This window comes from Rhopalosiphum padi, chromosome 3 (genome assembly GCF_020882245.1).
Source record: "Rhopalosiphum padi isolate XX-2018 chromosome 3, ASM2088224v1, whole genome shotgun sequence".
In the NCBI taxonomy this organism is placed as follows: Eukaryota; Metazoa; Arthropoda; class Insecta; order Hemiptera; family Aphididae; genus Rhopalosiphum; species Rhopalosiphum padi.
In genome coordinates this window covers 2,005,907-2,059,576 of record NC_083599.1, presented here as the reverse complement: position 1 = coordinate 2,059,576, position 53,670 = coordinate 2,005,907, and the positions used below count along the sequence as shown (strand labels likewise).

At 28.3% G+C, this 53,670-nt stretch overlaps 7 protein-coding genes across 9 annotated transcripts in view; all 7 read right to left on the bottom strand.

Moving 5' to 3' along the window:
- Positions 1–3,539: 3,539 nt before the first annotated feature.
- Positions 3,540–5,807, bottom strand: LOC132927464 (uncharacterized). Its single transcript, XM_060992004.1, has 2 exons — positions 3,777–5,807; positions 3,540–3,707 (listed from the first exon to the last, which is right to left on the bottom strand). The coding sequence occupies exons 1-2, from the start codon at positions 5,268–5,270 to the stop codon at positions 3,699–3,701; spliced, it is 1,503 nt and encodes a 500-aa protein (XP_060847987.1). The 5' UTR covers positions 5,271–5,807; the 3' UTR covers positions 3,540–3,698.
- Positions 5,808–21,322: 15,515 nt separating this feature from the next.
- On the bottom strand, positions 21,323–23,801 carry LOC132926882 (piggyBac transposable element-derived protein 2-like). 2 transcript variants are annotated; one of them, XM_060991304.1, is made up of 3 exons: positions 23,603–23,801; positions 23,222–23,401; positions 21,323–23,162 (listed from the first exon to the last, which is right to left on the bottom strand). In XM_060991304.1, exons 2-3 carry the CDS (start codon positions 23,387–23,389, stop codon positions 21,543–21,545), a joined length of 1,788 nt encoding a protein of 595 aa, XP_060847287.1. In that variant the 5' UTR covers positions 23,390–23,401; positions 23,603–23,801; the 3' UTR covers positions 21,323–21,542. The 2 variants fall into 2 exon arrangements, with proteins under 2 accessions (XP_060847287.1, XP_060847285.1); XM_060991302.1 differs by having other exon boundaries at positions 23,222–23,801.
- Positions 23,802–23,966: 165 nt separating this feature from the next.
- On the bottom strand, positions 23,967–25,350 carry LOC132926883 (uncharacterized). 2 transcript variants are annotated; one of them, XR_009661548.1, is made up of 3 exons: positions 24,815–25,350; positions 24,141–24,757; positions 23,967–24,080 (listed from the first exon to the last, which is right to left on the bottom strand). XR_009661548.1 is itself a non-coding variant. In XM_060991305.1 (2 exons), exons 1-2 carry the CDS (start codon positions 25,299–25,301, stop codon positions 24,294–24,296), a joined length of 951 nt encoding a protein of 316 aa, XP_060847288.1. In that variant the 5' UTR covers positions 25,302–25,350; the 3' UTR covers positions 23,971–24,293. The 2 variants fall into 2 exon arrangements, 1 of the variants encoding a protein (XP_060847288.1); XM_060991305.1 differs by having other exon boundaries at positions 23,971–24,757.
- A 20-nt stretch (positions 25,351–25,370) lies between these two features.
- LOC132924001 (uncharacterized) lies at positions 25,371–26,747 on the bottom strand (the record flags this gene model as incomplete). Its single annotated transcript, XM_060988054.1, has 1 exon — positions 25,371–26,747. A coding segment is annotated over exon 1 (1,377 nt), but the record flags the coding sequence as incomplete, so codon positions are not given.
- Positions 26,748–26,983: 236 nt separating this feature from the next.
- Positions 26,984–27,430, bottom strand: LOC132923998 (protein FAM200B-like). The gene has a single exon (XM_060988046.1). It carries the CDS (start codon positions 27,428–27,430, stop codon positions 26,984–26,986), a length of 447 nt encoding a protein of 148 aa, XP_060844029.1.
- Positions 27,431–30,077: 2,647 nt separating this feature from the next.
- Positions 30,078–32,135, bottom strand: LOC132923997 (uncharacterized). Its single transcript, XM_060988045.1, has 2 exons — positions 31,996–32,135; positions 30,078–31,847 (listed from the first exon to the last, which is right to left on the bottom strand). The coding sequence occupies exon 2, from the start codon at positions 31,836–31,838 to the stop codon at positions 30,078–30,080; it is 1,761 nt and encodes a 586-aa protein (XP_060844028.1). The 5' UTR covers positions 31,839–31,847; positions 31,996–32,135.
- Positions 32,136–53,408: 21,273 nt separating this feature from the next.
- Positions 53,409–53,670, bottom strand: part of LOC132923995 (uncharacterized) — a 2,295-nt gene continuing 2,033 nt past the window's right edge. Inside the window, exon 3 of the mRNA XM_060988043.1 lies at positions 53,409–53,670. This exon is cut by the window's right edge and continues 53 nt beyond it. Within this exon, the coding sequence (XP_060844026.1) occupies positions 53,409–53,670 (262 nt within the window).

Genomic DNA, 53,670 nt, shown 5'->3' with positions numbered 1-53,670 from the left:
GTTAGTAATCACTTTTCATTGAGCTATTTAAAATTAATATTTTCTCGGTCTACTATTTTAATGATACTTATTTTAGTAATCGCTTTTCTTTGTGCGATTTAAAATTAATATATTTTCAATGATACCTATGTTAGTAATCACTTATCTTTGTGCGATTTAAAATTAATATTTTCATGGTCTACTATTTTATGATACTTCAGTTAGTAATCACTTTTCTTTGTGCGATTTAAAATTAATATATTCATTGTATACTAATTTAATGATACTTATTTTAGTAATCGCTTTTCTTTGTGCGATTTAAAATTAATATTTTCATGGTCTACTATTTTAATGATACTTATTTTAGTAATCGCTTTTCTTTGTGCGATTTAAAATTAATATATTTTCAATGATACCTATGTTAGTAATCGCTTTTCTTTGTGCGATTTAAAATTAATATATTCATTGTATACTAATTTAATGATACCTATGTTTGTAATCAATTTTCTTTGTGCGATTTAAAATTAATATATTTATTGTATACTATTTTATGATACATCAGTTATAAATCACTTTTTTTTGTGCGATTTAAAATTAATATTTTCATGGTCTACTATTTTAATGATACCTATGTTAGTAAACGCTTTTCTTTATGCGATTTAAAATTAATATATTCATTGTATACTATTTTAATGATACCTATGTTAGTAAACGCTTTTCTTTGTGCGATTTAAAATTAATATTTCCATGGTCTACTATTTTATAATCTTTCTTCTTTGTGCGATTTAAAATTAATATTTTCATTGTAAACTCATTTAATGATACCTATTTTAGTAATCGCTTTTCTTTGTGCGATTTAAAATTAATATTTTCATTGTATACTAATTTAATAATACCTCAGTTAGTAATCAATTTTCTTTGTGCGATTTAAAATTAATATATTCATTGTATACTATTTTATGATACTTCAGTTATTAATCACTTTTCTTTGTGCGATTTAAAATTAATATATTCATTGTATACTAATTTAATGATACCTATGTTAGTAATCACTTTTCTTTGAGCTATTTAAAATTAATATTTTCTCGGTCTACTATTTTAATGATACTTATTTCAGTAATCGCTTTTCTTTGTGCGATTTAAAATTAATATATTTTCAATGATACCTATGTTAGTAATCACTTATCTTTGTGCGATTTAAAATTAATATTTTCATGGTCTACTATTTTATGATACTTCAGTTAGTAATCACTTTTCTTTGTGCGATTTAAAATTAATATATTCATTGTATACTAATTTAATGATACTTATTTTAGTAATCGCTTTTCTTTGTGCGATTTAAAATTAATATTTTCATGGTCTACTATTTTAATGATACTTATTTTAGTAATCGCTTTTCTTTGTGCGATTTAAAATTAATATATTTTCAATGATACCTATGTTAGTAATCGCTTTTCTTTGTGCGATTTAAAATTAATATATTCATTGTATACTAATTTAATGATACTTATTTTAGTAATCGCTTTTCTTTGTGCGATTTAAAATTAATATATTTTCAATGATACCTATGTTAGTAATCACTTATCTTTGTGCGATTTAAAATTAATATTTTCATGGTCTACTATTTTATGATACTTCAGTTAGTAATCACTTTTCTTTGTGCGATTTAAAATTAATATATTCATTGTATACTAATTTAATGATACTTATTTTAGTAATCGCTTTTCTTTGTGCGATTTAAAATTAATATTTTCATGGTCTACTATTTTAATGATACCTATGTTAGTAAACGCTTTTCTTTATGCGATTTAAAATTAATATATTCATTGTATACTAATTTAATGATACCTATGTTAGTAATCAATTTTCTTTGTGCGATTTAAAATTAATATATTCATTGTATACTAATTTAATGATACTTATTTTAGTAATCGCTTTTCTTTGTGCGATATAAAATTAATATATTTTCAATGATACCTATGTTAGTAATCACTTATCTTTGTGCGATTTAAAATTAATATTTTCATGGTCTACTATTTTATGATACTTCAGTTAGTAATCACTTTTCTTTGTGCGATTTAAAATTAATATATTCATTGTATACTAATTTAATGATACTTATTTTAGTAATCGCTTTTCTTTGTGCGATTTAATATTAATATTTTCATGGTCTACTATTTTAAAGATACCTATGTTAGTAAACGCTTTTCTTTATGCGATTTAAAATTAATATATTCATTGTATACTAATTTAATGATACCTATGTTAGTAATCACTTTTCATTGAGCTATTTAAAATTAATATTTTCTCGGTCTACTATTTTAATGATACTTATTTTAGTAATCGCTTTTCTTTGTGCGATTTAAAATTAATATATTTTCAATGATACCTATGTTAGTAATCACTTATCTTTGTGCGATTTAAAATTAATATTTTCATGGTCTACTATTTTATGATACTTCAGTTAGTAATCACTTTTCTTTGTGCGATTTAAAATTAATATATTCATTGTATACTAATTTAATGATACTTATTTTAGTAATCGCTTTTCTTTGAGCGATTTAAAATTAATATTTTCATGGTCTACTATTTTAATGATACTTATTTTAGTAATCGCTTTTCTTTGTGCGATTTAAAATTAATATATTTTCAATGATACCTATGTTTGTAATCAATTTTCTTTGTGCGATTTAAAATTAATATATTCATTGTATACTAATTTAATGATACTTATTTTAGTAATAGCTTTTCTTTGTGCGATTTAAAATTAATATATTTATTGTATACTATTTTATGATACATCAGTTATAAATCACTTTTTTTTGTGCGATTTAAAATTAATATTTTCATGGTCTACTATTTTAATGATACCTATGTTAGTAAACGCTTTTCTTTATGCGATTTAAAATTAATATATTCATTGTATACTATTTTAATGATACCTATGTTAGTAAACGCTTTTCTTTGTGCGATTTAAAATTAATATTTCCATGGTCTACTATTTTATAATCTTTCTTCTTTGTGCGATTTAAAATTAATATTTTCATTGTAAACTCATTTAATGATACCTATTTTAGTAATCGCTTTTCTTTGTGCGATTTAAAATTAATATTTTTATTGTATACTAATTTAATAATACCTCAGTTAGTAATCGATTTTCTTTGTGCGATTTAAAATTAATATATTCATTGTATACTATTTTATGATACTTCAGTTATTAATCACTTTTCTTTGTGCGATTTAAAATTAATATATTCATTGTCTACTAATTTAATGATACCTATGTTAGTAATCACTTTTCTTTGAGCTATTTAAAATTAATATTTTCTCGGTCTACTATTTTAATGATACTTATTTCAGTAATCGCTTTTCTTTGTGCGATTTAAAATTAATATATTTTCAATGATACCTATGTTAGTAATCACTTATCTTTGTGCGATTTAAAATTAATATTTTCATGGTCTACTATTTTATGATACTTCAGTTAGTAATCACTAGGGCTGGGATTTTAATGCCCTAAAAAATCTCAAAAAATGCCCTTAAAAAAATGCAAAAATGACTTAAAAAACTCAAAAAATGCACTAAAAAAATGCATTTAAATTATATTTATTATAGGTTAAAAATTAGAAAAAAATTTAAATTATACTACAGTAATGTATTTTTTTTTGTTTATTGTACGTTGTTGCTTCTTTAGTTTTTTTATGCTTCTGTTTTCTTAATCATTCATTCTAAAATAATAATTTAAAAAAAAATTTTAACATTTTAATTTGTTTTTGCTAGTTGTTATTAATACTAACCTGAACAAAATCGCTATTGCACTGAATAATGATATGCTGTCTTATATTTTCAAATAAAAATGATCGTCGTTGGTCGGACAATATACTTTTGTAAGTAGAAAAACTTCTTTCGACTTCGACTGATGATACTGGAGCATATTTAAAGTGTGAAATATCGTCCGTCGTTATATCTTCCGGTATGTTGTTTTCATCTGGTTTTTCACCATTTATAATTTTTGAAATATTTTGTAGTATTTTCAACCCTTTATTTTTATTCAAAACATTTTCCATTTTTTTATTTATTGCAGTACCAATTTCATTTGGTGCTTCATTTATTAAAACTCTTATATCTTCTAATACTCTTAAAGATTCTGATAAAGTCTGTCCACGAGTTTCTAATTTAGTAATCGATTCAGGCAATGTACCGAAATGCGCTTTTATATAAATTAAATTCCTGTGTAAGCTAGAACTTTTAATTACTGTTTGCACTTTTTTAATAGAAATAGCGTCTTCACTGTCAAGTGCATTGACAACTTCTTTGATAGATTCAAAATGTTCGCAGTAATAAATTGAAGCGTTTAACCACGTTCCCCAACGAGTTATAACTGGTTGCGGCGGTAAAGGTATACCTTTTGCTATTTCTCTAAATTTCTCTACGCGGGAAGGTGCTTTCAAAAATATTTTTTTCCCATTTGAAACTAATTTATCTACTTTCGAAAAATTCCCTCTTATTTCTTCAGCGACTCGATGCAGGGCATGTGCAATACAAGTCACATGTATCATTTTTGAATAAAATGACTGGATTGACTTTCCAGCTTTCACCATGTAAGGTGCTGCATCACTTACAAATAGTAATACGTTGTCATATTGAATACCTCCAGGCCACAATAAAGATAGAGAATTATTGAACATTTTAGCAACAGTAGAATGGTTCGCTTTTTCCAATACCTCACAGTTTAAAAGAAATGTTTTTCCAGGACAACCGACTTCTAACGTACCTACGATGAAGTTTGCAACAAAACGTCCTTCTGCGTCGGTTGTTTCGTCCAAAGAAACCCAAATTTTTTTATCTGCTGCATATTGAATTATTTTATTCATGGTATTATTGTAACATTTACTTACATAATTTTTTCTAATTGACGATCTATCAGGAATTGATTTATTGGTATACTTCTCTAAAAAACCTTTTAATATTGGATTTTCAAGTTTATTAAGTGGTATATTGGCCGAAAGAAAGGCATTAGTCAAATCATAAGAAAACGGAGATAGCTGATTTTCATTTATAAATTGCATTGTGGATACCTGTTGGTCCGATTTAAGTTCTCGGCGACGTAATCCTTGAACGTGTTTATCTCGGGAAATGTGTTGTACAACGGTAAATTTTTTTTCAGAAGCCACTTTTATTTCACATATTTTGCAAAATAATATTTCACCGTCTGTAGAAAAAAATTCTTTACCGAATTCATTTACATATTTCGTTAATCGATTTGATTTCGACGTTTTTACTTTCGGCATATTGAACTTATGAATCACACGAAAAAACACGACACGACGAAACACAACGAATGCTATCGAGACTACGACGGCGGACGTACTAATTGGTTACTAATTCAGTAATAGTTATCTAAGCCTAGCTATGATAAAATTGTTATCGACGATAACTTGTACCTATGTATGTATGTATGGTGTAATAAAAATAATAATTCATAATAGGTATAATATAACGGTGATAATTTTCGGGGAAAACCCTAGCGTACCGTCAGCAGTTTGCCGAAAGTTTTTTGTGAATCGCAACAATTTTCGTTCATTTTATGAAGAAATTATGAAAAATGCTCTAAAAACCAAGAAAATGCACTAAAAACATAAAAAATGTCCTAAAAATGCATTTAAGAGTTAATTTTGTCAAAAAATGCAAAAAATGCAAAATAAAAAATTCTTTAAAATAATCAGTATCACCCAAAACACATTTTATACTTACGGACCAATGTTTCAAAACACCAGAAAAAAAGATGCCTTTGCATCAAAATCCCAGCCCTAGTAATCACTTTTCTTTGTGCGATTTAAAATTAATATATTCATTGTATACTAATTTAATGATACTTATTTTAGTAATCGCTTTTCTTTGTGCGATTTAAAATTAATATTTTCATGGTCTACTATTTTAATGATACTTATTTTAGTAATCGCTTTTCTTTGTGCGATTTAAAATTAATATATTTTCAATGATACCTATGTTAGTAATCGCTTTTCTTTGTGCGATTTAAAATTAATATATTCATTGTATACTAATTTAATGATTCTTATTTTAGTAATCGCTTTTCTTTGTGCGATTTAAAATTAATATATTTTCAATGATACCTATGTTAGTAATCACTTATCTTTGTGCGATTTAAAATTAATATTTTCATGGTCTACTATTTTATGATACTTCAGTTAGTAATCACTTTTCTTTGTGCGATTTAAAATTAATATATTCATTGTATACTAATTTAATGATACTTATTTTAGTAATCGCTTTTCTTTGTGCGATTTAAAATTAATATTTTCATGGTCTACTATTTTAATGATACCTATGTTAGTAAACGCTTTTCTTTATGCGATTTAAAATTAATATATTCATTGTATACTAATTTAATGATACCTATGTTAGTAATCAATTTTCTTTGTGCGATTTAAAATTAATATATTCATTGTATACTAATTTAATGATACTTATTTTAGTAATCGCTTTTCTTTGTGCGATATAAAATTAATATATTTTCAATGATACCTATGTTAGTAATCACTTATCTTTGTGCGATTTAAAATTAATATTTTCATGGTCTACTATTTTATGATACTTCAGTTAGTAATCACTTTTCTTTGTGCGATTTAAAATTAATATATTCATTGTATACTAATTTAATGATACTTATTTTAGTAATCGCTTTTCTTTGTGCGATTTAATATTAATATTTTCATGGTCTACTATTTTAATGATACCTATGTTAGTAAACGCTTTTCTTTATGCGATTTAAAATTAATATATTCATTGTATACTAATTTAATGATACCTATGTTAGTAATCACTTTTCATTGAGCTATTTAAAATTAATATTTTCTCGGTCTACTATTTTAATGATACTTATTTTAGTAATCGCTTTTCTTTGTGCGATTTAAAATTAATATATTTTCAATGATACCTATGTTAGTAATCACTTATCTTTGTGCGATTTAAAATTAATATTTTCATGGTCTACTATTTTATGATACTTCAGTTAGTAATCACTTTTCTTTGTGCGATTTAAAATTAATATATTCATTGTATACTAATTTAATGATACTTATTTTAGTAATCGCTTTTCTTTGTGCGATTTAAAATTAATATTTTCATGGTCTACTATTTTAATGATACTTATTTTAGTAATCGCTTTTCTTTGTGCGATTTAAAATTAATATATTTTCAATGATACCTATGTTAGTAATCGCTTTTCTTTGTGCGATTTAAAATTAATATTTTCATGGTCTACTATTTTATGATACTTCAGTTATTAATCGCTTTTCTTTGTGCGATTTAAAATTAATATTTTCATTGTATACTAATTTAATAATACCTCAGTTAGTAATCGATTTTCTTTGTGCGATTTAAAATTAATATATTCATTGTATACTATTTTATGATACTTCAGTTATTAATCACTTTTCTTTGTGCGATTTAAAATTAATATATTCATTGTCTACTAATTTAATGATACCTATGTTAGTAATCACTTTTCTTTGAGCTATTTAAAATTAATATTTTCTCGGTCTACTATTTTAATGATACTTATTTCAGTAATCGCTTTTCTTTGTGCGATTTAAAATTAATATATTTTCAATGATACCTATGTTAGTAATCACTTATCTTTGTGCGATTTAAAATTAATATTTTCATGGTCTACTATTTTATGATACTTCAGTTAGTAATCACTTTTCTTTGTGCGATTTAAAATTAATATATTCATTGTATACTAATTAAATGATACCTATGTTAGTAATCATTTTTCTTTGTGCGATTTAAAATTAATATATTCATTGTATACTAATTTAATGATACTTATTTTAGTAATCGCTTTTCTTTGTGCGATTTAAAATTAATATATTTTCAATGATACCTATGTTAGTAATCACTTATCTTTGTGCGATTTAAAATTAATATTTTCATTGTATACTAATTTAATAATACCTCAGTTAGTAATCAATTTTCTTTGTGCGATTTAAAATTAATATATTCATTGTATACTATTTTATGATACTTCAGTTATTAATCACTTTTCTTTGTGCGATTTAAAATTAATATATTCATTGTATACTATTTTATGATACTTCAGTTATTAATCACTTTTCTTTGTGCGATTTAAAATTAATATTTTCATGGTCTACTATTTTATGATACTTCAGTTAGTAATCACTTTTCTTTGTGGGATTTAAAATTAATATTTTCCTTGTATACTAATTTAATGATACCTATGTTAGTAATCATTTTTCTTTGTTGCGATTTAAAATTAATATATTCATTGTATACTAATTTAATGATACTTATTTTTGTAATCGCTTTTCTTTGTGCGATTTAAAATTAATATATTTTCAATGATACCTATGTTAGTAATCACTTATCTTTGTGCGATTTAAAATTAATATTTTCATGGTCTACTATTTTATGATACTTCAGTTAGTAATCACTTTTCTTTGTGCGATTTAAAATTAATATATTCATTGTATACTAATTTAATGATACTTATTTTAGTAATCGCTTTTCTTTGTGCGATTTAAAATTAATATTTTCATGGTCTACTATTTTAATGATACCTATGTTAGTAAACGCTTTTCTTTATGCGATTTAAAATTAATATATTCATTGTATACTAATTTAATGATACCTATGTTAGTAATCAATTTTCTTTGTGCGATTTAAAATTAATATATTCATTGTATACTAATTTAATGATACTTATTTTAGTAATCGCTTTTCTTTGTGCGATTTAAAATTAATATATTTTCAATGATACCTATGTTAGTAATCACTTATCTTTGTGCGATTTAAAATTAATATTTTCATGGTCTACTATTTTATGATACTTCAGTTAGTAATCACTTTTCTTTGTGCGATTTAAAATTAATATATTCATTGTATACTAATTTAATGATACTTATTTTAGTAATCGCTTTTCTTTGTGCGATTTAAAATTAATATTTTCATGGTCTACTATTTTAATGATACCTATGTTAGTAAACGCTTTTCTTTATGCGATTTAAAATTAATATATTCATTGTATACTAATTTAATGATACCTATGTTAGTAAACACTTTTCTTTGTGCGATTTAAAATTAATATTTTCTCGGTCTATTATTTTAATGATACTTATTTTAGTAATCGCTTTTCTTTGTGCGATTTAAAATTAATATATTTTCAATGATACCTATGTTAGTAATCACTTATCTTTGTGCGATTTAAAATTAATATTTTCATGGTCTACTATTTTAATAATACCTAAGTTAGTAAACGCTTTTCTTTGTGCGATTTAAAATTAATATATTCATTGTATACTAATTTAATGATACCTATGTTAGTAAACACTTTTCTTTGTGCGATTTAAAATTAATATTTCCATGGTCTACTATTTTAATGATACTTATTTTAGAAATCGCTTTTCTTTGTGCGATTTAAAATAAATATATTTTCAATGATAACTATGTTAGTAATCACTTATCTTTGTGCGATTTAAAATTAATATTTTCATTGTCTACTATTTTATGATACTTCAGTTAGTAATCACTTGTCTTTGTGCGATTTAAAATTAATATATTCATTGTATACTAATTTAATGATACCTATGTTAGTAATCACTTTTCTTTGAGCTATTTAAAATTAATATTTTCTCGGTCTATTATTTTAATGATACTTATTTTAGTAATCGCTTTTCTTTGTGCGATTTAAAATTAATATATTTTCAATGATACCTATGTTAGTAATCACTTATCTTTGTGCGATTTAAAATTAATATTTTCATGGTCTACTATTTTAATAATACCTAAGTTAGTAAACGCTTTTCTTTGTGCGATTTAAAATTAATATATTCATTGTATACTAATTTAATGATACTTCAGTTATTAATCACTTTTCTTTGTGCGATTTAAAATTAAAGTTTCCATGGTCTACTATTTTATAATCTTTCTTCTTTGTGCGATTTAAATTTAATATATTCATGGTCTACTGATTTTATGATACATCAGTTATTAATCACTTTTCTTTGTGCGATTTAAAATTAATATTTTCATTGTATACTAATTTAATGATACCTATGTTAGTAATCAATTTTCTTTGTGCGATTTAAAATTAATATATTCATTGTATACTAATTTAATGATACCTATGTTAGTAATCGCTTTTCTTTGTGCAATTTAAAATTAATATATTTTCAATGATACCTATGTTAGTAATCACTTATCTTTGTGCGATTTAAAATTAATATTTTCATGGTCTACTATTTTATGATACTTCAGTTAGTAATCACTTTTCTTTGTGCGATTTAAAATTAATATATTCATTGTATACTAATTTAATGATACTTATTTTAGTAATCGCTTTTCTTTATGCGATTTAAAATTAATATATTCATTGTATATTAATTTAATGATACCTATGTTAGTAATCAATTTTCTTTGTGCGATTTAAAATTAATATTTTACTTCTATACTAAGTTAATGATACCTATGTTAGTAATCAATTTTCTTTGTACGATTTAAAATTAATATATTCATTGTATACTAATTTAATGATACCTATGTTAGTAATCACTTTTCTTTGTGCGATTTAAATTTAATATATTCATGGTCTACTGATTTTATGATACATCAGTTATTAATCACTTTTCTTTGTGCGATTTAAAATTAATATTTTCATTGTATACTAATTTAATGATACCTATGTTAGTAATCACTTTTCTTTGTGCGATTTAATATTAATATTTCCATGGTCTACTATTTTATAATCTTTCTTCTTTGTGCGATTTAAAATTAATATTTTCATGGTCTACTAATTTAATGATACCTCAGTTAGTAATCGCTTTTCTTTGTGCGATTTAAAATTAATATTTTCATTGTCTACTATTTTAACGATACCTCAGTTAGTAATCGTTTTTCTTTGTGCGATTTAAAATTAATATTTTCATGGTCTACTATTTTATGATACTTCAGTTAGTAATCACTTTTCTTTGTGCGATTTAAAATTAATATATTCATTGTATACTAATTTAATGATACCTATGTTAGTAATCACTTTTCTTTGTGCGATTTAAATTTGATATATTCATTGTATACTAATTTAATGATATGTAGTAGAATAAAATAGTGTGAGTAAGGCAATAAATAAAAAGAGAGAGAGAAGGGGCTATGATGTGGGAATATAAATGTATTGGTGAATTGGTAAAGTAATGAAATGATAACAAGTAATAGAGATTAAAGGGGAAATAAGTTTGTGTATGATTTGAAATTAAATGCAGTTGGTTGTTAAATAATTGAAATCAAATACCCTATCTACATTATTTTATTCTGCTACTATTATATTATTGGGTCGACATGAAGCTACATATTTAATTTTATATATATATATTGTTAAATTTCCACTTACCTTTTCGTCAACGGATGTGTTTAGGTGTCTCGGTGTTGTGATTCGATAAGCATTATTATATACGATCCGAATTACTTTATTAAGATAGATACTGAGTCGTTTGGGCTCGAGTATAACCTATATTGGTATATTAATGTTGCAAGATATTTAGAAAGGGTTGGATAGATATTAAAATTAGGATTTAGGATCATAGGACAATGTATTAATATGTTATTGAATGTCAGGCAGTATAAATAATTATACGAACGTTTTTAAGTTTTAAGTAATAAGGCCAATATACCAATCTAGGTTTATACTTAGAAAACGGGGAACCAACGCAACGTTACGAAATTAATAATAAAATAGTCTCAGTACGCGGAATCGATTCTTTTGCTGTTCTCGCGTGTCTTCAGTATTTCTTCGTGTTCTTTTGGCGGTGTTTCTGCTTGGAGCTTGTTTTTCAATTAATAGTGATTTTTTTTTTTTTTTTTTTTAAACAGTAATTTATTAAAAATTTTTTTAGTTTGAACATACCTTTTAATCTTAATTTTTTAATTTTTTATATATTTTACATACCCAGTTTATATTTCTAACTGTCTTTTTTCCGTCCTGTATTGGTTGTTATTGTTGTGGCTTTCGTTTCTTTCTGGATTGGATTTGTGAAGTTGATTGGTGTAGAAATTGTTTGTGATGTAATGAATATTTGATAGAAGTTGGATTAATGATTTTTACTTGATGTGATGTAGCCATTTTCTTCTTTGAGAGATGATTTTTAGTGAGGAATGAATAGAGCTTAGGAGTTATTTTTGTTGATGGGTTTTGAAAATCAAATTTAGTTAGTAGTTAATGTACATATGTAAATTAAATAATTAATTGTTTTATGCCATATATATTTCTGTGAATTACAATATAGTCGACTCTTATTTGTTATTCTTCGATTTTTTTTTTTTTTTTTTTTTTTTTAGTAATCTTAATTCTAGCTAATGTAAAGTATGGGTTAATATTGTTCAGTTATATTATGTATAATATTTTTAAAATTTTTATATATATATTTTTTACATTAATATTATATTTACTTGTATAGATAGTATATATAGTTATAAAGTATATAAAATTAAGTTAGATTAATGTAATAAGTGGTTTAAGTGGTTATTTAATATATCGATATTCTAATGTAAGTATATGACTAATTATTATTACAATGCATAATATGTTAATTCTAGAACCCTTTATACATTAAATTATTTTATGAATATTATAGTATATGATATGATGTTAGTAATAATATAGTTTCTCAAATTAAGCGTAGTCTTAATTTTAGTTAATGAAGTTTATGGGTTAATATTGTTCATTTATATTATGTATATTATATATTTTTTTTTTTTTATGTGTATATATTTTTTATTTTTTTTTTTATTTCATTTTTTTTATAATTATATTCCCTTGTATAGATAGTATGCAATTATAAACTATATATAAAATTAAGTTAGATTAATGTAATAAGTAGTTATTTAATATATTGATATTCTAATGTAAAATATGACTAATTATTATTATATTACATAATATGTTAATTTTAGAACCCTTTATAGATTAAATTATTTTATAAATATTATAGTACCTATATAATTTGATGTTTTTAATAATAACTATTTTATAATTGTTGATATTTTATTATTTTATTTTTATAATAATTTTTTTATATATATGTTTTATTTATTATTAAGTTATAGAGCTACTTTTGTTTTTTATAATGTTCTATTTGATGTTTCAATGTTAATGGATGGATATACTTGTCGTATTTGTGGTGTGGGTTGTGGTATAATTCGTGGTGTGGGTTGTTCTGTAATTGCATTTAATAAAAGGGTATTTTGATCATTGGTCGGTTCTTCACCTTGTGTGTTTGATTTTTGTTTTGAATGTGACTTATGCATAAAATAATGTGTCATGCTTGAAAATATACCCGCTAGTACTTTAAAACTGCAGCCGAATGTTTGATATAATATTGACATGTTAATTGTAGTATTTAGACATATCATTAAAATTTTCCATGCGGTGAATATTCCTAAGAGTCCGGATATGAAATTTCCGAAACCTACAAACCAACCCCACAGTTTATTTAATTTTTCATCGACTAAATGGCTTATGAGTTCTCCATCAATATATGGTTTTAATTTTAGCCCTTGATCGAGTGTGTCGTAACCCATTGTTTGTCTTGCTATGTTACTTTGTGCTGCGTCGACTTCTTGGGGAAATAGTAAGTGTTTTTGTAGTGCATTAATCATATCACTGGAGTATAAACCAGCATTCATTAAGTGCTCTGGGCTTCTGTATGACCATGTTCAAGTTGTTTGTGGTTTCAGTAATTGTGGTATTTTCCCGGATCCTAGTTCATTGTAGTTAAGTGACATGCTTATCCATTCTCCTTCCATGAGGTATCCTGTTGGTAGTATTATTGTACAATCGATTTCTGTTCCATATTTTTGTAGAGTATGGGTTTTTGGTGCCATGAATAATTTTTGTTTGTTATATAGTACTGGTAATTCTTGAAAACATGCATTGTGGCTTCTGTCTAGTTCGACATCTACAGGTTTGCATTTTAATAGGTATACTATTTCTCCTGATTTTAGAGCGGTGTAACCAGGTCCTTCACCCATTGAGTATGCGAATTCTGATAAGCTGTACGATGCTAATGATAGCTTGTGCATAAGTATTTGTCTTTCTAGATTACATTGTTTGGTTACTAGATCGATGTACATTGAAGTTATAGATGCTTTTAGAATATTTTGTATATAGACAAATTTTGTATACAATATATTGTATGCCATGAGATCTGTGTTGTATGTAGAAATTGGTTTTGTGTGAAAAAATGGTATGTTTTCTTGGTCAGCTAAAATGAACAACCGTGGATGTTCCGTTTGAAACACCGGTATATGACATGCATCGTTTGAGTTTAGTTTTTGTAATGCAAAAGTGATTTTATCTGATTCGACTAGAAATGTTTGTATTTCCGTGATTGAATTAAGTGATTTTCTTGATGTTACTAATGTAGCTGGGCCTTCATATAATGTGTCATAATCATTGGTGTCACAGTTTGTTTGTTTATTAAATGTCCATATTATTTCGCCTTTGTGTGAATCAATACCGTATGAGTCGGATAATCTTAGGCGTGTGCCTGTGGGGAGTATGATGACGTTATCTCTGCTATTAGCAATTGCCATTCCTTCCGATAATACTATTTTGTATTTTGCTTGTACTAATACGTTGTTCCATTCATATTTGTCTGTTTTAAAAGTTTCTCCAGTGCAGTCACCATCATGGTTTACTCTGCCTCTGATGACATCGGAAAAGTACATAGTTTGATTTATTTTTATATTATGAGCAGTTGTACCTTGATAAAAGGTATATGATCGTTTGGAGTGTGCATCTGCACATTGAGCTGCGCCTGCTTGTATAAGTTCAGTGAAGTATCCATGTTTTACAATTTGTGCATCATCGAGGCCTGCACATTTCGTTATTAAGTAGTCAGCGACAATATAGCATGCTTGAAAATGTATTTGTTTTGATTCTGTTATTTGTAATAATTTTATTATAGGGATTTTTTCTATTTTGTTCGGCATTAGGGGTGTGCAATAATCAACATTTAATGTGTTAAATGATGTAATATTCATTTTGGTGCTTGAGCAATCGTATGCTATAAACCCTTTAGTATGTGGTATTATGTATAGTATTATATTCATAATAAATGTTAGTAGCATTATTTTTGACATATTGTATATTATTTTAAATTAGTTACCACTGTGTATAGACTCCTTTTCCTCGCTTGAATCTAAGTTGTCCCTTTGGAAATATGGTTTCAATCGTCTAATGTGAACAACATCTTGTGTTAGTTTGTTATTTAATATAAGTTCTATTACGTAGTTGACATCATTGACCTTTGATATTATTTTATATGGCCCTCTATATTTGGGGGCTAATTTGGAAGTTTTATTTTTTTCTTGGAAAGGAAATTTTACTAATACGAGTTGATTAGGTTCATATGTAGTAAGTTTGTGTAATTTGTCGTGATTTATTTTTTGTGTATTTTGAGCTTTTTTTATGTACTCTGGTATGTTTTCTCTAACTTGTTTTATTTCTTCAAGTGATTTTTTAAAGTCATATGATAGGTTTTCGGGAATTATTTGCGTGTCTATGCCTATATTTGCATTGAATCCGTGTAGTAAATAATATGGGCTATAGTTTGTAGATGTTTGTGGTGAATTATTATAGCTAAATATTATGTATGGTAAATAGAAGGACCATCTTGATTGGTTATTGTCTTTTATATAGTGTCTTATGGCTTGACATATTACCCCATTGATTCTTTCTGTGAATCCTTGAGATTGAGGTGCGTAACTAGATGAAAATATTTGTTTTATACCAAAATTTGTGCATACGTCACTCATTATTTTATTTTTAAAATGTAGACCTCTGTCTGATGTGATGTATCTAGGTACACCATATTGTGTAATATAATGTATGAGGAATTTAACTACTGTATTAGCATCAGATGATTTGGTGGCTTTCGCAATAACATATTTAGTGCTTTGACATGTGAATACAAGTATATATTTTTTGTTATTGCTAGAGGGTAATGGTCCTAGGAAATCAATAGTTATTCTATCTAATGGCTTGCATTTGGGTAGTGGTATTGGTTGTAAACAACCTGCTGGTTTACCTTGTGATTTTTTATTTATTTGGCATTGATGACAAGATTTGATAAAATTTGTTACATCGTTTATTAAAGTTGGCCAATAATATTTTATTTGAATTGCTTTTATTGTTTTCGTTATGCCCATATGTCCTGCTAGAGGGGGGTTGTGGTAGGCTGTGATTATATTTGTCACTAAACTTTTTGGAATAACTATAGCGTTGTCTATATTTTGTTTGGGAATATGTCTTTTTAAATATAATATTTGGTTTGTTATTATGTACCTCCTTGATAGTCTTTTATATTTATTGGATGTAGGTAAATTATTTAATGCTTTTATTATTTCAGCACAGAAGCTGTCATTTTCTTGTTCTTCAATTATGTTTATTTCTGTGTGTTTATCAATGCTTATATTATGTATAAATTCGGATTCATTAGAATGTGTGTGGTGTTCAAAAATTACAGCATCTATTATATTCATTATGTTTTCTCTAGATAAACAATCGGCGACTTTATTTTCTTTGCCAGCTTTGTGTTTTATTATGAAATCAAAATCTAATATTTTCAATGTAAGTCTAGCTATTCTGGCAGATGGTATTTTTAAATTTTTGTAATATTGTAAGCTTATATTATCGGAAAATACTGTGAACTTTCGTCCCCATAGAAACTCTCTAAAGTAAGTTATGCCGAAAACTAGACCTAAAAGCTCTAAAGTTGTGGACGAGTATGATTTTTCAGATTCTAATATTTTTCGTGATGCGTAACCTACTGGTCTTAATTTGTTGTTTTCGTCTGGTTGTTCTAGTACTGCTCCTAAACCGATTATGCTAGCGTCAACGGTTAGATATGTTTCTTTGTCATCGGAGAAATGTGTAATTACTGGTTCAGATGTTAGGATTGTTTTTAATTTATTGAATGAGTCTTCGTGATCATCATTCCAAGCTATGGATTTGTTATTGTCATGTTTAGTTAATTGAAATAATGGATTGGCTATGTGCGAAAAGTTTTTTACTAGTCTCCGATAGTAACTTGCTAATCCTAGAAAACTTCGAACTTGTTTGGTAGTTTTAGGTCTTTCAAAATTAGTTATTGCCATCGTGTTTCTAGGTAAAGGTTTAATGCCATCACTTGATATTTGGTGTCCTAAAAGCTCAATGTTATCAGCAAATATTGTACATTTAGCTGTTTTTAATGAAAATCCATATTGGCTAATTATTTCGAAAACATTTTTTAAGTTGTCTAAAGCTATCTCAAAGTTGCTTCCGAAAGTTGCTAGGTCGTCTATAAATATAATAACTGATTTGTATAAGTATTCAGAAAATGCTTTGTTAAGTTCTCTTTGAAATATTGCACTTGAATTTTTGAAACCTTGTGGTAGTCTAGTGAAAGTCATTAGTCCATGTACTGTGGTAAAGGCTAACATGTATTGGTCCTCTTCCCTCACAGGAATTTGAAAAAAACCTGAATTCATGTCCAAAGTCGTAAAGTATTTGGAACCTTCTAAACTACGGAATAAATCTGTTGTTCTGGGTAACGGGTATTGGTCTGATTCTACTGTGTTATTAAGATCTTTATAAGAAACGACAAGCCTATAATTATTTTTTTCTTTCTTTTTAACTAAAAATGCAGGTGAAGCAAAGTTAGATTTTGTGTGTTTGACTATGTTAGCCGTTATTAGTTTATCTAGTTGCGTTTTTAATTCTTGCCTTTGTGAAGGTGAAACCCTATGTGGCGGGTGAAATTTTGGTTCTTTTGAATTTGGTTTTATTTTTATTTGACATGGTTGTACATTAGCTGGTTTTATATTTATTGTGTCGGTAGAAAATATATGTATAAATCGTTTTAGTAATTTTATTGTTTGATTATGTTGATCGGTCGTTAAGTTGTTAGATATTTTAATTTGGGTTCCTTCTTTATCGTATATTTTTTCTCTATCTTCGGTTATAATTGTATTAACTATTTAAACCTTTTCATTATGTTTTATTTTATTACTTATATTTGTTTCTAATTTGATACTGTTTTTTATCTGTTCTAAGGAAACATAATTGTTTGTGTAAATAATATTTTGGGGTATTTTATTTGATTTGCTATTGTTTTTTATCAATGTGCCTGGACACCAGTGTGTTCCATTATTTAGATTGTATAGCATTATAGGAGGTCTAAATCCTGATCCGTATACATATCCGTGTTTGGTTGAATCAGAATATATGTATGTGTCGAAACCGAAATGATTAGCTATGCTACTGAGCTGGTCATCGTGCCACCAGTAATTAGGTAACTCTGATAATTCTAATAGGTTTAATATGTCAGCTAGAGTGATTATTTTTTTTGGTTTGTTATCATTAATTGCATTAGTTAGCGCGTATAATCCACAATTTCCGTCGGATTTTACGTTTTCCCCTATTTGATATTTAGAGAAAATTTTATTAACTTGAGGATCGTCGTTTTTTATAAAATCATTTGTGTTGGCAATAGTGTTATATGTGTTTTTATATTTGATATTATGTTAGTTTTTTTATTTTTTAATATGGTGGGAGTGTGACATAGTAATAAGTGTATTTTTGTTTCATTGAATATTTCAAATATCATGTTTTTAATTATGTCCCATTTAAGTTCATTGTGAGTTAGATTTTCTACGCATAATGCTATGTAATCGTTTTTTTCTTTTATCGCGAAGTTTTTTAGGTTGTACAAATTGTCAAAAACGTCTATATAAGATGTAGGTATGTTATATTTCTCTTTCGATATTAGGTAATGTATAGACCTATGTTCTGTATCAATGGTAGTTATTTCCCCTGGTATTAATTCTAAAACCTCAAGTATGTAGGACATGTTTCCGTATTTTTGGGTAAGCCTGTTAGATAAATCTGTATTGTGTTGGAGGTCAGCCGAGATTGTGTGTGCTATAGAATATTGCGGTGTGGTGTTTATTATGTCTATATTAGCTTCAATTATGTTGGGTGATGGTGTAATTATATTATGTTCTATGTTATCGATATGATTTTCGATATGAAAAAATTTACTGTTCATTATTTTAGTTTTAATAGTTTTATCAAGGGTTATTAATTTCTTAGTGTAATTGATTTTTGCTTTGTTAATTTCTAAGAATTCGTTCCCTAGTATTATCGTACTGCTTAGGTTTTTTATTACGCAAACAGATATTGGGAATGTCACATTTTCAATTTTAAGATTAATTGACGTAGTCCCAATGAATTGTAGTGGTGTTTTATCTGGACCTGATAATTGGTATTTATTAGATGGACTTATTATTGTTTTTTTATCTATCAAGTCTGGTCGAATGCAATTTATGTTAGTTCCCGAATCTATGGTTACTTCAATGTCCTCGTTATTCAAATTGGCTATTATATATAATGCGTTGGCTTTTCTATCTTTTTTAATTATGGTATTTATGATATCTGTGTTTATTGTTGTGTTTTTAATTATCGGAGATTTATTTAATTGGTTTTCTGGAAGTAAAGGGTAATGCAACTTTCCAGATTGTGCATTTGACCTATTTATTGGTTTTTTTGATCGGGATTCGTCTTATTAAAGTAACAAGTTTCAGCTGTGTGGTATCTTTTATTACATGTGGTGCATATTAGTTTCCATTTGCATTCGGAACCATTGTGATTATAATTGTTGCAGTGTTCACATTGAATTTTTTTATTGATATTATTATAATTAGAGCCATTATTATAATTGATATTATTATTCGGGTTTGGTGAGTAATTTTTACGATTATTATTATAATTGTAATTATTATTGGGAGTTGATCGATGATCGTTCTGATATTTATTACAATTGTTATAATTATTATTTGAAGTTGGCGGGTAATTATTGTGATTATTATTATCATTATTGATTGATCTGTTATAGTTAGGGCGATAGTTTGATTTATTGTTATTTTGATATTCGTAATTATTGTTCCTGTTATAATTTGGCCGATTTGTATGATTTTGTGTGGCATGGTTTGTAGATTGGTTAATATTATTGTTATTATTAATAAAATTATTAATTACTGATTCTAACTTTGATATTTGAGCTGTTAATAAATCTATCTGTTTTTTGTTTTTGTGTCCTCTATGATATTTATGTGTTCTTTAGTAATCTGGGATCTTATGTCGTCATGAGATTGAATTGTATTTCCGTTTATCATAAATTCTATCGATTCATATTTTCTTATGTTCTTTTTTAATTCTTCTAAGTTAAAGTTATCTAATATCCCTACATATCTGGAAATTTCTGGTTTAAGCCCTTTCATTATTGTGTGGGTTAATTCTGATTGGGACATTTTAGGGTCTATTCTTTTACATAAGTTTTCTGCGTCATTTATATATGAGGCGGTAGTTTCGTCGGGTAGTTGTTTTCTTTTCTCTAACATAGTTCTTAGCATGTGACTTTGGGCTGTAGGTTCAAATTCTAAACGGAGTGCTTGTTCTACTTGTTCCCATGTAGCGGTTGGATTATTATTTTCAAGATTATCGAGAAAAGTCGCGGCTGTGTTTTCGAGATATATAGGTAGAAAAGATTTTTTTTGTTCTGAAGACCACCCATTTGTTGCACTAGCTTTATTGTATATTTTAATAAATGAATTTACATTTTCGTGAATTGCCCCAGAAAATTTGTTAGGTTTATAGAATGGTGTTTTATCTGTCATATTGATATTGTCGTTGATGAAATCTGATGGTGACCAATCCCCTTTTATATATCTAAATAGTCTGGACCTTAATTCTGCAAATTTTCCTACTGTTTTTAATTTTCTTTTTTCAAGTTCTAATATTATTTTATGCTGGTTTAATTTGACAACGTCTTCCCAGGATGTTAATGATAGAGTTAATTCATTAATATTAGAAGTATCCATACGGTCGAGTAGATTGGCGTTCCTTGCAAGATTTTCGTAAAAGTCATCAGTGTGGATATAATATACCAGTGAATCTATAATAACAATTATTTAATTATGTATGAAACAAATATATATTAATTTATTAATTTACCGGTGTCAGTGTACATCAGCTCGATTTGATCACCATAATGCCTCTTCATCACGTTGTAGTGATAGTCGTACATTTTTGTCTTTGATATATCCAACACTGCTAACCCTTTCAGGCCCACTACTAGAAATACTTAAAATTGTATGGTTTTTTTTTTCTAATATTACTATATAGAGCTCAAATAAGAAAAAAAAATTTTTTTTTTTTGATTTTCATGATAAGCTCAAAGTTTTCCAGACCTGATGCCATGTGGCATCATTGGGAACATAGGGGTACTCATTTTAAACTTTTCAAAAAATAACTTTATTTCTTACAAAATATTAAAACATCACATTTTTAACAATTTATCACATTAAAATAGTAACTTGTTGTATATAAATAATAATAAAAATAACAATATCAATTAAAATAGTAACTTGTTGTATATAAATTATAAATAATAATAAAAATAACAATATCAATCAATAGTAATAGAAACTTATTTCTCATGGTAACTTTTGAAACAATTCCGACTAGAATTAAAGCATAAAGCCACATTGCATTTTGAACATTTTGTTCTGGAGTATGGTTGAACACAAAATTTACATCTTTTTTTGTCATCAGATAGTTCAGGCCAATGTTGATAACCATCAAATCTCACATCTGGAACTGGTGCATTTGATCTCTTGTATCTGTTCTTACTCGGTGGTGTCAAAGAAGATTTTCTTGTGTTTATTTTGTCTTTTCCAGCCTTCAGTAGACCTAATGCAATATTCATCTTGAATATTAGTAAAGAATCATGCTTTATTATATTCAACTGTTTGCAATGACGTTTATACATAAGCCAGCTGTTCACTATACACATATCTATAATATGAAAAATAATTCTAATGTAATACCTCTTACATTTAATATCTGTTCGATAAATCTCAACCAGCATATCATGCAAATCAATAGCACCCATAAAAGAGTTATACTCTTTGACTATAGCTGGTCTTTCAATTGGTATTCTTGACTTATCTGCCATTGACCAACGTTGAACCTGATCAAGAGGTTCTGGACCAATGTAGTTTGAAACTAAATGCACAGTTTTATTGTCAAACCATTTACATGCAACAATTGCATTTGTGGTATCGATTTTTGTGTCATAAGATCCTCTTCCTGACTTTTTGAGGTTTTTATCATTTTCAAACTGACACCCTGATAACCTGTTCGATCTAACAGTTCCAACACCTAAAATTCCATGATTTTTTAAACTTACTATCAAATTGTATGAAGTAAACCAATTGTCAAAACTCAGCTTGAAGTTCTTGTTCTTAGGTATTATTTCAGATAAACGAATCACAATATCTCCACTTAGCCCAAGATTAGTACTTGACTTCACTGTCCCTTTTCCAACATAAATTTCAAAATCATGTACTATACCTGATTTTGAAGCCAAAGCAAACATTTTGATGCCCCATTTATGCGGTTTTGACTTGTTGTATTGCTTCATAGAACTTCTACCTTTAAAAGGTATAATAATTTCATCTATTGCCAAATGTTCTTCAGGTTCTATTAATTTAAAATTATGTTGTATAGCATCAATAAATGGCCGAATTTTAAAAAGTTTGTCATGTCTAATATCTGTAGATGGAAAACAATTAGTGTTGTCATTAAAATGTACATGTGTACGTAAAGCAGTGAATCGATTACGTGACATTGTGTCACTAATCATAGAATATTTTGTATACTGTGCCCAATACATTCTGTAAGCAGGCATTTTAATGACAGACATACACATATGCATACCAAAAAACTGTTCCATTTCATTTGAATTTGTATTAATACTACTGCCATTTTTTTGTACAGAATACAAATTAGTTTGATAAACAATATTTTCTACAATTTTTGAGTCAAAAAATTGTTTAAAATACTCCAATGGAGTATGTGGTTCTACAGGGGGAGCAGACATCATAGAATTAAATGGGTATTTTTGGTTTTCCCAAGAACCTGTAACCCAATTAGCTGGTAACTGTTCATTTTCTTTTTCAACATCAGCTTCTTCAGTATTGTCACTTTTGTTTAATAAATCTTGTGTTAAAGATATTTCACCATCTAAGAGGCATTGTTCTCTTTCCTTAAGTTCAAAAGATATTATAGAAACAATAAACATAATAAAAATTACAATTTATTTACCAAATTGTCCATTTCAGCATTATTCAAATCTATAAACTCTGTAATTTCAGCAATATGTTGAATAATAATTTGTTCTTCATTGAGATCATCTTCATCATCATTAAAATCTTCTATATCAGACATATCTCCTCTAAGGAGGTTTTCTATTTCAGCATCATTTAGAGCCATAGTATAAATTTACTGAAAAAAATGAAAGTAATATTTGCACAATAAAATATATACTCGTATAGAACCAATGATGCCAATTGGAATCATCAAATAACATTCTCGTAACAGCCAAAATAACAATAACACAATTAAACTAAAGACATTTTTAGAATAATCTGCGTATTTTACATAAGAAAATGTAATTGCAAGCATAATAAAATATAAATTACTTACCGAAAATTGAGGAAATAAATCTAAAAGTAGTTCCCGTCGTAACGGTTGAAAAAATTTGACAACAACTGATAATAATATTATCAATGATCACTTTATCGTTAAAACAGTGATACCAATGGATAGAACACAAAATTTCTTATAAGAATTGATTCCATATGGAATCATTGGGCTCATCATAAAAATAAGAAAAAATACTAAATATTATGATTCCATATGGCATCACTGGGTCTGAAAGGGCTAAGCCTGTAGGAAGAATTATTAAATATCTATAAGAATGTAATATACATGCTATGATACATACCAATATAAATAGGTTTGTCGAATTTTATAATTTTTTTCTCCATTGTTACAGCACTCAGGTTTTCGTTGTATGGTGTCGCATATTTAAATGTGGTCAAGTTGATAAGTTTCTGCACTCTATCTTCGTTTGAAACAAGCTCCATTAGTATCCTTCGTCTAACTTGTTCCATAGTCTTACCTATCGATTTTAAAAAGGATTAGTATAAAATTGAATAAACACAAAAATTATAAAAAATACCAAAAATACTATTATTCATAAGCTTGAAGAAGTCTTTCTCAAAATCGTTCAAAGCTTTTTTTCTCATTTCGGTGTTTAAATTTATAAATTCGGCAAGCCAGGGATTGGTTGAATTGTAGGACCCCCTATGCACCTAGAATAAAATTAATCATGTCAAAAATAAATAAATTTACATTTTATTTTAAATAAATTTACTTTTTCAACTATCAACCCGTTTTTAATGGCTTGCTGGAGATTACGGTAATGTACGACATAATTTTTTTTTGACTCGAAGGTCGCCATCAGTTTTTTTACTTTCGAGCCATCGGGTATTCCGTTTTGAGGCAGAAATGGTAGATCATTATGCTGATCATGCAGTTCTGCTGGATACGTTACATCAACCTCATACATCCGTCCGATCGGCGAGTTGTGGTCCAAGTCGTTAAGACCATCGAGCTTGGCTTCAACCCACTTAAAACCTCCATAGGGCATACATTCTGCCATAGCCCAGCCATAAAGGTTATTACAGTCTTGATAGACAAGCCATGATTTCGGTTTAGTTTCGTCATAATCAGGCACCTTATGGTTATTAGCCTTAGCATACCGCATGCTAGCCTGCACCAATCCACCGCGTATACCTGTAATATAATTATTTCTATAACATTTAAAAAATTAATTTTTCATCAGTTACAAACCTTTTTCTATACATAGTAGCATGTCATAATCGGTCAACAGTTCCAATTTCACCGATGTATATTTCAACATCGAATCGAAGCTGAATCCTGAGGCCGTATAATAAAATGCCGGATCTAAATTGTACGTTTTCATGCATAGATCGCGGAAATTTTCAAAAACATCCGCGAGCAACAAAACGTCAATTTTGAAATACAAATCGCTGTATTCGCCCAGCGTTCTGCATTCAAAGTGCCTCCATACCTCCATAGCATGTTCGTAGTGTACATCCTTAATACCCTCCTCCTTGAGCGTGCTATAAAATTCTTCTTTTGGTGGTAGACTCGGCTCGTCCAACTTATCCCAGCCATCCGTATACTCGTATGGATATACACCCTTACGGGTGACTAGTGGCATATCCCGGGCATCAAAAAATTTTGCTGTCTCGCGGAATTTCGAAAAATCTCGAGTTAAAAGGTTTTTGGATAGAGTATCCAACTTTGATGCCATAAACCTGCACGTGTCTACGAATCGTATAGTAAACGTCCTACTGATATATTTTGAAAATGAAATACATTTTTCTTCGCTATTAGCAATAACTTTTATACTATTAGCGTCATAGCCTAATTCAGTTACAATAAAGTGGGCGTCATAATTAGATAAATTGTGGAAAAAACAGGGGACAAATTTCGGTTGTTTTAATTTTAAATTACATCGAGAGCATAAAGATTGTCTAAATCTACCAGTAAGATGACAATGGTCGCGGACTTTCTCGTTTGTGTCGAAACTGCGTTTACAAAAGTTACAATTTTTATTTTCATTGTGTTTTCGCGTATCTCGGTCATTCATAACTATAGGGACATTCGTCTTTAGCAATTCTTCAATTTTACGACCTACATCAACTATATTTTCGAGAAAATGCCTGGCAACATCCTCCCGACTATCACTACCGCGATAAACAACTGGCGCGGTTGGTATATTGAATTGCTGGATAAGCTCTAGTGGAACTTCTTCGGACGCTTTAACTAAAAACCCATAACTCATAGGTTTGTGGTTATGTATTACAGTCGTGTGTTCCCCCCTTTTCTCATTAGTTTTCACCAGTAGAGCTTCAAAATCCGCGTAAATAGTGAATGGGTGTCGTTGAGCATGTTGCCAATTATCGAATTCTAGCAATGTGTCAACATCGGGCATTATGGGTAGAATAGGTTTATGAGATCCGCAAATTAATTTATGCTGCTGAAGTGCTAGCTGCCCACTTAATTTATATTTTAAATTTTGTTTGTCAAACGATGTGAAACATCGTTTGCAGAAATAAACTGAATGACCGTGTAATGTTATTTGCGAGCGGATTAAGCGTGAAAAATTAGATATATATACGTAGTGACTTTTTTTCTCCGGCAGTGAATAGAATGATGTCGAAATGCTCGGCTTTTCATTATATACTACTTTTAATGGAAATATGTGATGATTCGGATTTTTTGACGAAGACTGAGATATTTTTTTAACTCCGTAAATATTTACAGAGACTGTCGGGTTATTTTTTTCAAAAATTTTAACCTCACTCCACGGTGTTGGGAATGATAAGCCTGTAAAATTATATTTGTTTTCATGTCTGAAATAATTTTCGCCTACACGATGTTTATTTGGACCTGTCACGTGCCTCGCCAGAATGGACCATTTAAAACAATGCTGATCATTATTTTGCGGATTGATCGTCGCTTGTTTATTTTTGATTGAATGAGGGAGCCGAATATAAGATGAGCCAGCTACAGTGTTAAAAGTATCATCACGATTCTCGTTTTCATTTTGTCGGTTATTATTCGGCGTGTTTAACGTAATATTATTTCGAATATCTGGGTTGTTATCAGTATTATGATAATTTACGTCATCATCGTCATCGCGTTCGTTATCAAAATTGATAACGGGCAGGCCAATGTTAGGGGTTCCCCCCATAGGCGTATATTTGTATACTGTTAATAAAAGCCAATCGATGGATTCTAATACATATCCACTACCCTTTGCAACATAAATTTCCTCCTCGTGCAATAACGTAGTGAACGCCTGCTCTATTAATGAAACTATATCAGAATCGATAAAAATTTCTCGGGCCGATGTCTTGAATGACCTATTTTGCGATGAGTTATCTACACGCGGTTGGTTATAAGTGGCTTCAAGTTTTAAATTAAATTTTATCGGAATATAGACACCATATCCATAGCGGCTGGTAAAATTAGATTTTCTGCGATAGTATGAGGTTTTTTACTCTTTGCTATTCGCCAAGCTACTTTATAGGAAGAAAGTAGTGCTTTAGAAGGAATTGTAGCTTGTTTTGTAAAATTATGTTTTTGTTGAGCCATAGCTTTTAATTTTGATACGAAATAATCACGTGGTTTGTTCACCAAATTTCCATGAACTGTCTCCAAATGGCGTTTCATTTTATTTGGAAGCATACTTTCTACAGCCATTACTTTCAAACAAACAACACGCTGGGGATGTTCTACGTTTGCAACAACAGTGATAGTAAATCCGAAATTCAAATAACTATCATCATATTTTCTGATTTTTTGTTTCTTTTCAATATTTGAAATTACTTCTGGATTATCACGTTTTCTACTAGAATTCAAAAACTTATCCATAGTTATAACTACTATTATTACAGAAAAAATACACAACAAATAACACAGAACAAAAAAAGATCGTAATAAATATCGGTCGATATAGGTAGCCGTAGCGCATATAACACACTGAATACAAAACAGACAGGCGACAGCGGTGTGCGTTTTATAACTGATAGATTATATTAGAGGCAAATCATTAAGTACCTACCTAATTGTAAATAGTAATCGAAATATGCTATTACTCGATATCGCAAACACGGTTATCGACGGTTATCTCACACATGCAACATGTAATATGTATTGGTGCGCCGAAATTTTATTTTTAGTTTCTATTAAGAACGCGGCTCCCTTGATAATAACCGGCGACGCCCCTGGGAGCCGCGACGCACAGGTTGAAAACCCCTGGGTTAGGGGATACGTCACGTACGTAGCGGAACGGGCGGCGGCGGCTGTGGGCGAGGGCGAGGGTGAGAATGGTGAGGGTGAGGTTTTTGAATCGGCTATTTAATCCTACTTCTACTATTCTAAAGATACCTATGTTAGTAATCGCTGTTCTTTGTGAGATTTAAAATTAATAGTATCATGATATATTAATTTCATATTTTCTAACTCTTTAGATTAACTTCGTAAAATATTATTATTTTATAATATTTTATTGCTGAAGTGAAATTAAAATAAATTAACTATAAATATATAATCAATGCTAATAAAAACGGGTCAGATTGAATACTATTGAAGAATCTGTGGTGAAAATATTAAATTTATATTGCGGTTAAGATAAGTCAGTATTCGATTTTTTTTGTGCGATTTAAAATTAATATTTTTATTGTATACTGATTTTATGATACATCAGTTATTAATCACTTTTCTTTGTGCGATTTAAAATTAATATTTTCTTGGTCTACTATTCTAATGATACCTCAGTTAGTAATCGTTTTTCTTTGTGCTATTTAAAATTAATATTTTCATGGTCTATTATTTTAATGATACTTATGTTAGTAATCACTTTTCTTTGTGCGATTTAAAATTAATATTTTCATTGTATACTAATTTAATGATACCTCAGTTAGTAATCGTTTTTCTTTGTGCGATTTAAAATTAATATTATCATGATATATTAATTTCATATTTTCTAACTCTTTAGATTAACTTTGTAAAATATTTTTATTTTATAATATTTTATTGCTGAAGTGAAATTAAAATAACTTAACTATAAATTTATAATCAATGCTAATAATAACGGGTCAGATTGAATACTATTGAAGAATCTGTGGTGAAAATATTAAATTTATATTGCGGTTAAGATAAGTCAGTATTCGATTTTTTTTGAGTGATTTAAAATTAATATTTTCATGGTCTACTGATTTTATGATACCTCAGTTAGTAAACGCTTTTCTTTGTGCGATTTAAAATTAATATTTTAATGATACCTATGTTAGTAATCACTTTTCTTTGTGCGATTTAAAATTAATATTTTTTTTTTTTTTTTATTGATCCAAAAATATACAACCCGGCATCTATGGCCATTAGTTACAGACATTAGTTAATTACAGAAAATTTTCAGATGGAGTTAAATAAATTAGTTGTTTTTAAGAAATCTAACATCTTGATGTTGTCCTCTGTTTTTGGTCCTAGTGCGGTGTCGAGTGGCGTGTCGATTCCGATCCTTTGTCTATCCTGTTCATATTTGAGACATTCTGATAATATGTGTTTTACAGTCAGCCTGACACCGTAAACGTCACATATGGGAGCTTCTTCCTTTGCCATTAGGTAGGGGAGACCGGGTACGATTGTAACATTTTCTATACTATTATTTATTTATGGGAAAATATAAACTTTTTAGCATTGATTTTGCACTCAACTGATTCAGTAACTTGTAATCTTAATAAATATGTATAAATTGAACATTAACTTCCATATGTGAATCTGTAAAATCTGATCTAAAAAAAAAAAAAAATGTTACAATTGTACCCAGTCCAGGGTCAATTGTAACAGTACTAGGGGACAAATGTAACACATACATAATATATTAATCAAAATTAGATTTTTAATAGTATAAGCCTTCATTACTAAAAATAACAATTAAAAAACAGTGGTAGAACATACTTAATATAATAATAAAGAACAAGTTATAATCTTTTATAGTTTAAGCCTTTATAACTAAATATTAATATTAAAAAAACAGTGGTAGAACATACCTAATATAATAATAAAGAACAAGTTATAATCTTTTATAGTTTAAGCCTTTATAACTAAATATTAATATTAAAAAAAACAGTGGTAGAACATACCTAATATAATAATAAAGAACAAGTTATAATCTTTTATAGTTTAAGCCTTTATAACTAAATATTAATATTAAAAAAACAGTGGTAGAACATACCTAATATAATAATAAAGAACAAGTTATAATCTTTTATAGTTTAAGCCTTTATAACTAAATATTAATATTAAAAAACAGTGGTAGAACATACCTAATATAATAATAAATAACAAATTATAATCTTTTATCGTTTAAGCCTTTATAACTAAATATAACAATTTAAAAATACTAGTAAAACATACTTAATAAAGTAATAAAATAATATAAAGGTTATTAAAAGATAATAACTCTTAATAATAACTAATTAAAACAATATCAGTCTTAATGTTACAATATGTATAGTTAAATATCATCAGCCTCACAATTATCACAGATATAAAATACAGTAAAGTTGTTTTTAGTACAAGCTTCATGAGACCAAAGTTTGCACCTATGACATTGAATCCATGGTTCTCCACTTTTACTTTTTGAATAAAGTTCTGAGCAAACCGTACAAAAAGCATCATCATCTTCATCACTTTCATCAATTATCTTATTTTTCTTTTTCTTTGTGGCTTTGGATGTTTGTTTATTTTTTCTAGCCTCTGTATATAATAGTTTGCGTTTAGCAATGTTATTTTTTTTGTTAGCATTTTGTTCAATTTCATTTTTTTCTGGTGTGTCTGTTAGTATTTTAGTTGTTCCTTTTTTTCTCCCACCCTTTTTTCCCATTTTTTGTGCTAATTGGGCTTTAGGATAAGGTCTAATACTTTCAGGTGATATAGTTATTGATTCTTGATTTAATGTTTCAGTTATTATGTTTGTTATAACTGTTTCTGTGTTATTAGATGTTTCATTAGGTTGCATGTTATATGTACTATCTAATACAATGTTTGTAACAGTTGATGGCGCATATTCATCGTCATCAAACACATTTCTATTGAATGGCCATACACCAGACACAGAAAAACCATTCATAATATTTTTTGGTGTAGCTGCATTTATAAGGGCATTAGAAGTCACAGAAGGCAAATCATATATAGTAAACCTTTTACCAGGGTTGCTCTTCATCCATGAATCCATTTCTTGGTTAATTAATTTTTTAAATGGACCAAACACTGACCTGTCTAAAGGTTGAAGTTTGTGGGAGCAATGAGGGGGGAATGAAAGCAACACAACGCCATTTTCTCTACAATAATCAATTACTGGTAAATATAGATGTGATTCGTGGTTATCTAATAGTATCAGCACCTTTTTTTCTTGTGTGGGTCTTACATGGTTGACAAAATGTTGCATGAATTCTAAGAATTGGTCTCCTTGCATCCACCCTGATTTATTTGATGTGCCTACACACCCTGGTGGCCCTCCTCTAATAAAATGATCTTTATAATTCACTCTCGGAAAAACAAACATAGGTGGTATAGTATTGCCTAGAGCACTAACTGCTAAGCACATTGTAACCAATGTTCCACGTTCGGATGATGTTATTGCTCCTACTTGTTTTTTTCCTTTTTGTGCTACTATTTTACCAGGATTTTGCACAGTAGTTATCCCAGTTTCATCTAAGTTATATATCTGATGTGCTTCAAATTTATATTTCACAAGAACTGAATCATATTTATCCATAAATTTTTTAACATTTACTGGGTTGAAGTTCATTGCCCTAGCTAAACTAGTAGCCTCTGGTTTTCTTATGGATAATGTATTGTTACGTTTTAAGAAACTAGAAAACCAATCATCACCTGCAAATTCATGTTTGGTCCAACTAGGTGGTATTTTTAAATCTAATTTTAATGCAAATTCATAAGCAAGTTTTTTTACATCTTTGGTGCTCAATCCAAAGTACATGTCAGCACAATTTTTTAAGTAATTTGTTAACATTGATTCTTGTAAATTGTTAAATATTCGGGTGTGAGGTCGATAACCACATTCAGGTAGAGGACCACCAGAATCACGGTAAGCTTTCAATTTTTTTATGTAGCGATTTAAACTTACATGACAAATTTCAAATTGATTTGCAACTGATCGTTCAGATTTATTTTCTTTTATACAGATTTCTGCAGCTCTTTTTATGACTTCACTATCAGTGCCTCTATTTGTTGTTCTTTGTCTTATTCGTGGCATGGCTATTACCTATAACAAAGAATAATGAATAATTGCTTCTTACAAATATAATTTTAATAAACAATAATAAAATGTTACATTTGTCCCCCATTTAACTGTTACAATTGTCCCCAAACAATATTTATGTAAGAAAGTAAATATAAAAAAAAATACTTACTACGCACAGACCAGACAAGACAATCAAATTAAAGAACACTTCTTTCTTTATATAAATATAACAGTAACTAGAAATTATAAATAAATAACAACGTTTAAATAAAAAAATACGACAAAATATTTTATTTACAATCTGAGTTGATAAACGTATTTTATTATTTTTCTGATAAGGACAATATGATATCGCCGTATTGATAAAGGGGAATTAGTTGCTATTACAGTGGGACAACTGTCGTATTTTTGCCATATTTTAAAATCGAACCTAGAAGAGAAAATCAACGATGTTACATTTGTACCCGGTCTCCCCTATCTTTGTGTTATTCTCGTATGACCTATACGCATGCGGTTTAGTACTATTTCTTCTTTCCTTTTAAGGGAGCTGTTAGCCCATCGGTTGGTGGAACTTTTGATTGTGTTTAGTTTAGTTGTTTGATGCTTCCATATCCGAAGCCATTTGTCGTTGGACATCTGACAATCAGGGTTTTTATGTCATCATATTTTAGTGTTGGTAATATTGATACTTCCTCATTTAAGGTGGCAATTTTAGCTTGTTAGTCGGCTAACTCGTTCCCTGGAATTCCCGTATGTCCGGGAATCCACATGAGCGTGATTTGTTTGTTTCTAGACGATGCCTCATATAGTTTGTTTTGTATTTTGTTTGCGATATCTGCAGGCTGGAATTGGTTTTTGATGCTGTTGAGTGTATTGAGGGAATCACTGAATATAATGTGTTTTGGGTGCTCGTCGTTCATTATTCTTTTTACTGCCTCGAGTATCGCAATTGCTTCCGCCGAGAATATGGAACATGCTCTTGGAAGTTTGAATAATATATTTCTGTTTTGGAATATTATTGAAAAACCAACTTCATCATGAGACTTAGAGGCATCAGTGTATACTTTTTGGTAGTCTTTATATTGTTCTAGTATACTGAGAAAATGACTTCTGAATATTGAATGTGGAGTTTGAGATTTTAGAAATGAAGTTAGCTCAGTATTTATTGCGTAATGAGCTAACCACGGGGATAGATCGTCGGTTCTCTTGTAATTATTTGGGACGTGATAATGTCGTTTGCTTTTAATTCTTGGTGGATTTCAGTACTTTCTTTGGTGAGTGGGCTGCAGTTGGCTCTTGCTAATCTAGCCATGTATTTTAGAGCCAAATCAGTCCTTTTGATCTCGGGTAGGTATTCGCCGGCTATGTTATATATACTTACAATTGGGCTACTGCGGAATGCATCTATAGCAAGTCTTAATCCGCTATTGTAGATAGCATCAATTGCTTTGAGGGAAGAGTTTGATGCAGATTTGAACATAACGGATCAGTAGTTAAGTCTGGACTGAATGGTAGATCTGTGGATCTTGATTAAAGTTTGGGAATCACCTCCCCAAGATGTATTGGATAATATTTTGAGTATTTTTAGTGCGTTGATGGTTGAAGTCTTTAGGTGATGTATGTGAGTTGCCCACGTGAGACGGCTATCGAAAAAAAGACCAAGGATTTTAACCGATTTTTTATTGGGGATTGGCATGCCGTCGAGAGTTTTTTGAAGTTTGCCTACCTTTAATTTTTTTGTGAATACTATACAGTTTGATTTTTTGGGGGAGAAGTTGAAACCTGTTTTTCCTGCCCATTCCTCTAGGTTATTGGTGGTTATCTGAAGGAATTTCTGTACTGTGTTGATGTTATTGCTTCGGCATGAGTAGTTAAAATCGTCAGCGAAGAGGTTACATTTTACTGGAAGGGAACAGCATTGGGTTATGTCGTCTATGGCTAACAAAAACAACGTTACTGACAATGCTGAGCCTTGGGGTACTCCGTTTTCTTGAGAGAATTCCGAGGACATCTGGTTATTCGCTTTTACTTGGAATGTTCGATCTTTTAAAAAGTCGGTTATAATATTGAGAATATGGCCTTTGGATAGAATTTGATTGAGTTTGATTAATATGTTATGTCTCCATGTTGAGTCGTAGGCCTTGGCAATGTCCAAATTCACAAGTCCCATGACTTGCTTGTCTAAGAATGTTTGATTGACTTCGTGATTAATTTGAAATAGGTTGTCGATTGTACTTCTGTTTTTTCTAAAACCACTTTGTTGATTTGATAGGAGATTGTTTTTTTTCTAGGAACCAGGTAAGTCTACGGTTAACACGTTCAATGCCAACATTATTCTGGCGTATTACGCTACACGCCACGCTAATATTTGAAAAACATGGACTCCGTCGGATACGTGACGACGCCGGCTATACGGTGTGGCGATGCATCATATGGCCGACGTCGGCACGTATCCGACACGCTATGTGTTGAAGCATTTATTTTTTGAATTGTAAATAATAATACATATATAATATTATACTTATATATTTATTTTTAGTATAATTATGAATATAAATATATAATTATTATTTTAAAGATTTTGATATCATGAAAGGTAAATTATTATTAGAATCTAAAACGCGATGGTTTTATTTTTTGATATAAAATTTAACGAATGATAAGACACATAACAAATAACAAATACTTAAAATGTTTTAATAACAATTCTAATAGTTAACAAATCAATATAATAATATGATCTCAATATAAATATCAAAATAAATATTATAAATCATTTCAAATGCAAAGCAGACTAGCCTTCGTCTATAAGTAATAAAATAATTACAAAAAAAATAAAAGTAAAAAATAATTAAACAAAATTATAACGATTATTTGTGAAACTCTTTGAAGCATTGTTCCAAGCATAACCCTGGTTCATCCTCACATTGATCACAGTAATATATAGTTTCTTTTCGTATTTTTTTATCAGCACAAACCTTACAGCGTTTTTTATAATATCTGATTTTTCATTTTTTTCAACTTTTTTGGGTAAATGTGCTTCAGTTTTTTTCACCTCAGAATTTTTCTGTGTTTTATTGTCTTTTTTAGGTAATAAACTTTCAATAACTGAGATCCTGTAGTCGTACAGTGATATTTTTTTTACGTTTCTATTATATAGAATATATGAATTTATTAATAATAAGTGCATAAAATGCACACCAATTTTTTTATACCACAAGGATTTCCTTTCACAGGGGTAGTATGATGCCATTTGATCCTGGCGATCTATTCCTGACATATTTTCATTATATTTTTTTACGATTATAGGTTTCTGTTTTACTTCTGTCCTAGAATTAACTTCACACATTGAGTGAGAAAATTCAGAACTTATAATCAAAACATCTCTCTTGTCTCTTTCCATTTTAGGACACAATACCCTCTTTTGTATACCGATATATAGACTCTCCTTTTTTCAATTTTTTATCAATAACATCTTTAGGGTTGTTTTTGCGGTTTGATTGTAGAGTTCCTGTGACAAATGTTATTTTTTCTAACAACAGTTCTGATAGATGGACACTATTATAATAGTTGTCCATAAATAGTGATCGGCCTTCATAAAATAATCCATTCATAAGTTTAAAAACCACATACTCTGTATGACTCATAGTATTAGATATATCATGACCTTGTCCAGAATAAACCATAACCCTAAGTATAAAACCCCAGGGTTCGGTCAACATATATGATTTTACGCCATATTTGTGTCGTTTGTTTTTAATGTATTGGCGAATTACCAAACGCCCACGCCATAAAATCATAGATTCATCTATAGATAAATTTTTAGACGGTTCATACAACTTCTTCCATTTTGGAATTAAAATAATTCAAAACACTCTGGATTTTATATAACATATTATGAGGAGTATGTTCTCCTCCTTTCGGATTACGAGTGAAATGCAATCCTCGTAATATTAACATGAATCTGTTACGACTCATATATTCACGAAAACACGGAATGTTGAAAAGTCGACTGTAGTACCTCAGTTAGTAATCGCTTTTCTTTATGCGATTTAAAATTAATATTTTCTTGGTCTACTATTTTAATGATACCTATGTTAGTAATCGCTATTCTTTGTGCGATTTAAAATTAATAGTATCATGGTATATTAATTTCATATTTTCTAACTCTTTAGATTAACTTCGTAAAATATTTATTTTTTTATAATATTTTATTGCTGAAGTAAAATTAAAATAAATTAACTATAAATTTATAATCAATGCAAATAATAACGGGTCAGATTGAATACTATTGAAGAATCTGTGGTGAAAATATTAAATTTATATTGCGGTAAAAATAATTCAGTTAGTATTCGATTTTTTTTGTGCGATTTAAAATTAATATTTTCATGGTCTACTGATTTCAAGATACCTTAGCGATTAATCACTTTTCTTTGTGCGATTTAAAATTAATATTTTCATTGTCTACTATTTTAATGATACCTATGTTAGTAATCGCTTTTCTTTGTGCGATTTAAAATTAATATTTTCATTGTCTACTATTTTAATGATACCTCAGTTAGTAATCGTTTTTCTTTGTGCGATTTAAAATTAATATTTTCATGGTCTACTATTTTAATGATACCTATGTTAGTAATCAGTTTTCTTTGTGCGATTTAAAATTAATATTTTCATGATCTAATGATTTCATGATACCTTAGCGATTAATCACTTTTCTTTGTGCGATTTAAAATTAATATTTTTATGGTCTACTATTTTAATTACACCTATTTTAGTAATCACTTTTCTTTGTGCAATTTAAAATTAATATTTTAATGATACCTATGTTAGTAATCACTTTTCTTTGTGCGATTTAAAATTAATATTTCCATGGACTACTATTTTATGATACCTCAGTTAGTAATCGTTCTTCTTTGTGCGATTTAAAATTAATATTTTCATGGTCTATTGATTACATGATACCTTAGAGATTAATCACTTTTCTTTTTGCGATTTAAAATTAATATTTTCATTGTATACTAATTTAATGATACCTATGTTAGTAATCACTTTTCTTTGTGCGATTTAAAATTAATATTTTAATGATACCTTCGTTAGTAATCACTTTTCTTTGTGCGATTTAAAATTAATATTTTCATTGTATACTAATTTAATGATACCTATGTTAGTAATCAGTTTTCTTTGTGCGATTTAAAATTAATATTTTCATGGTCTATTGATTACATGATACCTTAGAGATTAATCACTTTTCTTTTTGCGATTTAAAATTAATATTTTCATTGTATACTAATTTAATGATACCTATGTTAGTAATCACTTTTCTTTGTGCGATTTAAAATTAATATTTTAATGATACCTTCGTTAGTAATCACTTTTCTTTGTGCGATTTAAAATTAATATTTTCATTGTATACTAATTTAATGATACCTATGTTAGTAATCGCTTTTCTTTGTGCGATTTAAAATTAATATTTTCATTGTATACTAATTTAATGATACCTATGTTAGTAATCGCTTTTCTTTGTGCGATTTAAAATTAACCCTTCAATGTCCAAATTTTTATTTTTTTCTAATTTTTTTTGATTCTGTTGTTTACAATGTCTAGAATTTGGTAAAAATAAGGAAAAAAATATGGACTTAATACATCATTTAAAACTTTCAACTTTAAATCATGTTGCATATATGCAACAGTGGGCATTAACGACTCGTTTTGTTTACGGTTTCTTATAAGAAATTCATACTTACATTCATACATATCAATACAATATTATTTAGTTCTATTCATAATAAGAATAACTATTTCGTATATATATAACAGTTTACAGATATTTATTTTCAAATTTTATTGTACATGGTAATTCATAAAACAATTATGGTTTTTGTTAAAACACAAATATAGGGTAGAGTTGCCTACGTTGGACCACTTTGGACATTTATGAGTATTACAGCTAACAATTTAAAATAATAAGTATTTAACTGCACTAAGATGATAGCTAAACATGTAAACAACATTTTGGCATGGTTGGTTTTTTTTTTTAATGTTTCAACAGTAACATCTTTTTACTTTTCAAAAATGCACCAAGTGGTCCAACATAGACAACCGGTTGCCCAATTTGGACCGCCTATATCTTTAATTGGACCACCTATATCTTGTCCATATACACTCCTAATATTTAATTATACATTTTGTTCATAAATAAATTAGAAATAATTAAATCAAATTATCTCTTTTGGAATATGTAAAAATATACATATATTATATTTATTAATAAAAACAGATACTTTTATAAACAAACAAATTTTTAAAATAATAAAATAATAAGTACAATTTAAAAGTTATCAGTCATACCATACTGACAAGTAATTTTTATAAAATAAACAACATTTTTATACCTTCTTGGTTAAATTTAAAAAATAAACAACATTTTTAGAATAATATAATAAAAAACAATTTAAAAGTTATCAGTCACTACTTTACTGACTAGTTTAAAATCAATCATTTTACAAAATTAATATTTTCAGTCTTAAGTTATAATTAAGTCTTTATACCTAATAAATTTAAAATATAGGTAATTATGGTCTTTATTTAATTTTAAATATTGAATCTGTAGTAATTTTTACTGGTCACTTTTTTCAGTACACCAATGACACTCTTCAAATGTGTCACCACGATTCAATCCTAAACACTCTTCATGAAACCATATTGAACATTTTTTGCACATGACCATATCAATTATTTTTTCTTCCTGACAGAGAGGACAGTACCAACTAACATTACCAACATTTTTTGATGTAGATGGTATATTTTTCAATTTTTTCTTTTTATGTTGACTTCCTTGTTCATTCAGTATCTTTTTCTTTTCTAATTCCTTAGATTTTTCAATTTTTTTATTTTTGGTTTTAACACCATCAATTTTTGCTGCAGAAAAAAGTTTTTTTTTTGGTGGTCCTTTTTTTATTGTTTGCTGTGCTCTACTGCTAGTAAGTTTTTATAGGGACTGCTTGTTAAAACAACTGCCTTTTGTGCAGATTTTTTTGGTTTTGCATTAGTATCTCTTTGAGTTTTGGGTATAGGTGAGATTTCTTCAATAACTTTCAAAAATGTAGACCTATTTATAGTTTTATCAGTGACAGTAATATTTTTATTTTCTTCCATATCATTTGTTTTACTGTTTAAATCCACTTGATCATTTTCCATGTCTTCACTTACATTCTCATTAGGAGTAGGAGATCTATTTAAATTATTTGAAACAATTAAATGATGATCTTCAAATAAATGTCTATTTACTGGCCAAATTCCAGAGCCTCGGAAACCATTTTCAGCTGTACCTATTGTTGCTGCACGACCATACGCTTCATTTAACAAACCTGTAACCTGGTATTGAGAAATAGTTTTACCATAATTCTGTCTTAACCACTTTTCTTGAGTTTGTATGTAGTATAATCCCAATGGTTTGAAAAATGCAACGTCGAGAGGTTGTAAACGATGAGTGGTGTGCCCAGGTAGTTGCAATAAAATGATACCATGTTCCTTAGCAAATAATAATGCCTCCAAATTTTTGCTGTGTGTTGTGTGTCCATCCAATAATGCATTATCAGTTACAAAGCTTCCTTTTTTCCATGCTAAATTTGTCAAGCTATGAGGTCTTTTAAAAATTTTACTTTTTTGATGGATATTAGCATTGGTCATATTATTTGAAGTCTGTGACTGATCCGAAGTAGTTGGTGTAGTTGCAATTGAATCATTCTGAGGTGTAATTTGTTTTCTAGACATGCATCTGCTTTGCCTGCTATTTTTATTATTTTCTTGAACTAGGCCTTCTCCAACTGGTGTTATATCTAAATTATCTATAACAAAAAATATTGTTCTGACTATAAAACCACATACTATAGTATAACTATAGGTAACTATGTTACCTTCAATAACATTATTTCTTGGTATTCCATTGTTTTCTTGAATAGACAAATCGACAGGATCTTGAGAAAGAACAATGAAATCACCATTGTTGAATTGAAATTCAACAGGCATATCATATAAATCTAAATTATCAATAACAAAAATATTGTACAGAATTTAAAATATAAAAAAACAATTGATAATAAACTGTTATATTATTACCTTCAACATTATTGCTAGGTATTGCAATGTTTTCTGGTACATGAATACTAGCTTCTTCATTTTCATTGTCAGAATTTTCGAAATCATCTTCGCTATCTGACCAATTGGTTTGAAATAAAATTTCTAGGAGTTGTTCATCATTCATGATTTTTCTAGCCATTCTTTTTATGTTCAAGCCCACTGTATCATATTTGCAACATGATTAAATTACGGAATAACTGTTTAAATAATTCATAAAAACTATCAACTATATAATTAAAAGTATCCTTAAGACTTACCTTAACTGCAAATATTTTTTTTTACACGAAAAAATCAATTTTAAGTAACTACGAGTACAAAAAAACACAGAACATTTGGTGATAGAGAGGAATGATGATAACATAATTTTTACCGCCAAATTTTATCACTTTATCGAATTATTTACAATCATACGTTTAATAAATGGGTAAATAGTTGTTTATTTTGTTCATAGAGAGCATCACCTATGTTAATAACCTAGCTTATAACGAAAAATAAGAATAAAATAAACATGTTGCAGATATGCTACAATGGGCACTGAAGGGTTAATATTTTCATTACTACTATTTTAATGACACCTATGTTAGTAATCGCTTTTCTTTGTGCGATTTAAAATTAATATTTTCATGATCTACTATTTTTATGATACCTATGTTAGTAATCGCTTTTCTTTGAGCGATTTAAAATTAATATTTTCATGGTCTACTATTTTAATGATACCTATGTTAGTAATCACTTTTCTTTGTGCGATTTAAAATTAATATTTCCATGGACTACTATTTTATGATACCTCAGTTAGTAATCGCTTTTCTTTGTGCGATTTAAAATTCATGGCAGTGGCGGTTTTGGTTGTATTTTTTTGGTGAGGCGGCTTATGTATCACTCCCCCCCTTCATAACAAAAATTAAACTTCATAATAATGGAATTTAAAAATATAAAAATAATTATAACTATAATAAATAATAATATACTTAAATTACTTTTATGTTAAATCAAATCTGACGTCATCGGAATATTTCCGGCGGCTGAATATGAGTGTTTACGTAATTATTATTTCGTGCATTAAATTACAGATTCTTCTTCTATAGATTTCATACGTAGGTCGTTATAAACTTATGTGCTGAACAATATTCAGTATTGTCTTCGGTGACTTTGCATTCCCTGTTTTTTGTTTTCCGCGGTGATCTTTAGGTGACTTGCTCTGCTTTAATAAAGTGGTCAAACGTCGAATTCTTCCTTGTTTTATGCCGTGTGTACCCAAAAAAGCATTTTGACATACTACGTATATTATTGACGACCTGTTTATTCGGTAAATAAATTGTTTGTCGTGTAACGTCGTTTTTGCGGAAGCGTTTGTTGCATCTGGTTCGTTTTCAACAAGATTCAACTGTATACGTGGTCTGCGACGTTGCACATCTTCCAACGATATCAGTGAAGAAAGGTATGCATCTTTTGCATTTTTGTATCAAATGACCGAAATCGTTCATGTATTTCGTTGCGGTCTCCTACAACGATTCGGTCATAACATTTGCAACGGCAACTTAACCAATAAGAACAATCAATAAATTAAACAAGAAATCGGGAATAAAACGTACCTAATAATATTTTACTTACGTCAACTCTTTTTTTTGGGAGATAGCTGGTACCGATTTACCTTTCCAATTAACATAATCTTGGCCCTTAACTCGAGCATTACGAATTACCTCGGATCTGTACTCTTCAGTATTTCGTAAACCTCTCTGACGTTTTCGCGGTGTTTCCTCTAACGATTACATTTTACAGAATAAAATAATAACTACACTAAACACAATATGACGGCGACGAATTATAATTCGTAATGTAATTAAAATAAATAAATTATAAATTTATAATCAATGCTAATACTAACGAGTCAGATTGAATACTATTGATGAATCTGTGGTGAAAATATTGATTTTATTTGGCGGTAAAGATAAGTCCGTTAGTAATCGTTTTTCTTTGTGCGATTTAAAATTAATATTTTCATGGTCTACTAACTCATGATACCTCAGTTAGTAATCGCTTTTCTTTGTGCGATTTAAAATTAATATTTTCATGGTCAACTTATTTCATTTGATAGTAATCGCTTCCAAATGACTAAATTCTGATGTAGACTGACGTGAAGGTGCTTGCACTAACTCTAGTAAATCACGTCTATCGGAGTCCGCTCCAGGGCCTCCTTATATAGTCAGTGTCCCCTGACCTACTACTCATGTATCCTCTGGCCTATTCCTAAGTGAGTCATTTGGTCTCACACTATTACGCATTTCAGAATGCACGTGCGATGATAAAGTCCTATATAACGTACAGGTGGTCAACCGCTACTGTATCCCAGTTCCCAGATCTCATGTGATTAAAAATATGTTTATAATTTATAATTGTAGGCCTATGGTTGGGTTAGGTTAACGCACCGCTGGATTTGTTCATCTCCCACTCCTGAGAGTTAGAGTCAAAAGTGGTTTTTATTATTATTGTTTTTAGACATGACAAAATACCGTTTATGTACAATGGTTACCTTACTCACATTATTTGATAGTATGTTTATTTCTACGTCGTAGTGTTCTAATTGCGTGATATAATATTCTAAATGTCGCGGTGGTCGTTATCTTAATGTTTATGCCTACGTCGCAGTATCCTTTATTATGTACTATATTATTGGTATGGGACATCAGAGCACGTAGCACCAGCAATATTCATTGATAATTAATTATCATGAAGTTTTTTAAATATACTTAATTTTTCCTCTTTAGTATATAATCTAATTAGGTACAAATTAATGTCTCTATATCTGTGTTACGAAATATTTATGTTTTATGCAAAAATAATTTCAATGAAAATTATATTTTTAATTTATATTTTTTTTAAATTATATAATTATATTTTTATTAATATATTTTAGACATCTAGTATAATATATTATTATAAAAGTGAACACAATCTATGTTTCCTAATTTCTAGTGTAAAGTATCCTTGTTTTTGGTAACTAAGAAGTATAATGTTTAATAGTTATCTTATATTTAATATTGAATTTGTATAAATTATGCAGGGTCCTAAGAATAAAAGAAAAATTAATAATATTAATGATGAAAGAAGTATGTATATTTTATAGTATTGTATTGTATATTAATAAATGAACCGTATTAATAAATTATACAATGTTATTATATTTTATTTCTCTGTATTAGGTATATAACATAACTAAAGAATAATCTACATCACAAAACAGAAAAATGTTCCATTATAACTTATGTTGGACTGTTATTTGGGGCTGTTTTGCTGCTTCTATTTCTAATATTTCATTGCTTAAAAGTTCCCAATTTGAAATCCACAACAGGCGCGGAATTTCGCAAGTAGGGGAAGGTGGGATAGAACCGTACTATTAACTTCTAGGCATTGTAGAACTTACAAAATTTGAAATTGGATTGCGTAAGTATATCGCAAAAATTGTCAGCTTTATTAATATTGGAACATTTTCAAAAAATCTTAATTTGAACTCAAAAAAAAAAATCCAAATTTTGAAAGTACCTTAAAATACGATTTTTCCCCATAGGTGGGGTAAAACCGTATTAATCTTGGGGCAAAACCATATGGATGGTTTTATGATCTAAAATAGTAGAAATATAATAGACACACTTTGCAATACATTATAATATCCCCCTCTCTAATAAAAATTCCTGAGTAATGTAATTTTTCATTTTTATATTAGAACAAAATAAAATAATAACACATCGATGATTAATATATTACTTTCACTTTATAATAAACAACATTTTGTAGAGTAGTTAACGATCTACCCTTACATTATGTATAACCTTACATAAAAAAACTTTTTAAATAATATTTTAACCAAACATGTTTAAATATCCATGTAAGTAACAAAATAATGAAAATAAACTGAACATTGAATTTAATAATCTAAAAAAACGTATTACCTATGTTATAAAACAAAAAAAATGGTTAGGTCCCTACCTACTAATATTTAAAACAAAACAGAATAATTAAATACAAGGAAAATTTTAATTTTAATCAATCCTTGTTTTTGCCTTGGAAATATTTCTAAAATTGGACGATAAGGACCTTTGCCTATACGTTCATTAACTTCAATCCATTAGATAAAAGGGGATTCATCAATGATAAAGAACGTGATTCAATATTTTCAGCTAAAAAATACAAACATATATATTATTAGAATATTTAGTTACATAATTTATCAATATGTTTAATTTATTACCTGCAGTAACCTCTGTACATTTAGAATTGTTTTACTCTGAAGATGAAATTAAATTATTGTCTTCATAATCATTAAGTTTTAGTATTAATAAATAAATGTCGGATGGCATAGGTACAGTCTTCATGCGACAAAACTTTTGCATTTTGATTATCTGTTAAGAAAACATGAAAGTTAATTTAAATTTCAAATAACAGTTTTCACAAAATAAACTGTAAGTATAGGAATGACTTAAAATGATACTATCAAACAAGGTGAAATAGGAAAAATTTGGCATTCTTATAATAAATATATAATATAATTATCATAGATTAAGTATACTTTAAATGGTGTCTAACAAATAAATATTAAATAAGTTTTTACTATGGAATACTAGTTTGGTACAGTAAGATTTATTAAATATATTAAAATAATCAAAATTTTAAATGTAACTACATACCAAACTTAAACTTTTAGATTAAAATTAATAATGAAAAATCAACTACCTATTTACCTGTACCTACTATAAATAATAATAAATATGAATACTAATAAAATAAAATGATGAATGAAAGAAAATCACTTACCTGCTATTAATTCTTTTATTTCATTTTTTTTTATTTGAAAAAAAAATCTTTTATTTTGTAGCACTTTTGACTTATGTAATCATTTTGTAACGAAATGTAACCACAAAAACTTTTTTTGTAACTTACTAGGAAGTTCAGAATTTCAAACTTTAATTCCGGGTGCTGGTGTGACGTCACGCCAGCACCACGGTACCCTTCAAAATGATTCGATCGATTTGAAATTTTCACACAATTTTGTAACCGTTTTGTAACCAAATGTAATCCAAAATTCGAGGTTCCCGACTCAACTCAAATCCCGTGAAAACCGTTTTAACCCTACGTTAGGCGCGTCGACATTTGTTATGTGGTTGGGCGCGTGGGGGACAGTTGTCAACCATAAATAAATTATTGATTAAAATTAGAAATATTTATAATTTATTACTTTTTTTATTATTAAACGTCAAAATTTACATTATTTATTTATAATTATTTTATTACTTATGATTAGAAAGATATAAATAGCTTATACATTCTTTTTGGAAGACGTTTCAACTCGTTGTTTGTTTGGTAAAAATTCTTTTGGAATTTCTCGTTTATTTTTACGAACTGTACCTACATATGTAAGTTTTTTTCTTTCAAACTGATAATCAAAGGCATACTGGTAAACCAGTTGTCACCCGTAATATTTTTATTTGTTCCAAAAATAGGTTCAACTAATCGCAAAACTACATCTTGAGAAGCATTACTAATTTTGTATGGTCCGTCGGGGGGTTGTACACCAAGATAGGTCTCTAAATTTAAAGTATAGACAGTTCTAGGATCAACTAGAGCAAATGTTTTTATGCCATATTTGGCTGGTTTACTCGGAATATATTGCCTAAATGGATATTTTCCTCGAAAAGCTAATAGCTGCTCATCTATGGTCACATATTCATTGGGGCAGTAATATTTTTGAAAATTATCAACCATCAATGTAAAAATATCTCTAATAGGAGCTAATTTGTCAAACTGTTTACGAACCGCTCGATCATAATATCATCAAACCGTAAACATCTTACAAGAAAACGAAATCTTTTTTCACTCATAGTCAAATAACATAACTCCATTCCATTTCCTTTTGAATTGTCCCAAAGTTGATGTATATTTTTACGGGAGCACCTAAAGGATCCTATTTTGTATAATAGTCCAATAAAGGCTCTAATTTCTGTTACGCATGTAAGCCTCGCGTCTCTACTTCGCTGAAATTTGTCGCGGATTGATTCAATATAAATATTTGTACAATGTGTTATAATTCTAGTAATATTATCGTCAATAAATAAATTTAAAATTTCAATTTGAGACTTTTTTCCACGTGCTTCTCTTCTAGGGCCAGGAAGATGGGTTATTATATTATGTGCACGTGTACGAACATTTATAGGAGGTTTTATTTTACACCACTTTGTTTTTCCATCTTTTCCTATGTAAAAATTATCGGCATTTTCACGGACCTCGTCTATCTCGGAATCAGTTGCCTCTTCTTTTGAATTATATTTTCGTCTAACGTCCTCTCAAGTCTCAGTCTTTTATTATTTGACATATTAAACTAAATAAATAAAAATGTGAACAAAATATTACCCAACTATTGATTTTATATTGTTATTTATTATATATTTTTACCTGAGAGATTCCGAATATTTTATAGCAAAGAAAGTCGCGTGGTGGACACTTGTCACCCAATAAGATAAATAAATTTATATAACAGTTCCGAACAACAGCACTTCGGTAAATAAGTCAAAATACGTTTCACGTATGTCTAAATGAGAGGTACTAAAGATAACAAAGTCGTAAATTAAATTCGACAAGAATAATCTAATTTTAAAATATACTGGGTGACATCTGTCAACCGCGCGCCTAACGTAGGGTTAAGTAGGCCGGGTGCCAGCGTGACGTCACACCAGCACCCCGGTACCCTTCAAAATGATTCGATCGATTCGAAATTTTCACATAATTTTGTAACCATTTTGTAACCAAATGTAATCGAAAATTCGAAAATCCTGACTCAACCCAAATCCCGTTAAAACCGTTTCAAGTCGGCCGGTCATCACAGTGACGTCACACGTGTAAACAGGAATCTTTCAAAATGATTCAATCGATTCGAAATTTTCACATAATTTTGTAACCATTTTGTAACCAAATGCATTTTTGATTACATGTAATCCAAAATTCGAGATCCCCGACTTAACTCAAATCCCGGTTATAATAATATAATGATGTCATAGAAAATTATAAATTGTATACATAGTTGTGATGTATTTATTTAGTTTTAGTTTCAATAATTGTTTTTATTTTCATAGTAGAAGGCAGGGCCGTAGCAAGGGGGGCGAGAGGTACCTACGCCCCGGGCGCAATTTCTCAGAGGGCGCAAAAATGAAAAATTTGCATTTTATGTTAAAAATTACAACGGTCAATTTTTATATTTTACTTACAAAAACTTCAACGTATTCTATATTATTTGAGCAATTATTGAAAATAATATTTAATGATCATAATATATTAATATCTTTATATAAAAGTATAAAACCAATACTAGTTAATAAATACAATCGATCAATGTACAGAAAGTCTTTAGACTTTTATAGTTTTATATGATGTGTCCGTAGTTAAAATTATATGTTTAAACATTAAACATAATAATATAATAATAATATATTATTGTAGAGATTATCTATATTAGTTATTTTTATTAAGTTGTTTTGTGGAAATGTGGAATTACCAATGATGTTTACGTTTTCGCTGTGCGTCGACCATTGACATATGAAAATATGTCTGAAATTAATGCAAATTTTGGTTTTTTGTATGGTAGTAGCCTAATGGACCACTCTATGGACTATATACAAAAATGTGCAGCTGACTTATCTTTAAAATATGAATCCGATTTAAATTCTTCCGATTTTATCTCTGAAATAAAAGATTTTAAATGTCAAGCATTTTCTCTTTTACCTGACTTAAGAGCTGCAACATCATTAGCCTTACTTCAATTAATTACAACATATTCTTTACGTGCTGAATATCCAAATTTGGAAACAGCTTTACGCATATTCTTGACTTTACCAATAACTGTGGCGACATGTGAAAGGTCATTCAGTAAGTTAAAGCTCATAAAAAATTATTTAAGGTCTACAATGGGACAAGAATGAATATCTGATATGGCTATTTTATCCATTGAACATACATTGGTAAATACTTTGGATATAGACAAACTCATTGAAGACTTTGCTGGGAAAAAAGCTAGAAAAATTTCAATTTAAATGTTAGTTATAAGTAAAAGCAATATTATGTATTTATATAATTACTTACATAACTTATAAGCGTTATTATGTTAAGCTTATTATTTTTAAGTGCATTTATATTTTAAAAAGTTATTGGTTTTAATAAAATTTACAAACGCTCACATAATTATAAGGAAAAAACGTTATTTAAATAGCATTAATTATAAACAATATTCAGTTTTGAGTTTTTTAATAAATTAAAATATATATATATAAGGGCGCATTTTGGAGTTTCGCCCCGGGTACAATATTTAGTTGCTACGGCACTGGTAGAAGGCATTTCTAAATTCCAATCCAATAGAAACTAATTCATATAATATATAGTTATATTTTTATTTATTAAAATAAAAGTAATAGTAAAGAATATTACAATAATTTTCTGCGATTTTTCACATTTTTGCAAATGTACTTATTACGTTATTAAAATTGATTGTTATTGTGTTATAATGCTCTTTATGCACAATATTGCCAAATTTGATAGCCGGTCTTCAGTTGCAGTTGAGCGAAGATATAGGTACTTTGAGAAGTTTTAGCCAATTAAAACCGAATTAAAAAAAAATACCTTTTAAATAATACGATCTTACTTTCAATTTATGTTTATTAAAAATGTAATATAATAATATAAACATTTGACAATTTTATACTTTTTAACCTCGTACATTTAAAAAAAAAATTAAACATATTATAGTTAAATAAACAATGTATAAAATAATATAAATGAATGTACTATATGTACTATAATGTATTCATAAATTTATCTCAAATATTAGATACCAATAGACGAAATTGGTGTGTATTTAAAATATATCAAATCCTATTTAAAAAAAAATATTTATTTTTTCATTACCTATCGAAATTTGGTAACAATAATTTATTGTAATTACTGAAAAATAGATTACCTTTTATATACACTAAACGATAAAATTATTGAAAAATATGCAAAAAATTCAAAATAAAATCTCGTATTACGATTATGTTTGTCGTTTTATTTATTTACAGTTATAAATCTAAGTAGGTATGCACGTGTAAGCAAGTAAACATGAATCACTGTTAGGTATACTAATTTAATTTTGTCACACTTATTTTCTCATTAAATTTTTATTTTATTATATTTATGTACGTATATGAATGTTTTTATTATTTTTATTTTTGTGTCTGTCATCACGTTTTAGAGTAGTAATAGTGCTTTGATTTTTAACTTCAGCCCCTCTTTGAAAAGGAAATTGAATCTAGTTGGTACTTTGTGGTCAAAAGTAAAATATGCTGTGCAGTAGTTTTCAAAAGCGTCAGGAAAAACCCTGAAAAAGTAACGAAAAAACGGGAATTTTTTTCTTGAAATATCGATAAAACAAATTCGGCTTTCAAAAAATCTTTAAAATTTAATATAAGGTTTATTATAAGTTGCTTTTATGGAAGTAAAAAAAAAAAAATCAAAAATCGTTAGTCACATTTTTTGCTTATAAGCATTAAAAGTTCAAATGTTTACAAAATATATCAAAATTACGAACATTTGCAAGTCATTTTGAAGTTGAAAATTCATAAAATTTTTGTAATAATTTATATCTAAGGTTAAAAAAACCAAACACAAGGTTATCCATAACTTTTTCTTCAAATAACTATAAAAAAAATTCCAGCGTCAATATAGAAAAAATTTTATGAGCATATGAAATTAATTTTTTTACGAAATCAAGTAAAATATTGTAGATCACAATTATTTAAATATAAGTTATCATATAATATATCCTATACTAATTATCCTATAGACTGACAAATCATCTCCGTACGTAAAATGAATCTATTAAAAACAAAAACCGTTATCAAAAAAAAAATCTGAGTTCTTGAATGAGGACATTTTAGCAATTCGTATCCAAAACAATATTTAACAATGTTACTATGTACATTTTGTAAATTAATCCAAAATAACAAAGTACCTATGTAATACATTTAAAATTTTCATCAGCAAACTCAATAATATTTCCCAAATTATTTTCACCATGCATTATGTTTTATATTTATATAAACAATAGTATCATCGGTGTATATTCGCGTACGCAGGTGCTGCTTATTACACGAGTTTTCGATTTAGATATATTATTTATTGACAGTTTTGGGAAAGTTCCTTTTTAAATGGATCTTGTTTATTTCCTAATATATGAACTCTTTCCAGATCCCCGTTCCTTATTTAAAGAAGGAACTCGTTCCAATTATCGTTCCATTTTTTTTAACTTACCCAATCTAGCGGTTTTAGAATATTACCTTTTTATTTTTGATGTCAAAAAAGGTCTATGGAACAGCAATTACTTTCAAACTATTACCTAATTGTATCATGTAAAAATTGCAAAGTTCAAAGTTAATCTTTAAAAAAATTTAAAGTAGCTAAAAATTATTTAACAAATGGATAACATAAATATTTGTATATTTAAAAAAAAAAATGTGTACAACTAGTTTATAATATTTAAAATACTACAGAATATTTATAATTTAGTATAGAACAGTAACTCCACATTAACCTTATAATTATCAGATTCAATTGTAACTATATCTTTAATGTCATCATAAAATTCCCACTGGTCATTTATTGCCCTTAAACAATAGGCAATATAATGACCATGAGTTTGTCGCAAGTTCCACTCTGAGCCATTAAAAGCAATAATTCCTTTTAAATTATAATGGTTATTATTAATTATAATATTTTTATTGATCTCACCCAACTTCCATGTTACTTTTCCTGCGTAATTTTGTTTTAATAAATAAGTCGTTTGCATATTTTCATATATTGAATTTTGAAAATCTATTAAAAATACATATAATAATTTTAATATAATTTACTAGTAGATGATGTAATGTTTTTTTAACAATATAATTCATAATTATATGTCAATATAACAATTTATAATTAATTAAATATTACCTGAAGGTATTGCTACAAGTTCTACAATATTATGGTCCGTAGGCTTTATTACTTCATCTCTTGTATGTCCACAATTAAGTGACACACATATTCTTGATGTGGATTGAAAATATTCAGCTAATTTTGTTTGTAAATCAATTTTACCATCAGTTGCATTCAATGAAATTACAATTCCTTTCTTTGTAATTTCTGGCTCATAACATGAAATATTTGAACAACGATGAGTTCTTATAAATGAAGGCATTGTATCTAATAATTTTTCCGTCATTGATAAAGCCGTATCCATCGAGTCAATATAAGTAATGTCACCAATCAAATTTGTTCTTAATGTACAAACCATACTTAATAAATAAACTCGAGCTCTGTACATATCTTTGGATGGTTTGTTGCCTATCATGTTCAAAACAAAAGTAGCTGTTTGGTTATTTTTTGTTTTGTTTTCCAATAAATATTGGTAGTAACTACTACTTTCTTCAGCGCAAATAGCTAAGATAGATAAAACCGAGTCAGCAGAACAAGTATTGCTCAGTAATACCTTATCAAGACCCGGTACAAATAAGGGTTTGTTTTGAAAACAATTTCCAGTAGGATAAAAAGGGGGGTTCTGGCACGTCGTCCCTCGTCTCTCGTCATCGTATGCCGCCCATTTAGTCACATTACTAGCTTATATCTTATACGCGCATGCGTACGGGGAAAAACACACGCACGCGCATGTACCAAACAGCAGTAACCCGTTCTCTCGCGTAACCAAAATAATATCATCCGCGCATGCATACAACATCCAACGACTTATCACCCGTATAATCTTTATATGTTGTATATTATCCACGCATGCGCACAACATCCAACAACTTATAGTGTTTTATAGTGTTTAAATAACATAATATGTAATATACACCTTGCAGTGTATATATACATTGAATATGTAACACTTCACCACCTACCTAAACAGCAAATAATATAACATTCTTCGGGACTCACACGTGTCTCGATAAGTCCTAACCTTGTTAATTTACCGTTATATACTTTGAATAACCTTGTGTATGAAACCCTTTATCTTGATAACCCTAACAAATGTTAATGTTTAGTTATTTACCGAGTACAACGAGACATGTGAAAGACATGCATAGAAATCCACCTGTATAGTTAACCATAACTAATGTTAAAGTTATGTACAATGAAACACATGTATAGAAACCCCTTTTATGTCTTTAACCCAACCCTTCTATATCTATAACCCTAATAAATGTTTTGTTATTCACAGAGTACAATGAGACATTTGAAGGACATTCATAGTAATTCACTTTTATAGTTAACCAGTGTTAACAACGACTTATATACACCATGCAGTGTATATACATTGATATATTGAATATGTAACAATTCACCCATAAACGTGTAGAAACCCCTTCTATGTCGGTAATCCTTAAATTATCATCACTATTAAATGTTGATAATACACAAGTACAAAAATATAATACTCTGCGTTAGATTCGAGCTGGGTATGTCAGACCTCTGTCGTACACAATTTCACCACCTCGACTCTAACCCATTGACAATTGTTATCAAACTTGTTACAGATAAATAGATACGAGTTTTGTTCATCATTGTATCTGTAAGATTTTTTTATTTATTAATTTTGTTCGTATAGTTCAGTGCCGCGATAACATTGTAAGTATTTTGTTTACAATAATCATAAACTATTTTAGAAATACACATCGACCGATTTTTAGATGTCTAATAGTTCATCCCCGAGTACACCAGTGTTTATTGGTGGCGATGAGTATCAGAGGATTCTAGAGGAGATACCTCTAAACAGCCTTTCTCCCAAAGGATGGATGATTACGAGTCTTCGGGGAGTACAGTTGTAGGGGAGACTGGCTTAATATGACATACCATTTTTTAATTAAAAAATACTGAAGGAAATAATGTTAGTTAACACATGAAACTTGAGCAACATATTTGTATTTATATTATACACATATTTCTGAAGTCTAATTGTACATTCAATACAAACAAATTATTTTAATTCATTTTTTTTAAAATGTATCTACTATGTCATTTTACCCGGAGTGTCGGATAAAATGGCATACACCATTTGTATAAGCAACCATTGTATACTTGGCAATAGAAATAAATTATAATTTTTTGGAATGCAATAGTTTATTTAATAGTTTAATTTTTTTATTATTATTATAAATAACAAGACTTTAGTTATATATAAAATTCTATAAAAACATAATAAAAACATAATAAAAACAAATAAAATGCTGTTTAGTAATAAAAAATAAAACATGAGTCTTCCTTAGATTAATTCTATAAAAACATAATAACAACAAATAAAATGCTGTTTGGTAATAAAACATAAGTCTTCCTTAGACTAACTTTAGAATTTCAGTCTTAGTTAATTTTTAAAATTCAGTCTTTTTTTAAAATTCAGTCTTCTTGACATAACTCACATTCAAAATATTTTACTCCAAAATCAATACCTGCACAGGCTGTGTGCGCCCATTTTTTACAGAAATTACAACGTATCCATGTCTCATTAGATTTAGAATGTTTGTATAAATCATTACAATAAAGACAAGCAACTTCATCTTCATCATTATCAACATCATCAGCTTCACTTTGAGCATCGTTTTCAGTTGGAACATCTAAAAATAATTTGCGATTTACTGGTCTTTTTGATTTTCTAATT

Bases quoted from the DNA above. Each gene is read 5' to 3' on its own strand.
- LOC132927464 (XM_060992004.1), bottom strand. From the start codon at position 5,270: ATGCCGAAAGTAAAAACGTCGAAATCAAATCGATTAACGAAATATGTA.
- LOC132926882 (XM_060991302.1), bottom strand. From the start codon at position 23,389: ATGGCTCTAAATGATGCTGAAATAGAAAACCTCCTTAGAGGAGATATG. The intron at 23,163-23,221 runs GTAAATAAATTG...TTTGAACTTAAG, and splicing joins ATGCTGAAATGGACAATTTG to GAAAGAGAACAATGCCTCTT.
- LOC132926883 (XM_060991305.1), bottom strand. From the start codon at position 25,301: ATGGCATCAAAGTTGGATACTCTATCCAAAAACCTTTTAACTCGAGAT. The intron at 24,758-24,814 runs GTTTGTAACTGA...ATTATATTACAG, and splicing joins GCTACTATGTATAGAAAAAG to GTATACGCGGTGGATTGGTG.
- LOC132923998 (XM_060988046.1), bottom strand. From the start codon at position 27,430: ATGGATAAGTTTTTGAATTCTAGTAGAAAACGTGATAATCCAGAAGTA.
- LOC132923997 (XM_060988045.1), bottom strand. From the start codon at position 31,838: ATGCCACGAATAAGACAAAGAACAACAAATAGAGGCACTGATAGTGAA.